The sequence below is a fragment of the Phodopus roborovskii genome, unplaced genomic scaffold (assembly GCF_943737965.1).
Source record: "Phodopus roborovskii unplaced genomic scaffold, PHOROB, whole genome shotgun sequence".
NCBI classification, from domain to species: domain Eukaryota; kingdom Metazoa; phylum Chordata; class Mammalia; order Rodentia; family Cricetidae; genus Phodopus; species Phodopus roborovskii.
Window position 1 is genome coordinate 21,822,934 of NW_026126549.1, and position 72,089 is coordinate 21,895,022.

The 72,089-nt window shown below is 40.0% G+C and overlaps 2 protein-coding genes across 2 annotated transcripts; one reads left to right on the forward strand and one right to left on the reverse strand.

The window, feature by feature from the left end:
* Positions 1-13,966: 13,966 nt before the first annotated feature.
* LOC127234305 (serine protease inhibitor Kazal-type 10) lies at positions 13,967-24,434 on the forward strand. Its single transcript, XM_051201195.1, has 6 exons — positions 13,967-14,030; positions 14,836-14,873; positions 16,924-17,039; positions 21,343-21,419; positions 22,399-22,430; positions 24,315-24,434. The coding sequence occupies exons 1-6, from the start codon at positions 13,967-13,969 to the stop codon at positions 24,432-24,434; spliced, it is 447 nt and encodes a 148-aa protein (XP_051057152.1).
* A 2,290-nt stretch (positions 24,435-26,724) lies between these two features.
* LOC127234044 (translationally-controlled tumor protein-like) lies at positions 26,725-27,316 on the reverse strand. Its single transcript, XM_051200754.1, has one exon. It carries the CDS (start codon positions 27,263-27,265, stop codon positions 26,813-26,815), a length of 453 nt encoding a protein of 150 aa, XP_051056711.1. The 5' UTR covers positions 27,266-27,316; the 3' UTR covers positions 26,725-26,812.
* Between the last annotated feature and the right edge of the window lie 44,773 nt (positions 27,317-72,089).

The following is a 72,089-nucleotide window of genomic DNA, read 5'->3' on the forward strand; positions in this document are numbered from 1 at the left end:
AATAACATGTCATTAAGAGTAAGTTTAATACTATCCCCATTTAGTAATATAATAGCATCAGGCTCTCCCCTAAGGCCTGTAACCTTTCTAATAAGTTTTTGGCCCAATATTTGTGGCACATATGGGTTTTATTTTGTGGATTATGACTTAAATCCAGTTAGAAAATGGTTGATTACACCATAATTCTCCTGCCACTATTACACCATTGGTCATGTCTTGCCAAATCTTATTTGTTGCTGTAGCTAACAGGGCTTACATCAGGGTATGAGCAGTGATTATTTCTTTATTTTGGTAGCTTCTATAGCACCTTCCAACACTATTAAAGCCATCTCATAGGGATGAAGCTTCCAGGTCTGTACCAGCATTATCTTACCATGAGCTCATGACTCAAGTAGGTACCTTCAACAATAAGGTCTTACTGTGACATCCTGAAGGGTAACCAAGAGCAATCACAATAGCCTGTAATGGTTTTTGGAGAGTAGTCCATAGGACCTTCTTGACCAACAACTCCAAAAGAAGTAATCCATTCCTGGAAGCAGGCTTTTTAAATGTTAGCTTCTGGTGTTAGCTTCAGGTGTTGTAGGTTTCCATATGCCATTTTTGAAAGGTCTTAGTGTTATTTATCCCTTGCCATTCCCCTTCCTTCATCTTAAATTTTAAATTAACCCATATTTTTTATCTAGCCTCTGCCATGTGGCTCCTGACTTATCACCTCATTTTTTACATGTCCTGCTTCCTTTTATGTCTGCTGGCATCTCCTCTTACTCTACTCTCCTTCTTCTCAGTGCCTTTTGTTTGATTGTCCTGCCTGCACTTCCTGCCTAGCTACCATCCAATCAAATTTTCATTAAATCAATCCAAGTGACAAATCTTCACAGTGTACAAAGGTTTATTCCACAGTAGATCTTTAACTCCCCTACCTTGAAAGTCCCTACAATGGCCCCTTAGTTACTCCCTGACCCCTGTGGGTATTCTAAATCAAACAATCATCTCTGAAGATTCAAAGATAGCATTGTCAAATGAAAGAAAATATGGCATGCTTCTCAGGTCTAGGCTATCTCATTCAGATAGATTGCTTTCAGATCCATCCACTTACCTACAAATTTCATAATCCATTTTAATAGTTTAATAATATTCTGTTGTATAAATATATTACATTCTCATTATATATTCATCAGTTAATGGACATCTAGACTGTTTTAATTTCCTATCTATTATACTTAGAGAAACAATGAATACGGACGAACAGATATTTATATAGTAGAATATGGAGTTCTTTGGGTATGCACCCAAAAGTAGTATAGCTAGATAATTTGATAGATATGATTTTAACTTTTTGAGGAAACTCTACACTAGTTTCCATAATGGATGTACCAATTTTCTTTCCCAACAGCAGTGAATACATCTTCCCCTTTCCTCAAACTCATGCCAGCATTTGTTATCAGTTGTAGTTTTGACCTTAGCCTTTATTACTAGTATAAAAATGAATCTCAAAGTATTTTTAATTTGCATTTCCTTTGTGGCTAAGGATGATAACCCTTTTTAAAGTGCTTTTCAATCATTTGTATTTCATATTTTGAAGACTCACTCTTTATGCTTTATATTTATCTGGGTGGCTTGCTCTCCCTCTGTGTATGTATGATCTTAATGTATTCTAGATTATAACTGTCTGTCAAATGTTTACCTGATAAAGACTTTTTCCAGTTCTCAAGATGGCCTCTTTGTTGAGTTTTACTTTCATTAAGTCCCATTTCCCATTTACCAGTTGTTATCAATGGATGCACTTCTTAGGGTCCTTTCCCGAGAGTCCCTTCCTCTTCCTATAAGGTGAAAAATATGCCCTATATTTTCCTTCTATCAGGTTCAGGGTATCAGGTCTTTTGCTGATGTCTTTGATCTAGTTGGAGCTGACTTTTAAGCAGGGTGAAAGAGAGTGAAAATGTAGTGTCCTTCTATGGCACTGACCACGCCCATTTGGGGGTGGAGCCAGAGGCGGAAGTGACCTGTGGAACTAGGTCTGAGGAGGAGCAGGGTACTCTCTCTGGCTGGCATCCAGAGAGGAGGAGAGTATCCAGTGGAACTTGCTGGTGTTGAGCTGTCTAGGTTGTAAGTTATTTCTCCCTGAATAAACATCTATTTGGCCTATTTGTTTATCCTGATACTTATTAAACCACGATATGAAAGAGTTTCATTCTTTTACATGCAGCTTACAGATTTAGAACAGGAACATTTGTTGAAGATGCTATTTTCCCCCAACATGTATTGTTAGCCAATTTGTCAAAACTCAAGTGTCTATAGGAATATGTGAATTATATGTTGGTCCTAAATTCTAGTCAGCTGATCAAGGAATATTCTTTTATGCCAGCATCATGCTATTTTCATTACTATAATTCTGTAGTATAGCTTGACATTTGGGACTGTGATAGCTCTACTAGTTTTGATGTTGCCATTATTGTTCAATATTTTTTGGTTATCTTGAGTCTTTTTCATTTTCATATGAAATTTAAGATACTTTTTCTATATTTGTGAAGAATTGCATTGTAATTTTGTTGAGAAATGTATTGACTCTGTGAATTGTTTTTGATAGGATGTTCATATTCACTATATTTATCATACCAATGCATGATCAAATTAGTTGTTTTTCAGTATCTTAAAATTTTCCATTGTATAAGTCTTTCACTTCCTTGTTTAGATATATTTCAAGACGTTATTTTTGATGCTTTTGCAAGGGGGATTGTTCTTGAATTCCTTTTTGGCATGTTTGCCATTTGTATATAGGAAGTTTACTGATTTTTGCATGTTAATTTTGAATGCTCATAGTTGAATGTGTTTGTCAGGTATAGGAGTTTTCTGGTGCAATCTGTAGAATGTCTTATGTGCAGAATCATATCGTCTGCAAATACTTTGACTTCTCCCTTTCCTATCTTTTAAAATTATTTCTTTTATACGTTTTGAGATTATAATATAATCACATTATCTCCTCCTTTTTCTCCTCTTCAAAACCTCCCTTATATGCCTCCTTGGTCTTTTTCAAATTCATGACCTTCTTTTTCATTAATTGTTGTCACAGAGATCACACACACACACACACACACACACACACACAGAGAGAGAGAGAGAGAGAGAGAGAGAGAGAGAGAGAGAGAGAGAATTATTGATGACATTTTATGGATATAGCTTCTGACATTCTTAGGAAACACAGTCTCACAACAAACTCCCTCTTCTTCTTGCCCTTACAGTCTTTCTGCTTCCTTCTGCTGTGATTCTCAGGTGAGGAAGTTGTATTGTAGATGTACCCATTCCTTGGTAAGGGATCAAAACTATACTTACCTTTGGGTTAAAGGACACATGTATATGCCAAGGAAAAACCTTTTAATAGTTAAGTCTTCATTCAGGAGCTAGAAATAACAAATGGCTAAAAACAAAAGCACAAAGATAACTAGAAAAGTTAAAACAATAATTATTTTTTAAAAATTAATAAATAATATGTCAAACTCAGGGCCTTTAAAAACTAAATCAAACTGCATACATCAGTCCTAGTATGCTATACAAGTTAAGTTTTTAGTACAATGGTCATATGGCTGTTATAGAGTAACTAATTACTTTCTGATTTTAAAAGTATATCCATTTTAAAAGTATAAATGCCTTGTAAGGTAAATCAAACAAACAATGAACAGGGCTCTGGGATTTCAAAAGAGAATTCAGCATGAAGTTGGGTAGATATGTAGGTGGGAGGTTCTGGAAGGCATTGGGGGAGAGGAAAGTATATACATACACTGATTGAAATTCTCAACTTTTCAAACTATTAAAAGAAGAGATAATTCAACCTTTATACACAGACAAATCTATATCATAGGAATAGCTTTGACAGTGGAAAAATTAAGAAAACTGTTAATATGCCAAAAAAGCAAATGCAACTTATATATCAAAATTTGATGAAAAGTATACTACAATAACATTTTAACCTAAGATAGTATGTATTGTTGAATAAAATAGCAGGGGAAGAAGACAGGAAATGAGAGAATACAGGAAGAGGCAGCTATGTTTAAGGGCCACTTGAGGTGATAATATGAAAACCTAATACAGTATATGGAAGTGATCTAACTGAAATAAGAAAATTAATGAAGGAGATAGAGCCCCAACTGGATATCTCTCATCACCAACTTCCAGTCCCAGTGAGGAGTTACATCTAACTAATCTAACTAAGTTGCTTGCCAAAGGAGGTTCTATGGGTACCCTCAAACATCCCAGGCTGTTGCCAAGACTTTAGGCTGCTCACCACACTCTAATGGCAAGATCCCATCACTGAAGACAACACCTACACAACCCATTGAACATGGAGAATACATCAAAGTATTCTTGGGCGATTGGGAAAATATTCCAAGCTGTTGACAATGGTGATAGAACATATTTTAAAAGTCAACTTATCCTATGATAATTTCTAAGTATTTTCTTTCAAGTCAATGCAATAAAACAGGCCTTTTCCCCTGAGCTTAGTCAATAAATATCGAAGTTTGCAGGGGAAGGTTTGACATATTGTAAAAGAACTAAAGATAAAACTATAGATTGGGCAAATGAAGCAATAGCATCATTCTGAACTCATAAAAAAATATGGACATTTTAAAAACCCTCAAATGTCCAAGAGATATGTAGATAAATGTATGATCAAAACCTTTCTCACATTGCACTGCCTCAATCCTCTCCACCCAGACAGACTTCACACCTCCTTCTGCAGAGTCTATCACTATGAGTCTCCCATCCTCTCCATCCCCAGCCTACCAGATCTAGTCCAGGTCCCCAACAGTGTCATAGCCTAGTCTTGCCTTCCCTGCTTGCACCACAACTGCTCTCTAAGCTTCTATTATGACCCTCCATACCTATTTCCCAATCCACAGGGTCTTCTCATGCCACATCCAATCTTTCCACCCAACCAGATCTACCATCATACTCAAGGCTTGTACCAGGAGGCACATCCTGCAGACTAGCTTAGTCCCTTCTGTCCATCTGTTTTCATTCCATCCAAACTCTAGGCACAACTCATTTGCATATCCTCTCTGCACACCCAAGTTGCTCTGTCCAAATCAGAATTAGGACTAAGATGTTCACATGCTCAGATCTCATTGCATAATATAAAAGATTAAGCGGTTATCTTGTCTCTAAAACCTACCATTTTTTTAGTAATATTTTTTTCTATCAATTTAGTGGTTGCACATGAATTCACTGATATTTTAATTACCCCCATGCCCAGGCAGTGAGTGCCTTGCAGGCCACTCAGGTCCTGTGAGCTCTGCTTTGCTGCAGACATGTATGTAGGTCTAAATTAAGTCTCTAATGTTCTATTCATCATTAAGGTTCAGGAGTCAAGGCTGCAGTGAAAACCTGCTAGCTCAGAGAGGTTGAGTAGCAACTATCTGACTTTTTTTTTTTTTTGGCTGGAGACACTGCAATAATACATCTCTTCCCTCATCCCAGAATCAAAATTTAACTCAAACTCAAATCCCTGCCATTTGCTTTCTGTACATCTCTATCCATATTTTTGGTTTCCGTAAGGCTAATTTCAGCCAACTAGTCAATGGTTCTGCTCCCTGATACAAGGTAAATTTTGTATTGACAGTCTGAAGTGTCACAGTGTTACATTCCAGTATGTAATTTTGGCTTCTTTATCTAAAATTAGGTGTGGGTTTATATTTGAGTCTTCAAGCTTGATTCCATTAACCAACATGTTTGTTTTTATGCCAATATCATGCTGTTTATATTATTATAGCTTTGTAGTACAGTTCTTTTACTGGTCAGGGTTGTTTTTAGCAATTCTGAATTGTTAGTTTCTTGTTATGAAGCTGAAAATTGACCTTTCAAGATTTGTGGAGGATTGTGTTAGAATTTGGATGGGGATAACATCAAATCTGTAGACCTGCTTTTGGTAGGATGGCCATTTTTACTATGCTAATTCTACTGACCCCAGCATGGGAGATCTTTCCATATTCTGATATCTTCTTCAATTTCTTCCTTCAAAGATTTGAAGATTTAAAAAATTCAATTGCTTGGTTAGTTACCCAAACATATTTTATATTATCTGAGGCTATGGTGAAAAATGTTATTTCCCTTATTTTATTCTCAGTCCATTTGTCATTTGTATATTGGAGGGCTACTGATTTTTGTAAGTTAATTTTGTATTCAGCTATGTTGCTGAAGTGTTTATCAGCTGTAGGAGTTCCTGGTAAAATTTTTGGGGTCACTTATCTATAGTAGTTTACCATCTGAAAATAACTATACTTTGACTTCTTCCTTTCCAAATCGTATCCCCTTGATTTCCTTCAGTTGTCTTATTGCTCTTGCTAGAATTTCAAGTACTATATTGAGTAGGTATGGAGAGAGTGATCAACCCTGTCTTGTTTTTGCTTTCCATGAAATTCTTTTGAATTTATCTCCATTTAAATTTATGTTGGCTATGCCCTTGCTGTGAACTGCCTTGATATTTATGAATATATATTTGTGTGCATATAGCAATGAAAAAAGAATGCTGAGATTTTGAACAAGAGAAAGAAGGAACTGGTTTATGGGAAGGTTTGGAGTGAGAAAAGAAAAGAGAGTAATGATGTAATTATAGTATAATCCCCCAAACTAAAGATGAAACCTTTCCCACATAATATTGAAAATGGATCTGAAATATATGAAAAATTGTTAACTTTATTTATAATTATAAAAACATAAATAAAGTCTTCACTCTTACACAGTAGCTACAGAAATTAAAAACTCTTGATAGTATGCTCTTTGGCAAAGTTTGTGGTGATGCTTAGGGTGGTTTAAGAGGTGCGTGCAGCCACGATGGAGTGTTTATTGGGGGTGGGCTTTCAGGGCTAGAATGTCACCTGGAGCTTGCTACTAGCTCACAATAGAGGTCTGGAGGTCTGAACAGATAGACAGGAAGTGAGGTAGCTGGGCGGAAATAGTATATAAGCAGGGAGAAACAGGAACTCGCTCCCTTGTCCCCTTGTCTGCTGCAACACTAAGTGGGTAAGGTGTGCTGTGGCTTGCTCCTTGGATCTCTCATACAGGCTTTATTTGTACAAGCAAGATATCACTGTGATCCCCATTTCCAGTTCACTCTCCCTGCTTCACTCTTACATTTGAAGATACGAGCTCTCAGCTTTTGTTTCTGCAGCCATACCTGTAACTCACTACCATGATGGACTCTTTCCCCCTCTGGAACCATATACCCAAATGAAATGCCTTATTCGTGGTGTTTTATTCCAGCAACAGAAAATACTTAGTATACTCGCCTATCTGTGTGTCTCTTCAAACCCCCCTGCATAGCATTATGCTTACACACTCTAACATAGATAACTATTTTTAGGATGCTAAGCCCAGTGATTCAATTTTCCAGCTTGTTGCCAATGAAGCTCCTTCTTCCTTTTCACTTGCCCTCAGTGAGAAGAGCGAGGGCTTTTCACAGTTAAGATTTTGATGAGACATTAGGTGTCCAGTCCTTCATGGCAGAGTGGCCTTGGATTTAGGAACATGCAGTTAAGTTCCTTGTAGTCTCCAGAACCATCTTCTCTAGCAATGGACTGCATTTTTCCATTCTAGTGCAAGTGACCTTGTTCCACCCTTCTTGCTGTTGTTAAGGACTAACTTCTGTACAAGTCACTTGATTGCCTTCCAAGCAAGAAGATGACCTTGGGTTGTATGCTGAGGAGCACCCTCTGTTTTCTGGGCTCTTATTTGTCATTTCGGGAGAGAAGGATGAGGGCAACTGAATGGGTGTTCACCTGGAATTAGAGTAATTGCAGGACCTCTACCCAGAATCAGTCTGTAGTCTAGATTTCTGTCTCCATTTTCTAATTTAGATTCAGGCATATTATGTGTCAACCCACTCTGCCATTGCTTTCATGGTTTTTCTCCTCATCAGTCTTGCAGAGAACAGAATTCAGACATTGTGCCAAACCAAGTAGGGAATTTTTAATATGCCAGAATCCCTTAGGGGCAAATGCTCAGAGGCAACTAGCTGTTTATATCAGAGTACAATCAGAAATAGACTAATTCCCCATGAAAAGAATCCCACACAAACAGGTTGTTCCAATCTATTTCCTCTATTCATCATGTCTTGTACTGAATTTCTTTATTATTGCATGCTAATGGAAAGAAAAGAGAAGGGTCATTAACAAAGCAAGGGGAGAATTGCTCAGATTTCATTTAGGAAATCCTGGTAATGCCCTATGAATGAATGAGGCAATGACTCCTGCAGTTTAGAACATTATTACAGAAGCATTTCAACAAATTTAAGATGAGGAACCTTTAACAAGAGTATTTATAAGGTTTAAGAGAAGCAACAAATGCCTACTAAGGATTCTTCTTATTTATTGGAAAAAATTTATCAGGCTTCTCTGAGAGATACAGACTCGGACCAGAGAGACCCAGGAAACCTTCATGTGGTTAACCTGACTTTTATAAGACTCAGTGCTCCAGACATGTGAGTAGATCTTTAGCGTGAAACATTTCAGTTTTTAAATATTGTATTCAAGACTTTTAGTACTAGGAAACACAGAAGACAAGATGTGGAACACAGCTCTGCTTCTTGGTTGTGGTGCTGAAGTTTAAACAGGTCCTTGAGAAGAAAGGATTACCAGAAGACAGCACTCACAGAAAAACAAGAAATAAATAAAAACAAATAAAAAAAAAACAAAACAAAACAAAAAAAAAAAAAAACAAAACCAAAAAAAAAAAAAAAAGTATGTCTGTCTCCCTCCTGTCTCCCCAGTAAGAAGAGACACTTGGAAAACAAATTTCCTGCAGTGTTAAAAAAGATACCAGGAAGCAGGCTCCTTCAGTGTTGAGGATACGTGCTCATAAGGACTGAAGGGACCTGAAGGCTTCCTTGAACTCCAAATACATACTTGTACTTCTCTGTGGGTACAACTGACAATGAAAAATAGTCTCAATGATTTTTCTCTTGGACCTCAATGCTATCCATTTTATTTAAAAGCCAAACTAGGAGAAAGGGTATATGACCTTAGTTATGAGAGTGTTGGGGGGAAAAGGACAGATTCTTTTTCTCCAGATGCTTAAATATCTTTGGGAATATGATTTTAACACACAGTTTTCTTTAGGTGCCAGCATATCTGATTCTCCTTCTTTGACTGGGCCTATTTTACAAATTAGATGCCTCAGTAATAGTAACTTCTCTCCATACAACTAGAAAAGAAGGCTATTTTGGAACATGCTCTGAACCTATAGATGTCCTTCTTTCAAGAGACAAAAAGAAATTTCATAGTTGCTTCTACTAAAGCCTGTAAAAATAAGTCAGCATGTTCACTGGGCCAAATAAAGAATGTACATTTATCACAATTATATTAAAAGGTCAAGAGGGGACTCTGCTCTCAATCTGAATTATTATCTGGTAAATTAGGAAGTCCAAAAGGGTAGTTGGTTGGTCTCTGAATCATTTTTAAATGCTATTTGATTAGTACCTGCTATCATCCATAGAATATATGAATTCTTCTAGCCTAGCTAGAAGGCCTTAACATGATTAATATTGATTTGGCAAACATCTACAAGTCATAAATAAGATTATTCAGACTCTCCACTAATGGTATTAAGCTCTAATACTTTGCTAGCAAATGTCCTGGAATCATATTAATAATTATTGGTGCTCCCTCCAAAAGGCTTTCTCTTCTGTTTGCTGTTGGAAGAACAACCTCCACTTTTATTTGTTTCTGAATGAAAATCCCTTGACATTGTATCATACAACAGTTTCATTAGATTTCTCCCATGTGGGGTTAAAAATGAACCCCATTCTATCTATAAAAACTCTGGCTACAAACTTGCACTGCCTTGAGTTAGCGGAAGAGTTAATATTGCAATATATGGATGACTAATTGATTGCTAATATCACATATAAATTGTTTATTATTAATAATCATTAAGGTTATGAATCATCTAAAAGAGGGTAAAGGGCTTAAAATTACAATCAACAAACTATATATAAGATTTACTATTTTAAAAGTACAAAAAGAAATTCTGCCAGATGAATAAAAGGGCTATTGTTCACCTAACAGTACCTATTCTCAGTGAAAATTATGGATGCTTGGTGAAATGGCAGAGTTCTATTATATACGCAAGCAATATTTTTGTCTTATACCTAAGCCTCTGCACTAGGCTCTAAGATAAACTGGGAATATATGGGCTAAATGACCAAGTGTCAGCAAACTTTTGACACTATTAAGATTAGACCAGGCTAAAAAACACCTTTGGATTTAACAAACTTGAATGACCCTTTTAACCTAATGCTATGAAAAACAATCATAAAACTCAGTATTTACCTCAAGTCTCAGTGGCATAATTTTTAAGTTGGTTAGATAAAATGATTGGGTGGCCACTCAGCCTGAGAGCAGTTGCTGCTACATGTAACCTTGCACAAGAGACTGAAATGCTTAATTTGGGTCAGCCTACAGCAGCATATGTCTCCATAATGTAACAATTTTATTAGATCAAAGGGAAGGCTATGGAATAACAGAAAAGAGAATGAGTTAACACAACACCAAAGTCAAGCTCCAGGTGTCTTCGATCTTAAATCCATCACTCTCCTTCCAGTGAATGATATCAGCTTAAGAACTGTTTGTAGATGCTGCAATTATGTATGCTAGAAAAGTCAATCAGAATTAGGCAGCAAGAGACCTTGAGCTCTACATGAACGGCAGCAGCTTTGTGGAATAAGGTGAGAGACATGCCGCTTTGGATAGATTGTCAAGAAGGCAATGGTTCCAGAGTGTAAACAGAGAGGTTATTGGTGCCTTCAAGACTGGTCAACACCAATATGATGGTCTTAGGACATGAACATGTTGTAGAATATTATTTTAGCTCTGTAAAGATTTGTTACATTTATCTATGCTCCAGAATATTACTTCAACTGTCTAAAAGTGTGTTACATGTGTTTATGCTGCATTTAACAATGTGTGGATGTGTGTTTAATTATGTAAAGATGCATTTCATCTGTTTCATCTTGTCTGCCTAAGGCACCTGAATGGTCTAACCAAGAGCTGAACGGCCAACAGCTAGGCAGAGAAAGCATAGGTGGGGCTCACAGGCAGAGAGAACAAACAGGAGGAAGAATATAGATTCAGGAGAAGAATGAAAAGAAGAGAATGAGAAGCAAGAAAGATGTTATTGATATCCTGGCCGTGGTGGCCCACATCTTTAATCCCAGCACTCAGGAGGTAGAGACAGGTGGATCTCTGTGAGTTCAAGGCCATTCTGATCAACAGAGCTAGTTGCAGGACAACAGGCTGTTACAGAGAGAAACCTTTTCTTAAAAAAACAAACAAAAGATGGAATTACTTTCTTTGTTTTTTGATTGCTCTCTGCATCACGTAGTCATTGAACAAAATTGTATTACTTATTTGCATAATATATTGCAACTTTGATTAATTCATTTGTGAGTTATACTCTTGGTGAATAATACAGGAGTTTTCAAATAAAAGATTTTATAATTTGCAAATCAAGATAATTTTTACTTATTTCTTTCCAATTGAAATGGCTTTTTAAGTCAAGATGCCATAGTTTATTTATAATTTAATTTAATTTTTATTTATTATGTTTGTATGTATATGCTGGTTTTGTGTGTGGAGATTTGTATGCAATAGTGTATGTGTTTGAGTGAATCAGTTTTCTTTGTCCATTATGTGGTTTCCAGTGATTGGATTTATGTCATCATGGTTAATATCCTCTACCTGCTGAGCTATCTTACAAGCCTAAAAGGCCCTATATTAAACCATGTGTGATAGAAGTGGCAAGAAAAAAGACTTCCTTATTTTATTTTGAACCATAGATAGAAAGCATGACATAGCTTACCAGGGAATATGACTGAAGAGTATAATATCTATAGGCACCCTTATCAGATAGATGTCTTGACTTCCAATTCTACATTATTGAGCTTTTAAAAAAATAATACAAGATTGTCAACTTTTTGCTAGGTGTTTTCCCACATCTATTGAAACAATAATGTATATATTTAATTATATTGATAAAATATCGGTCCTCAGATGTTAAGCCCTGTTACGAGTAGGTTTTTCCTGCCGGCCTGGACCCACCATGGTGCCAAGCCCCAATTAACACACAGAGAACCTGTATTTGATATAATGCTGCTGGCCAGTTACTTGTTTCTGTTAATCTAAGTATTTCCACATGGTCTCATCTTATCGGAGAGTGGAGCTGGTGTCTGCTCTCTCCAGTTTCTACATGCTTACTCCTCCCTACTGCTTCCTCAAATCCTCCTTGTCTCCTAGTCCCGCCTATCTTGATTTCCTATTGGCCAACAGTGCTTTATTCATTAACCAGTATGAGAAACATATTTACAGAATGATATCTCCCATCAAAGCCCACTTTTCAACACTGTGATAAATGCATATGAGTCCTGGTATACAATGTTTTGTATGTTGCTGGATTCTGAATGCTAGTGTTTTTGCAAAGGATTTTTATTCACATTCATAAGTGATACTGATTGTTAATTTTCCTTCTTATCAAAAGTTTTTGGCTTAGCATCAAATAATACTGATGTCAGAATAGTTTGATAAATTTTCTGTCATTTATCTTTAAACTTAATTTATTTTTGAATGATTTTATTTTTGAGAAGCATCATTATTGCTTCCTTCCTCCCACACTATTTACATCCAGTTTTTTTTTTTTTTTTTTCACATTTTAGTACCTAATATAGAAGTTCAGCTCGATGATCCCAGAACTTTATTCTTAGTCACTCTGGGCCTGTCTAGTTCTAAATAGCCTTGGAAGATCTTGAAAGATGTCATGTTTACTCATTTATCTCACATTGTTTTATTATTTAAATTCTGATTATTCTTTAGCTCACTCATTATTTAGAAGATAATAAAATAGCAGTAATAATTGTGAATTACTGCTTTCCAGAATTTCCTTACCTGACTACACCTCACCTGCACTTTAGAGGTGCATCAACCACCAGAACATGTATTAGCAATCCATTCACAGTAGTGTTTGCGGAGTGTTGCATCCATAGGCTTTAACATTTCTCTAGAAAAATCCATATGTGTGTGTGTGAGTATGTGTGTATCTGTGTGTGTGCATGTGTGTATGTATGAAATGAAACATTATTAAATTTAAATTCTGCTTTCCTTTTTCCTGCTTCATTCTCTAGAACCAAAAAAAAAAGTATAAAAGTATTCACAACCTTTATCTATGTTAGGATCAATAATTGTGCTCACTGACTTCTCTCCATATTTCTAGGTACAGGAGATCAAATTGTCCCCAAACCTCCTGCTGAGGGATGATCTATATAGATACTGATCTATTATTAGTATTGAGAAGCACTTGGGGCTGGAGGGATACCTCAGCCATTAAAGGCTAGGCTCACAACCAAAAATATAAGAGAAGAACTTGATAGGAGCCTCTCATGACCGATTTTACAGGCTCTAGGGAACAAATAGCATACTTCTGTGTCTTACATGCCCCCGGCTGCCATTTACCCTTACCAAGTTCCTCACTCAAGGATCAAGAAGGAAGAGTTAGCTTGAGTGCTATAGTTAAAGAAAAGTGAACAAGAGAGCCAGTGTCCAGAGGTTTTCCCTAAAACTCATCATCTTTCTGAACAAGGTAGGTCACGTGTGGCAACAGGAAGATGGCTGCAGTATAAGCATTGCTGTCAGTGTTGTAGGTGGAGACAGCCAAAGTATCCAACACTGCTGTCACTATGACTTCGGAGAAAGGCAGCCCTGGTACCCAGCAGTGCTGTGAGTACTGTCAGAAGGAGACCACAGTGCACATTGCTTACAGTATTGTTTCAGAGGGAGATAGGCTCAGTATTATTTCAAGTACTCTTTTCTGCAGTCACTGTTAGAAGTGTCCAAACAAAACCCAGTCTCAAATGATCATGTCTACTTTTAATTCAGTCATCCTCCTTGTAACAAACATTCTGAATGATTTCTCCTGCAGATTTGGTCAGATGGAGTTATTTTCACTATGGACCAAAGTTGTTTTCATCAACTTGGCCTTTTCTATTTATTCTGGTAAGTTTTCGGTCTTGGGTAGAATGCCTGTTGTAGTAAGATGGGAGTAGAATGGTGGTTGTATTGCCTTTTCAGTTCTTAAACTGGTAAAATAAGAAAATGCACATTATAAATTTCTTCTAAATATCTCGTCAAACGATATCTTTCACATTTCCTACAGTAAAGAAAGAAATAGAATGTTAATTTGTTCTGTACAGTAGAGTTCAGTACTTTGCACTTCGCTGAATTCAGGAACTTTTGACTTATTTTTTACAGTTGATATTTTGGGAGATTTTATAGTCTGGTTGTTAAATGCAAAGCTCAGGGAAGGCATTCTCTTTCCTAGGCCTGCATGCTTCAAGAATGAATTGTTACCTTTAGTTCCCAACCCTGACACCAAAGATATGTATAAGGAAAGAGCTCTTGACACCTCAGGTGATACTATCCTCTCTATCATTAATATTTCATAATGAATTAGGTGTCAAGTATTGACAAATAATAGAACACAGAGTTCTAAAGTCACTTTGTGTATAGCATCTTCTATCTTTTAAAGGTGACATTTTCATGATTATTGAAGATTTTATTAGAAGTTTTTGAAAATATATATATATACATATATATATATAATTTTTCATGGAGCTACATTTGCTTGGCTAACTGTTTTTTTTTTTAATTATGTAGATATGTTTGAGAATTTTTATCTTTGTTACTCGTTCAAACATCTCTTCTCATTAGTGGGAGCTACCTGAGTAAGTCACTGAAACACATTTCCACTACCATTGTATCTATGAATTGCTTATTTTTAAAACTGCTTTTTTTGTTGTAGAAACTTCGTTCACAAAATATTCAATACACAGAATGCAAGTAAGTTACTAGTGAATCATTTGCAATTTGAAACATAATTTTGAATGTTTGTCAAATTTTAGAATCTCGGTAAGACTTCCCAAAGTATCCAAGGATTTAAAAAATTAAAAAATATGTATTTATGCATGTATTATTCTACCAAAGTCAAGTCACTTAATCAAGCAAGCAACATAAAACCACATTGGCATGATCTAGGTATGATGAAATGGTAATGTATATAGGAATGTATCTAGGACAGCCACTGGAAAGTGTTAGCTGCTTTTTACAATACTGAAATACAAAAGCATACTTGAGAGTAATATTATTCAATGTAACAAAGAAAAATAAAGTAGCATATAATTATTAATTTTTAGGAGAATAAATAATAATAACCCTTAATATATATATAGTATTATACATATATATTACATATATGTGTGCATGTATATATGTGTGTATACATGTATCTATTTATCAGTATAGTATATATACATACTATATCATGTCATGCGAGAAAATGTATACATATATATTATACCATATCATACTATGGTAGAAAATAAACTATTCCTTTAAATGTCAGCATATATAAAGGTCACAAGGTTATGTAAAAACAAATAATATAAAAACACATATAGCATTCCTCCATACAAATGGTCAAGATTTCTAAAGCTATACAAAATACGTAAACGTAGTGAGCATACATATATTAATCAGTAAGAATTTGAAGAGAGATGGAATAGTAAACAGCACATTCAGCTTCATGCTTTTGTTACTGTGGTGGGTGGTGAAGGTCTGACCTGAGAAGGGAAGGCCACTGGAGAAAGGAGTGGCCACTACGTTATCAAAGCACATAGAGAAATTGCCCCCTTCCCCACACTGGTCACAACACTTCAATGAAGAAGTAAAAACAGAAAGCAAACACTGAAAAGCAAGTGTTTTAATAAATACAGAACAGAGGACTGGTTCACAGAATACCATCTTCAGGAAAACTATTAAATGGCTGTTCTATAATGGCAGTCTTTATGATGTAAAGAACATCAGTGAACTTCATTTCTCAAGGATTTAATAACACCTCACTTTAGCTTTAGTAAAGCCATTTAGCAGGCCATTTTAAAACTTGTCAGGTTGTAGAGAAAAATTCAGTTGATATTATTGTTCTTAGGGTCTTGAGAAAGAATAATATTAGCACCACTGAAGGACTTGTGATAATAGTGTACACATATACCTAAAATATGATTTAATTAGATATTGATGCTGTAGAACCACACTGTACCTCCTGCCTTCTCTTTCACACTTCATTATGATGAGAAGGAATAGTATGCTGCAGATTTTCACTGTCCTTTATAAATAAGTATCTGTAGTCACAAATCTGAGACATCTTTACTAGGTTCCATAGCTGGCCAATAGCCAAATTTGTTTGGTCCCTGTGCTAAAAGTAATTTTAGCATTTGTAGAAAGAAAAAGTACAAAGGGTTTTTCTTTGTGTGTGAACCTTATAGGAAATACAAATTTCAGAGTCCCAAAACAAAGGACAGAGCCACACCCCTTTGTTTGCATATTATCTGGATGCATTCCTGCATCATGGCAGAGTGGAAAGCCGCACCAAAGGCCACTGGCTCCCAAAGGCTGTTTTTCCTACCTGGCCCTTTACAAAACCATCCACTTAGCTGCTCTACAGTTCAGATAATAGAATACACATGGTTCATCTCAATACCTACAGTATATGACCATAAGTAAATATAATTAAAAACAAAATTAAGGTTTGACTTTATATATCTCAATAAATTTATGTTCATTTAGCTAACATCAATTTTTAAGTTTTCTGTTCTAGTTTGTTTTTAGAAATTGAGTAGTCTGTGTTCTCTAAAAATTGATAACATTGCCAAGAAAATAGACTTGGATGACTTCTACAAAAGTATTGAGACTACTTCCTTAGCTACTGGATTGTGGGTGTATAGGTATTTGTTTTTGAGTCTAAATATTATGCTATCTCTTGTTGAATGTATGATATATCATATTTCAGTCAAATGTTCACTATTAAATAAGTTTTATTGCCTTTCTCTTACAGATAGACTGTAGACCATATGCAGATTATGTTGACACATGTACCAAGGAGTATTATCCAATCTGTGCAACTAATGGAAAAACTTATTGCAATAAATGCATTTTCTGCACTTCCCTGAAGTAAGAATGCAACAGTAAATATTTGTTTCTCCAGTTATGATAAGGCATTACCCAATAATATAAAGATTCATATTGTTTGTATTCTAGGCACATTATTGTATTAAAGATAATTATATTTTATAAAAGCCAAACAAGTATTCTTCTAACTCCTCTTAAGAGTATTACTTGGGAACTGTTCACATATCCATGCTAAGTGTTCTGCAAATGTGTGGATTGATTAATTTAACTTAATTTGGTGAATTGTGAAGTACTAGTAGATGAGTAATAACTACAGTGATGTAATTTGGAAACTACAATATTAACCCATGTATCTGTGTGATGCCATAAGGATCTGCCTTGAAAAATTCTAGCTACTGGCAACATATTCAATCAAGAATCAGATTGAATTCTGAGCTTTAAAATTTAGTCAACAATGAGCCAATTAGTGCTAAAAGGGAACATGTATGACATCAACTTTGTCTCTTGACCTTCCTGAGAGCACAGAACACCTTCAGCTGAATTCTTGTCCCTTTGTCCTTCATTCTGAAAGTGTTTGTTGTATTAATTTTTTACTCCTTATTTCCTTGTGCATGTTTCTCCTCTTATTATAATATTTTGCCATTTGCTTCCCAAGTTATACATGCCTCTTGGCAGACCTAGAATTCCCTGTGGCTCTTCTTTCACAGATCTGGTGTGACTTTTGACTGAGAGTTGTCAAGGATCTCCAACAGTAGTGAAAGGGCACACAAAGGAGCTAAGACGCAAATAGACACAGCTGCTTCTACAACAAATCATAATATCGCCAATATGTCCCAAGTTCACATCCTCACTTATAAGTATATAAGCATGTAAATTATCCAAAAGTTGTAATTTTTAATGATTTCTTTCCCTTTTTTTCCTTTTGCTTTTCCAGGAGAAGTGATACTGCTTTTTCATTTGCTCATTATGGTAAATGCTGACATTTTCTGGAGTTAAACATCCCAATGGCTATAATTATGATACCTTTCTGCAGTGAATTCTAAAATTAGAATTTCTTGGTGAAAGTCTTCCATTCATAGAAGACATTCATAGAAGACCAGATGAATCATACTGTATGGCAGAGGGTTAGATACAGTGCATTCAAGGTTGTTCTCAACAATAGGAACCTACAATTTCAGGATTTCTGTTTTCTATGTTCATTAACAAAATGACATTTTGAAATCTCAGTGTGATACTTACACTTACAACCCTAACACTTGGGAAGCTGAGGCAAGACTCATTGATGTGAGTATGAGCTTGGGATACAGAGAAAGTTGATCACAAACAACAAAACCCTTACCCTAATGTTTGTTCGATCATGTAAAACCCAATTCAATTTAAAGCTCTAACTATCTACATATTTTGCTCAATAATGCTAAACACTTTAAAATAAAGTGTTATTAAATATATTTGTGTTTTCTTTCATTTGAGTGCATAATAGCTTAAGACATATTTCAGTACCCGTGATCTAAGAGATATTCCCAAATATCATATTACTTGAGAGATTTTTAAATAAATGAGATAGCTTAGATTCTCTTCATTCTAAAGTTTCAGAACATCCAGGGGAGGGTTTTGAGCAGTTGAAAGTCAACTGCCTCTTAGGTTAGCTTCTCATGAGAATCATAATGGTAAGAGACATCACTTCATCTCAATCAAGATAGAAAAGGAAGAGACAAATAGCATGAACCCACCAGCAAAAGCTTTAATTAGAGAGAGATGGAGGTTTAGATTGAGGAAAAGGGGACAATACCAATTTGAAGAAATTCAGGCTGCCAACTAAAAGGCACAGAAATAGATCCTTTATTTGATCATTTATTTTGGCTGTGATCTGATAATTTTTCACTCATCAACAGTATACATTTTTTAATATTAATAAAAATCAGTTCCTCATTTTAAGTTAGCTTTTCCTTGAGTAAGATAAGTATCAGGGCCTGTTTGTCCTAGAGACAAGATGGCAGCCCCATGTTCTGGTTGGTTTCTTATTTGGGTTTCAGAGTTGAGAATAAAGAGAAGCACATTTCATAGACTGGTGACAAAGTTGGTTGGAGAGATGTATAGTTAGTAACTCTAGGTTAGCAACTCCTACTTATCACTCTTCTATAGGTAGTAGAAGAGTATATAAGTGCCTTAAAATTCTATCTGTTCCTTGTCCCTGTGAGGGTTTCTGTTTAAATCACTGGCTTAGCCTCTAAGCCTTGGGGGAATATATCTATCCACAAATGTATGCAGTTACCATAAATCAAATTGAAAATATAGAAGGTGGAATCGAGATCCAATCAAGTATGCCCAGTACTGGTGAGGAATGAGAAGGGCTGCTATGCTATTGTACAGTAGAGAAACTATGAAAACAACATTTGGGTACTGTGTATTTCAACATTTGGGTACTGTGTGTAGAGGCACTCTGAAGGTTTTTCAAGTAAAATCATTATAAATAAGGCAATATATGCTTAATTGATTTTAAAATTACTCAATATGTGTGTTTGTGTATGTATATGTGTGTGTATTACACAAACATCACATCACATAAAATTACTTTGTACCATTTTACATCTGTGTTATTTATATTTTTATTTAAGGGTAAATTAAGAAAAATGTAGAAAGTATAAGAGAAATTGTCTTTGGGAACTTATGAGAGGGGAAATAGGAAGGGATGGCAAGATGTATGAGATAAAATATACTTTCATAGAGATATCTTGTGCAACACAGGACCAAGTACAGTAGATATGCATGATGAAAATGTAAATTAACTAAACAATACATATGTGTGCACTCATGGGTATCATGTTGGTTTCGTTTCTTAGTGTCTTCTACCAATGAACCCATTAAAAGGTTGTACTGGGCATCATAGTGTAAGTCAGTAACCCCGGGAGTCATAAGACAAGGGATGTGGACTCAGTCCAGCCTGTGCTACATAGTGAAATAATTGGGAACTGTGAAGCTTGGATACGGTGTAGAGGTCATTTGGTCAGAGACAAAGGTATAACTCAAGGATTTCAACTCCCAATGCTTTTTCAAATGCCAGGCTCTGAGAAAGTTTGATAACGAACTTCAGGGAATCCCAACTTCATGTTCCACAGTGCCTCTCACTTAATTCTAGGATTCATCAGATCATTAACTTTTATAACTTAACTGTCCCCTGTGGCCACAAATCTCTATTATCCTTCTCTTCTTTTTCTGCTATTGCATCCTATCTTCTTCCTCTAGTGTTGGCTGCTTTGAGACTCTTCTGGGATTTTTCCAGACACACCACTACCCAGGCTTCTTATACAAACAACCGATTTACTGTTTTGACCATGGAAATGGACACCAGTAAAAAGTCTCTAGCAGATGTTTGTTCCAGGCTGTATATTTAAGCTACAAGTTTACAAATGTCCCACTGGGACACTGCTATGCACCTCAAAACAAAACATCTAATAACAAAATAAGATTTCCTGTTGAGTCTGCCAGGTGTAGGCATATTAATTTTATATTAGTATTCAATCTAATTTTTCTGATAAAACCTTGAATGAGGTAGAATTGTTCAGTTACAATTCTTTAAATTTGTTTTTCTTTTCCCCTTTATTCTCTTGTTCTTTCTTACCCAATAGTTTTGAATTCTTCCCCCACTTCACCCCCTTCCAGTATTAATTTCCTTCTTTTTCTCATTCCCACACCTCTGGATAAATCAGGTCAAATTGTACCTAACTTTCTGCTGCAAGAACTATTAAAAACAAGTGAGGTTCATCTTGTAAGCTAGTTTGCAGCCTCCAGGGGGAACACGGTCTACTGCTATGGTTGATCTGTGCTGGGCTTATGATCTTGCTCCCAAACAAGTTCTCAATGAGAAAGTGATATGAATTGCAGCTGGAGGGAAGCGGATGAGAAGGCAAGCAAAAGATTAGTGCTCAGAGCTGTTGGTGTCTCTTCATTATCTTTGTTGCTCCTGATAAGAGATAGAGACAGCTAGAGACTGTCCAGGAGCCTGGAGTTCCCACAACAACTTCTCAAGGTCTTTCTTTCTAAAATTATTATTTCTGAAAATCTGAGATTCCAATGTATATATTACTTGAAATGCATAGAGTCTCCTGTTTCGCTGAGCCAGCAGCTGGGAGAATAAGTACAATGAAGGCCTTTCAAGTCTCTAGAAGGACTCTGCACTTCTGGCATTTGTGTCCTCTTAATCTTGAGGATTAGTAAAGACTTGAGGAAGGCTAGTTACTGTTAGCCATAATTAGGAATCTGGGAAGGGGTGTATGTAGTTCCTTGGTCTGTAAGAAACTTTTCTTTGGAAATGTGTTATAGATGCTCTTAAATAATTGTTCCTCAGACTTGATAAAATGTCTTCCTCTTTATTATGGATCAAAATCATTTTCATCCTGGCCTTGGTGTTTCCTCTTCATTATGGTAAGTCAATTTTTGACTATTCCCCTCCCAGGCATATAATACTGGAAACATCCATTGTAATTCGGGAACAGATCAATTTTAAAACTGGGATTAGAAATGTCAAACTGGTGAAAAGCATTATGTTACAAATTGCTTTAGAATTTATACCAACAAATTGTTTTTAACCCATGTCCTGTCTTAGAGAAATGGAGCATAGAACCTGGATTAAATTAACTAGCAGAAGCATTATACCCATAAGCCAGTTACTTGAAGACACAATGAAGGAAATTGCTTGTGTCCTGGAGGTCAAGGCCAACTTGGATAAGACAGTTAGAGTCCATCTCTTTTAAAAGTAAATCTTCAAATGTGTACTTTAGGTTTTTGTGCTGTTGTTATTGACCTTTGGTTAGAGGTATTTACCCACATCCCATTTTGTAGGATACATCCCAGCATTGTTAAACACAATGTATGAGCTTTATGGTGCCTTCCAGATCTGGTGTTCCTACACATCATCTTTTTTTGTTTGTCAGATGAGTCTTGTAAGCCAAGGTCTGTGTTTAGAGAGAAAACTCAATGATTCTTCCCCCTGACAAATCATGAATTTCAGGATCGATAAAGGAATTGTGAAAGATTAGATCCTAGATAGTAAATTTTAATAATTGTTAATCAAATTTATTGCATGTCCTTTATACAAGGCAAATTGACTTTCTTACAAGGCATTTATTTCTCTGACTAGGCTATTTCACATATAAAGGAAAACTATGGTATCTTTAAAAGGAACATTTTAGAAATGGATAAATAATAACAAGCATTTCCAGATTGGAAATCATTCTATGAACACATTATTTTGTGACTACCACAAATTCTCACCTTACTTCAAAGGTCATGAATAAGTAATTTGCAGTTTACTTCTGCTAAGTACTAAGGGAACTTTATACCATAGACCATATTTTCCCTTATTATTATTATTCTTGGCTTTTCTTTTTTCTGCTGGTTTCAGAAACTACATTTTCAACAAAAGTCCGTCGTAAGGTAAGTTAAAAGTATTTAATTTGGTAGTTTTGTAGGAGCCAGTGGGGTTGAGAACACCATGAGAACCTGGTCCATAGAATCAACTAAATAGAGCTCATGGGGGCTCACAGAGGCTGAAGTGGCAATCATGGATCCTGCCACTTCATGGGTCTGCTCTAGGTCCTCTACATATATGTGGTTATTAGCTTGGCATTTTTATGGGACTCCTAATAATGGAAATGGGGGTGTTTCTGACTTTTTCGCCTGCTCTTGGGACCCTTTCCTCCTACTGAGTTCTGTTATTCAACTTTGATATGATGATTTGTGCATAGTCTTACAGTAACTTGTTAATGACATGTTCAGTTTATATCCCTGGAAGGCCTGCTCTTTTCTGAAAGGAAATGGAGGAGGAGTGGATGTGGGGAGGAAGGGAAGGGGGATCTGGAAGGAGTTGGGGGAGAAGAAACTGTGAACAAAAATTTTAAGTGAAGAAATACATAAATAAAGAAGTAAACTTTTAGTCATTTTATATGTAATTTTATGGTCAAATACCAACAAACAAAATCTATAATAGACTAGATCTGGAAAAATTAAAACCAAACAAAATACTTATGTCATTATTATTACATGAAGGTCAGGAATGAGTCTTGCCAGAGGCTGCAATGATGACTCAGAGGTTAAAAGCACTTACTGCTCTACAAAAACAACCACATTTGGTGCCCAGCATCCATGTGGCAGCTCAAAACTATCTGTAACTCTAGTTCCATAGGATCAACTTCCTCTTCTTACCTCCATGGGCTCTTGCACATGTGTGGTGTACATATATACACCCAAGCACACACACACAAACACATATACATACATATGCACATAAAGAATGATAGTCTTGCCAATACTATACAACTGTTTAGCATTATAGACAAGGTAAAACATCCCATTACTCAAAAATTCCATTAATGGATCAAATCCTTATTGTATACAAGTATCTGATATAGTTTAAAAGATATTTGAAGTAGACTTGTTTATTCTAACAAAGAAAGAAGATTGGAAGTAATTGAATAATCTATCTAAAGGTGGATTAATTATAATTTTTCAAATATTAACACACCATAACATTATATAAATGTGAAGAAGAACTGTAGTCCTAAACAACTGAATAGATAAAAATTACAAAGCAGTTGAAAGGCAAATTCAATAGAAAATACATGGTATGCCTATTTCTGTAAATCACCAATACTCTCATTATTGATATCTGTGTAAGATATTACACATATACAAAGGCTCACACATATGAGTATGTGTGTCTTTCATGAATGGTTCAGAAGGATAAGAGACTAAAAGTAGACAATTAATATTTATGATCTCTCATGGCTAAAATAATGAGAGATTTAACATGAGTTTGAATAGATGTAGAGACAGGAGAACTCTGTTATAAATTTCAGATATCCAATGCACAACTTTTAAAAATAAGGTTTATAAAAATATATATATATATATATATATCAATAGTATCATGTATTTGGGCTAGCAAGATCACTTAGTGAATAAAGGCACCTGACACCAAGCTGGATGACCTGAGTTCAATCTCCAGGTTCTATATGTTATAAAGAGAGACTGACTCAGGCAAATTGTTCTCTGACCTCTACATGAATGTTGTGGTGTGCATGTGGATATACATGTGGATACACACACACACACACACACACACACACACACACACACAGAGCTATGCACACACATGCAGACATACACAAATAAATGTACTTATATATGTATAACATTTGAATTTGGGTACCTCAATGTTTTTATTTAAGCCTTAATATTTAACTATTTTGTTGTGTGGCTTTCTTTCCCCACAAAGATCACTATATGATAAACCTTGTATTATTTTGTTATCTCTGACAGCCTAACTGTGACTTCTATAAAGAATTCCCAAACAGGTGTACCAGGGAAAAGAATCCAGTTTGTGGAACTAATGGACATACTTATAGCAATGAATGTGTTTTCTGCAGTGCCATGATGTAAGAAGACATGATTAAATGTTGGTTTTTCCTAAGTAATGAAAAATCTATAAGGACACAATAGAACACCCTGTTTCTGATAACCTAAATATCACATGCACATACAGTAAGCTCTGTTACTACTAGGGTCATATGAACTCATTAGTATCTTTCCTTTAATTTCTCATTTGCAAAACTTGCTTTTTTATTTGACCCTTCAGTAGAACTTTGATGAATACTTTTCAACTATATAGTTTAAATGAGTTATTAATGAACTGCTAACAGCATACTGGCAAGCAAGATAGCATAATTCCAAATGCAGATGCTAAATAATAATGACCCTGATATATGAGCAGAATACTCAATCAAGTATAGAGCTCTGAAATCCACCCCAATTGAATCTAATACTAAGGAGGGAAGTCTCTGGTGATCTACCTTGTCTGCTGAACTTGTTGACATCTTCCTAACATTCCTAAGGGCTGGGGCAGTTGGAAAGCACTTCTGCTTTCCCTCCTCCCTGCCTTATCATTCTGAATCACATTCTTTTATTGTATGAGGAATGTGTAAAAAATTGCTTAATGAATGCTAATAAATTCACACATCCAGCTGTATTCCAACTTACTCCACATTTTCTTTCTCTCAAGTGTTTCCTTCCATTCTGCTTCTAGAGGACAACTAAGACATTTTGTAGTCCTCTTGTCTTTTTGGATCTGAGATGGTCCCAGGGCAGAGTCAGGACTGGGCTTTTAGGGAAAATCAAGAATCCCAACATGGGCGATAGGACACATGCAAGGGTGGAGAATTGGTGGGATGCAGCTGCTCAAGCTACTCATAGGTGGACACAGACTCTCTGCATCAATGCATGCTGGGTTACCCTCATTATAAAGCATTCAATGCAACACAATTTACAAGTGCTAATCTGTGTTTTCCTTCTGATTTCTTTATTTTCAGAACCTCTAAAGAAAATTTTGATTATCAGCATCATGGTTCTTGCTGAATTTTGTATGGGTTACAGAGACACCATCCTTTTTCATAGAGGATCTTGCAATCAAGTAAAATTTCTCAGTTGGTACTTCAAATTCCCAGATAACAAATGATGTCTTCCGTGGCTCATCAAGTAGAATATAGGATATTGAATTTCTCCAACCTGTGATTGAAGGATTTCATTTCAGTTATTTGGTGATAATGTTAAAATCGTTATCTTAATTTTGTGTTTGATAATGTCAGTGTGATTGTAATCATAAATAAATGTTTCATTCAATCAAATGTTAAATAAATTTCATCTTTGTTAACAATTCTTTATCTTGGAGACAGATAGTTAAAGTAAATGAATACTTTTAAGAATTATAATTTGTGGATGCAAAAAATACAGCTCTCACCTTGAAGGCAATAAGAGATATCTTTGGAGCCATTTTGGGTAGCTGTGAACACAGATTTAGGTTACCCCAAATTCTATGTTCCAACATCGAAGTAGTTTCATAAAGTGTATAGTCTTAGAGAACAAAGAAAGTCACAAATTGAGGCAAGTTTAATATATACTAATGGGTACATCAAAGAGGTGGATACATCAAGATGAGAGATGCTTCTGGGGTGGTCTGAATGAGAATGGCCTCATAGGCGCATATGTTTGAATGGTTGGTCCACAGTTGGAACATTTGAGGAAGAGGTATGTCACTTGGGGTGGCCTTTGAGGTTTAAAAAGCTCATACAATTCACCTGAGCTCTCTCTCCCTTTCCTTCCCTGATTTTCTCTCTGCCTCATGCTTGTGTATCAGATTCAGCTCTCAGATATTGCTCATTACTATCCCTGTGTGGTATCCTGCTTCCCGCCACAATGGTCATGAACTCTTTCACTGAAATTGCAAGCAAGGCCCCAAAATAAATGCTTCCTTTTACAAGTTGCCTTGGTCATGGTGTTTTGTCATAGGAACACAAGAGTAACTAAGACAGCTTCAGAATCTATCAGATAACATTCTTCGTTTTGGGTTTGGTAGAAGGTAGTAGTTGGTTAAGTTAACAGATTTTAAAGTTTAATCCATTAGTCACAAGATGTTAATTCTGGCTCATAAGTGGGCAAGGAATCAGTATCCAAGAGGTTAAAACTACCCTGATAAAAGGTAATTAGCCTCTGGACAGTGCCATCCCAACCTGTGAATGTCACTGTTTTTTGTTTTTGCTTTTTTTTTAAGTGATTTTAAATGCACTTCATTTTCAAACAACCTCCATGACATGTTCTTTCTTTAAAAATAAAAATAAAAAAGAAAACAACAATGTCTCCACTCCAAGTAAATTATGGTCAAAATAAAAGCTCAAGATGAAATCAGTCCCAATTGTCCTAAGTCCTGGAGTTGTGTGGATGGTAAGTAGCAGCCAGCTATGGTGACAGGTGATAGATCCAGTTTGTTAACATTTTTCCATCTCTAGGCCATCCTTAAAGAAAATCATGAATGGAGTCACACCATCTTCACGGTAGTCCAGGAGAGCAACCATGCCATCTGGATTCATGTTCTCACCAATAAAAACCTGGTAGTTATTGAAATTAGCAAGGATGTGCTTAATTTTCTCTGCAGCCTCAGTCATAAAAGGCTTTACTCTTTCAGGTTTCTGTTCTTCAAGTTTGCCTTTAAGTGATTTCATGTAATCTTTAATGTATTTTTTGTAGGCCTCTTTTGTTAAGCTGGTTTCTTGCAAATGGTGGTTCATAACAGTATCAACACCAGTGACTACTGTGCTTTCGGTACCTTTGCCCTCTGGGCCTTCAGCGGAAGCATTCCCACCAATGAGCGAGTCATCGATGTTACCTTCTGTTCTACTGACCATCTTGCCCCTCACCTCCAGGCACAGCCCATCCGCCATCTCCCGGATCTTGTAGATGTTGGAGAACAGCTCGTCATGGCTGATGAGGTCCAGGTAGATGATCACGGTGGCGGCTGGGGATGGATGACGGCGCTATCCTGACAGAGCGCTGTGCAGCCGGAGCAGCGCTCGCGGGGAGGGCATGTCACTGTTTTTAATCAGTTAATCAGTATTGCAGACACAACTTCTTTCCAGTAATTATCATTTACAAATTCAGGAAGCATTTCCAAAGATGAATAAATAAATCAATATGTGAGTTTTAATAAAAAGTGCAGATCTAGAATCTTCTTTATACTTAATGTGAATTCTAGTGAGATATCTGGAAATGTGAACCCTAATAAGTACCTCTTGGTAGCTATAGTAAGAACCTGGGAGTCAGACAGATCCCTGATAGCCAAACAGACATGGAAAGAGGGCTCTGTGCTGCTTCATGTACTACTCACTTAAACATTTAATATGGCCTTCTTCCTGACCCTTCTCTTTTTCCAAGACAAAGACTTGGTGAGATTTATCTCATTTGGTAGGCCTTTCTTTGGGTAGCTCTTGTGGTAAGAACCAATCAGCTTCCCTTTCTTTGTCTTTATTATTCAATCCCCTCTGGCAGCCCCAGTCATCCAATTCTGAGGGATCAAGGAACCCATTGCATCATCAAACATAAACTTTTGACTTTTTTTGTGGACATCATATGAGGTCCTCTCTCCACCTGGGGGAGTATGTGTCTGTGTTCTTTGCTATACAAGCATATTTCAGCTTTCAGTAAAATCTGGCTGCGTGCTGAGAACTTTTTTCCCCCTGCCTTTTTATTCTTTAAATCAGCAGAGATTACTCTGTTCCTCTAACTGTAGGTGACCTCACCATGATGGGGTCAATTTCAAGCCTATTCTGAATGCATTTAAGATCAGTTCTTGCCAAAACAAACAACAAAGGATTTGGAGAGGGCCCTTGTAAACTTCCAGGGCCCCTCTGATATCTTGGAATGAGGGGAAGGGAGATGGTGACAGCTGAACCCTAGGCTGATATTTTTGGTTTTTCTCCTTTTGTTGAAAGGCTAGCAAGAAAAATTTCCCTTTACCTTCAACCCCAACTCCAATGCCTGTGTCCTGGAAAGCAAAGGAATCTTTCCAGACAGTTCTTGCTGCAATTACTTATTGTAAAAACTTACTGAAGGTTCTTACTGTCCAACCAGCAGCCAGTCCTGTGGGCTGAAATTCATGACTTTCTAGAACTACTCCCTGAGCTCTTGTTTCAGGGAGACTAATCAATTTACACCAATGGAGGTTGAGTTTTCTTGTTTTATCCTAGTACACATAATCTTTCTGGATTGTTTTAATCTTCCTTCTCTAACGTCACATCAGTAGTCTGAATCAAAATGAAAGGAACTATTAACAAGGAGGTTACGGATGTGCAAAAGTTTTTAAAAGAGAGTTAACTATGGCCAGGCAGTGGTGGCACATGCCTTTAATCCCAGCATCTGGGAGGCAGAGGAAGGCAGATCTCTGTAAGTCTGGTCTACAGAGCTAGTTTCAGAAAAGCTAGGACTGTTACACAGAGAACCTCTGTCTTGAAAAAACAAAGAAGAGAGAAATAAAGGAACGAAGGAAGGGAGGAAGGGAGGGAGGAAGGGAGGAAGGAAGGAAGGGAAAGTTAACTATTTAATGATATTAATGTAGTTTGATATTCCTACCAAAAACTTGTGACAGAGACAGACCTAAGGCCTGGCTCACACTAGGGTGTAATCACACTGTGAAATCTGACCCAGGTGCTGGAAGGAAAGGCTCCTCAGATCAAGAGCCAAGCCCAAGAGGGCTTGGAAGGCACATTGCCTATAAAATAAAGGGGAGGGGGGCAAAACAGCTAAGCAAACACCAGCTTCTTTTCTTGGAAAAGGAGTGGGAGAGCACAATGCCTACGATGACATTGGGGCAACATTCTTTAGGGACTCCTGAGAAGTTTCTCTCAGCCTGTAAACAGACAAGCCTTTCACTTCTTTTGAACTTCCTATATCCCCTATCCTTTCTCTGTCCTTTCTGCAATACTGAAACAGAATGGACACAAGATCAGGGAGACCTTAAAGCATCAGACCCACTCCCTGATCCATTTCACCTGGGGCATCACATACAGGCCAAGTCAATTTTATTGTTGTTATTATTATTATTATTATTCCTCTTTTCCTTATGCCTTTTCTTCTTTCTTGATATTATAGTACAATTACATAATTTCCTCCTTCAAAATCCTCATATATATATACCTGCTTGTTCTCTTACACATTCATGACCTCTTTTTTGCACTAATTACTAAATGCATATATATTCATGTATGTTTGTTGCATATGCATATATATATTATTAAATGTAAACTGCTCGGTCTATATAATGTTATACATTTTTTCATGGCTTACCATTTGGCATTGGATAACCAATTGTTGTGCTCTTCCCTGGGTAAGAATATTTCTCTTTCTCTCAGTGTTTCTTAGTTGCCTGTATTAATGATAAAGCAACTAAAAAGAGTGTCTCTGGAGGGCTGGCCAGGATGAGCCATTAAGAGATCATGCCACTTGTAGCAGATCTAATGCAAAAAAGGTTTATTGGGAGAGGGGAAAGAGAGAAAGGCTGTCTCAGAGTGAGGGCATAAGAGAGAGAGAGAGAGAGAAAGAGAGAGAGAGAGAGAGAGAGAGAGAGAATAAGAGCAGGAGAGCTAACTGTGACTGATGGACCTTTTAAGGAGGGCACTAGTTGCACCTGGAGGGGGCAGGTGATGACATAAGCTGCTGCCCACACCACTGCCTCTGCAGCCTAGTCTTTGGTAGGGACTAACAACCTGTAATTCTTATGTAGAGTTGAGAACTCATGTCTTTCTGGCATGTCTACCCTTGTTGTCCTTGTTCATCTCATGGGCAGTCAGTCCTGTTGGTGAGACTTTACAGGTGTTGTTCCTGACATTAATCCAGCTAAATACCCAAGGCCAGTGAAGTCATGGAGTCATGGATATTGGAGCCAAACCTACAAGTACCACTTTACTAAGTCATCATAACCCCTAACTACGTTCTAAATATCTCTCCTTTTGCCCACTTATTGACTATTGTTGGAACACAGTTCAGGAATAGAGTCTTATGAGCAGAATTCTAAGTGCCTGTGTGAATATTCCAAGAAAGCAATAGTCGGGTGATCTTTTCAAGACTTGGCATAGTTCTTGGAACGTGTTTTCCTGCTTCTCCCAGGTGTAGCTGATAGTGGGCCATTTACTTAAGATTACTAGTTATCTTTTACTGCTGTTACTCAATTAAATGTTACAACTATTCTTTATGTACCTCTATTGAAAATCATGGTCTTGTCAGATGTAGCTTATCCTTGCGACTGTATACAGCTTGAACTCATAAGAACTTTACTTATGTGATTTTATCCTTAACCCTCCAAGTATAAATTGTCTGATACTCTGAATAAAGTTGGCTGTTGCATGAGACTTTATTCTGCCTCATTTATAGGCTCCATCCTTCCAGATCCCACTGCACCTAGAGTGATGACAGGCTATCACTTGTTCAGGCTACTATTTGAAATGCCCTGGGTCCCAGTCCCCTGTTCATGAGACAGGAGGTCACCTTAGTCTATGTTACCTCGAATATTAGGATCCTAAGCTACTATGTAACCTTTGCGAGAAGGGGAAGAGTTCTATCTGTGATTGGGAATTCCTGCAAAGATTCTGTGTCTGCAAAGGCAGATTGATCAACTAGAATTGCAGTGATGTGGAGAGGTTGGGGGTTGCAGATGCAAACCTAATTGCAGATTGCAATGCAATTTACCTTCAGCCATCTTCAATCCCCTAAGTAGCCATGAAAAGCCCTCAGAATGTATTAGAATGTATTAACAACAACAACAACAAAAAGACATTTTTTTTTTTTTTTTTTCGGTAGCTGCTTTGTGCGTAGAAGTCTAAGAGTATATTCTCAAGGGAATTTTCTGCCATGGAACCCGCAGGACAAGTGATGGTGGATCCTGTAGAAGAGCGCCATCTCCTGGCAAGATTTCGTTTCATAGTCAGTCACCCCATCACCTGATGAGGGACTGAAATTAAAACCAAGTCAGTGATAGGAAAAGGGGTGAAAGTCAGTAACATTAGACTTGTATTGCCCTCTCTTTAAGTCACACAGTCCATCTTTATGCTTATATTCAGCACTTTGTGTATGTGGAGAGCTGAATGTTAGAACTGTAGGGATTGGGGTGAGCTACTTGCCGTGGTAACAGTTAAACAGTCGGTGGAAGAGTATCTCCGCATTCTAGGAAGGCTTTTGAAATCTCTGTTTAGTATGAACATTGGTGTTTAAAGAACTTCATATAACTAAATCTCTTTGTGTGTCTCTGTCTCTGTCTCCCCCCTCCCCGGTGTGTGTGTGTGTGTGTGTGTGTGTGTGTGTGTGTTGTAATATTTTAAACTTAGAACTACTTTGAAAGATCATCTGAGAACCCATGGGGGTCCAAGAATCCCCATCTCTGTGGTATCCCGTGGACAAAGTTTTCTCGTGAAAGCTCAGACAGGCCAGTACAGTTATCTCCTCCACATTAAATTAAATAAAAGTACAAGTCCATTTTACTATAATTGATTTGTTCAATTAAAATATTTATTGAACTTATTATATGAAAGGCTGTTAAAACTTTATATTCCAGGCATAGTGGTGTATGCCTTTAATCCCAACACTCATGAAACAGAAGCAGGTGGATCGCTGTGAGTTCGAGGGCAGTCTGGTCTAGAAAGTGAGTTCCAGGATAGCCAGGGCTGCATAGAGAAACCCTATCTTGAAAACAACAGCAACAAAAACTTTGCCTGTCTTTTTATACAACTTTAAATAATTACCTTTATTTTGTGTATAAAATAATGGGTATTTCTTATTACCAACTTTCCTGAAATCTATAATAAACTAGCATTATTTAAATATTTAATCATTTGTCTTTGGTAGAAAGGGTAATAAAACCTGATGTTCCAAACTTGGTGTATTTCCTCATTCTTCACTACAGAAGAATGTATTTAATATGAAAATGTGGTAAGATGAAAGACTTTGAAATCCTCAGTTCTGGATGGTCTGTGCTTTGTTATTTATTTAATTGTTTTTAATATACAAATGGCCACAGTTCCAGTTTCTAAACCTATGCTTTGTCCCCTAAATAAGGAAATACTAAGAAATATACATAATTGTGTAAATTATTTATATAATTTTAATCTCATGGCTTTAACAGTCATAGTAATGATTTAGCCCTTTAAGCATAAAGAGGCTTCTCTCTTTAGGTGCACTCTGGTCACTTGACCATTTCCAGTTATTGTAAAATAGCACTGGTCTCAGCAGTCCGAATAGGAAAGCTAAGCCTTTCACTTGTGTGCACACATATAGAAGACTATAGAAATAAAATAATAATTCATATGATGAAATCTAATACTCTAAATCTGTTGTCATGTATTCTTTAATTTGAAGCACCGTTTTTCAGTGTGAGGATAAGTTGTAAATGGAATGTTATTAAAGTGGAGGTCTTTTAAAATATAGTAAATTCTTAGCTATTGGTTTGTAAATGGCACCACTTTTCTAGAATAGAGTTAATTATCAATTATTTGTCATCATCATCATCACCTCTCTTTACTAGAGCACAGTAACTTCTGGTCTATCTGATTATGACTCTTGAACTACTCCTGGCATCTTTGTGATGCTTAAACAGTAGAGTCAATGAAGAGACTTTAGATTCAAGAACTTGGGAAATTCCCAGAACTAGATTGAACTTGTTCAAATTCTGAAGTGCTCTTTTGGAAGAGGTGACTAGGAGTCCAGGATCTTGGTTTAAATGACTAAAGACTCTGAAAGTCATAGATACAGATCACTCTGTGTGTGTGTGTGTGTGTGTGTGTGTGTGTGTGTGTGTGTGTGTGTGTGTGTGGTGTAAATATTCCTAAAAGCATCCTGTGTTGAAGGAATTGTATTTAGATTGCTCTGTTGCAGTGCGGGTTATGCTAGGACTCCAAGTCTACCACAGAAGGCTATTGACTTTTTTTTATCCAGGTGATTAAAACATCCACATTCATGAAAATAGTCATTGGTTCTTGGGCAAAGAGGTTTGAATAGACAATGTAAAGGAAATGCCCCAGGTAAAAGGGGCTGGCTTTACTTTGCTGGTATATTTCCTACCATGTAGTATCACCATTTTGTCATTCTGGAGAGAAAAAGCAAATAAAACTAAAACTCTGTAAGGATAAAAGGCACTTGGCCCTTTGTTTTCAAGTGAGTAGTTTCGTCAGTGAGACCTGTGAAAAGTATTTTGGGTTATGGATCATCTCATCATTCATTACAAAAGTGTCATCTTGTGTACAAAGTGTAGCAAATTGTCAGTGAGAAGCAAAATTACTTAATGTCACCATATTGCCTGTGTCTTGTTTGGAGGAAACTTAAAATTTTTGTTTATTTTGTTTAGTCTGGGGCAGCTAATCAGCTCTTTTTCTCTAGTTGCTATACCTCCTTCACTGTCTTAAAATAACTAATAGAAATATATTTTCTACATGATTCAAAGGTTCAGGCAATTGGCTGTCACTGAAATGTTACTAATCCAACAGATGGTTTATTCCTTACAATTGTACTTGAACTTGAGATTAATTAAAAAAATATTTTAAGGCATCCCACTATGCTGTTAGATATGACAACTTGTGGACCAGTTATAGCTTGATTTACATCTGTCTGCTATAAAACTAGAGTTACACTTCCTTCTTTTTATTTAGGCTGAAATTGTCTTAAGTGCTAATATGCAGTATTTGTTAAGTGAACTAGTAAGAGCCATAAATGTCAACTTGGATGAAAGCAGAGTTTGAGATTGTTGTCGTTTCTTTTAATTGGGCTCAGTATCATTTCCTTTAATTAAATTGAATTATAATGTACTTAGAATGAGACCCATTATTTCTGGTGTCTAATTCTACAGTTTTCTAATCACCATTACCATCAGAATGTAGAATACTTCCATTACAGCAGAATTTGTGTCCTAGCACTTTCTCACTTAGCCTAACTGCAATGGATTTTGTCCCTGCCTCATTTCTTTAGTGTATTAAATAACTTATTAAAAGCTGAATTGGTTCAAGAAAGTTAGAGGCCTAAATCATAGGAAGTCTTTTTACAGATTCATTTGTTAAGTATAACTGGAGAAGGAAGAACCAGAGACAAGCTCTGTGCTTAAGTTGTACCCATGTTTCTTGAGACATCTATGATTTATTGAGGTGGTCAATGGTCTGAATAGTTACAAAGCTGTAGATTATTTTATTATTGACTAAAATTACATAAAAATCTCAAACCCAATTTATCCTCTTAGATATAAACCAACGTGATGTTTATAAGATCAAACTTTATGGTAATTCAACTCTAGAAAAGAATTTTCAGACACATGCAAGTAAAACTCAAAGGGTTTTTGTAAACATAAAAGAGAAGTACTACCGAATACATGGAATTAAAAATAAATCCTTTAAGAAGTAAGAATTCTTACGAGTAGTTTTTCCCCGCTACTGGTCCCACAGCCATGCCTGCCCCAAATAACACACAGAGACTCTGTATTTGATATAACGCTGTTGGCTAGTTACTTGTTTCTTATCAGCTAGCTCTGTCTTAAGTATTAACCCATTTCTATCAATCTAAGTATTTCCACATGGTCTCATCTTACTGGAGAGAGGGGCCGGCATCTGCTCTCTCCAGTCTCTACATGCTGACTCCCTACTACTTCCTCGAATCCTCCTAGTCTCCTAGTCCCACCTATCTTGCTTTCCTATTGGCCATCAGTGCTTTATTCATTAACCAATAAGAGAAACATATTTACAGAATGACTTCTCCCATCATCTCCTCTTTTCTGTCTAAATAAAAAGAAGGGTTTTAACCTTAACAAAGCAAAATATATAACAACACTTATCAAGTAAGAATCACAGTTAACAATATTTAGTCCATTAACATTTAGCAAGATTTGAAGAAAATATTCCATCATCTATCCTATCTTTGTGTGTCTAAAGTCTATGTAACTTATCTTTAATCCTAACAAAAGAAAACTATAACCATAACTATTTGTCTTCAACTCCCTCAAAGACCACAGAAGGATAATATCTAAACTCTAGAAATGACAGAGGCAACTCATTGTCTGGTCAGGTACCCGAAGTTCTTCTGTAATCTTCCATCTTCAGCCCATAGGCCACAGTGTGTCTGGCAGACTCTTCAGTAAAGCAGGAGAGTTTAAACTGTCTTCTTGTATTGGCAGTTTGTCAGTCACTTTTCTCTGTGCCCTGCAGACTGTCTGGCAGACTCTTCCATGAAGCTGGAACCCTATAGCAATGTCCACCTTGTATCAGCAGTCACTTCCCTGTGGGTCCTGCATGTTCAGTTTATATAGCATGAAGTTGAGCAGTCCAGACAAAAGCAGTATCATGCCCAAATGGCTAATCTTGCCATATTGAAAGCAAGCTTCATAATGCCTTTCTTCAAGGTCCATCTTCCTTTCTGACGCAGGTGGTGTTGCCAGGAGCAGTTATGTCCCACTGTTCAGAAAAACCCTAAACTATTTTAATTGAGGTCTTTGAAAGGTTTGAAGAATGCCTATCTTGAAAACCTAACTTAACTCTAAGTTTTGACTATCATAGGTAACTATAATCTGTACTAAATTATATATTACATTTCTAAATGAGGTATATAAACACAATATCTAAACAAGAGGAGAAATATACATATCACAAAATTGACCTTAAATTTGTCCTGTCAAAATTTTGTTGCTAAAATTTTCTTCCTACAGGATCCCATGGAGCAATCATTGTCTCAGTTCAGCAGGAAGTAATCTTAAGATAACAATGCCCCCTTTCCCTACTCTAGGCATTTAGGGATAATATTCATCTTCTTAGGGTTGGGTATGGAAGGTGATGCTTAGACTCAGGTATCTCTTTTAGACAGGGATAGGGTAAGGTTGGGAAAGGTATGGTTTAGATGGAATATGGGTAAAGTAGCCTATCTTCTTGTGAATTATTTTAGTAATAGTGAGATATTAGTATCATACAGCTTACATGGTTATAGATTCTTATACGTGGTAACCTATGTAAAATTAAGTTTAGTCCCTTCCAATAATTGTATATATTTGTCATATTATGAAAATCTCTCCAGTTATGATGTTTTTGCACAATATCCATACCACATTCTATATATGTATACTTTTACTTATGTACAAGTCAATTTTGTATATTGATACGATTTAGGATATTTTTATCATGCTACACTTTATGGTTTTACCTCTGATCTAGACATTTCTACTCTACCTCTGCTTTAGAGAAATATATATATATATATTTCTTAGGTATTTGTCCCTGCTTTACTCAGGGGAGTTTCAATCAGTGTTATAGCTAGGTTCCTATGTTTCCTATGAGATTAGTCAGAAATAGATGCTTAATCTTCAAAGACTTCATAGAACATAGCATTTAAATGTTTTAATATTAGCACTCCGTTGACATGAGACACTATCGCTCCTGACCAGCACCATGCACCTTCCTGAAAAATGTTGGACCCTGTTGTCGCTCCTTCTGGAGTCCATCCTTGCTTCAGCTATGGCCTCTTGGGCAAAGAACTTCCCCCACCTCAACCACTGATTTGAATGTGAGGTACTATGTGCTTGAAGGAGACAAACATAGAAGACTGCTGAACCCTGCCAAGTCAGGGTAAGACAGCCTTTTTATCTCCCTGCTTTGTTGTGGTCTGTCAGGTACTCTAGGCCTTAGCCAAAACTGGCTGTACCAACTTTGCTGTGAGACCTTGGGTGACTGTAGCATGATGTTTCTGTCCTTGCTGCACCTTTTGGAAGTTGCCCATCCGCACTACCTGCCTACCCTAGTATTATTATTTTCCTTCTCAGGTCTTTGATGAGGTTGAAGATTAAATTATCACAACTATTATTCTCTCTTCCTAGTTAGATATATTAGGTACTAGACTTAAGCTTTCCAGATTAGGACAACTCTATTGTAAACCCCGTTTCGACTTAACCCAAGGACTAGATAGTTAGGTCTGAAGTTTGTATGTTCTCGATTTCCTTTTCTTAGAACACACTTGTTAGTCACTATTTTGTATATAGTTTGTGTATCTAGCCCAAATCTTTTCTTTAGACTAAAAGGGGAATTGTAGTGAGATATTCACCTTGTCCGCACCTGTGGCATAGACCACGCCCATTGGAGGGTGGAGACAGGGCTGGACATGACCTGGGGGAACTAAGGCTGAGGAAGGGGTTCAGAGAGGTCTCTTGCTTGCTACACGGGACAGAAGCACATCGGGAGGCATCCTTAGGACCAGGAAACTGCTGGTGTTCATCTGTCTATGTTGTGAGTTATTTCTCCCTGAATAAACATCTATTTGGCCTCTTTGTTTCTCCTGATCCTTATTAAACATCAATAAAGAATTCCACTAGACCAGCCTGACTTCTTAAGACTTTTGCCTTGGTCTGTTCTTGCTGAGACTGTTGTAGCTTCTTGTTTCTTTGTATCATGCTGATATGGGGGAGATCCTGGGAAAGAACCATGGGGTCCCAAAATCTGGCAATAGGGTTGGTGTCATTTGAAGTCCTAGCTATGGACTTAAACTGATGTAAGGGGCAGGAGTTGGCTGCTACTCAAAGGAGTCCCCACCAAAGCAACCATTGGCCTATTCATAGAAGTGCCTGGATATAGCTAATGGCAAGGAGACAACAAATATGTGTAGTCCAGCCCCAAATATACCCATGTAGACATGAACTGGGCTGCCATTTTTGAATATATGTCCCAAAGAAGTGCTCTGTTTGCTCTCTAATGAGTGTAGTGGAGGAGCAGGGCCTGGATTCCCTGGGAATCCTTAATCTAGTTTCCTCATCACCTTTTTCATTGCTGCAACTCACTGCCACTTGCCACAAGAGTCTCTCTTGATTAAGTCAAGTTTTGTCATTCAGTGCCCCAGGAACTCCAGACTCCTGTAGTTCTCCAGCATCATATCCCTGTACAGACTCCTCTGAGTAGGACCTCATACATCTTCCCCAGGATCTCCCTATATCAGCACAGCACAAGGAGACAAGAGGCTGCAACAGTCTCAACAAGTATTGACCATGGCAAAGGTCAGGCTAGACTGGCAGATTTCTTACTTCTTAAAGGATTTATTTTTAATTCTGTGCATTTGGAAGTACTTCACTTTTATGTTAAAAAAAAAACAGTTATAAACTGTCTTTTGAGTTTTACTTGAATGGGTCTGAAAATTCATTTCCAGACTTCTCTCTGATGTATACCAGGAGATACACACATTATTATTATCAATTTAGGCAGTGCAACTTAGGAGTCATCTTCTTGATAGTCCACAGGTAAAAATGTCTCCATGAGATAAGCACACCATATTATAGACAGTGGAGATCTTACCATATCCACTCACACCACACTAGAGACCAGAGACACAGAGCTGCAGCAAACACGTAAAGGCACAGCAGAAGCAAAAGACATTGTGTGGTCTGCAGTCCTGTGGCCTTGCCTAAATGTGATCAGCCCAAGAGAGTTTCCTCTTGGGGTACAGGTTTCCTCCAGGAAAAAAAATCAATAACTAGCATGGGTTTCACACTGCTATTTGCTTAATCATAAAGAAATAATTTTGCAAGTGAAAGGGGAGTATTTAATTTGAAACAGGTGCTTGGGCTGCAGTAACTGTGAATTCTTTTCTTTTTCCTCCAAGCAAATGCCAAGTATGGCTGGCTTCGGATTTTTTTTTTAATGTCTTCCAGCTTTGAGACTGTTATGATGAGCACAGCTGAAATTGGAGCAGTAAGTTAGAATGTTCGTTATAATTTGAAATGAAAGAAATGTTGAAAAGGTACATTCACATAAGTCCTGTCTCATCACATGACAGGTGCACTGGACAAGAGCAAACCTTCCATGTGGCAAAGGAGCAAAAGGCCAGATGCCAAGATTGGTTTCATGTGTAAATAAAACAGTTGCAGATTGTGTGCAACACACATTTTTACCATGTAAATCCACTTCTTTTTTTTAAAGGAAAGAGACTTGGTTTTTCTCTTGGAAAATGAGGTTGTTCTTGACTTTTTCAGAAAAAGTTGGAAATTTTGGTATTTAAAAACTTTTGCAACCTTCCAAAGAAGCACCAGCAAGCCCTGTGAGCTAAGCTGAAAGGCTAGTAATACAAGCGGAGCATGTGGGTCTTGGCTTTAATTCCTGCACTTGGGAGGTGGAGGGGAGGGACATATAGATCCCCTTAGAAAAGGGAAATAGACGAGTAATTTTGGATGGATGTGGTGGCTGGAATGGAAGGATTAAGTGGGGAGGGGGAAAGAAGAGGGATACAAGTAATGGAATATGGAAAGAGCTAAAATTAAGGGCCATTTAGGGGGTAATATGGAAATCTAATACAGTAGATGCTGCCTAAAATATATACATGTATGAAGGCAATCTAACTGAAATCGACAAACAATGAGGAGTCAAAGCCTCAAATGGCCATCTCTTGTCACCAAATGAAGTTTCCTGTCCTGGGATTGGGTTACATCTAATTGAGTTTTTCTTCAAAAGGATCCCATGGGAATACTTAAACAACCCAGGCTGCTGTCAAGACTATGCATTGCTCTCCACTAACTGATGGCAAGCCTCCATTCCTAGAGACAACACTTACACAACTCACTAAACATGGATGAGTCAAGCTGGTGTCTACATAGAGTCTTCACCCCCTAAACCCCTATACCCCTACATTCTAGATCTTTGATGCAGGAAGCTAATCTGCACTCTACCAAAATAGAAATGTAAGCATCAACCCAGCTACAAACCCTTTGATCTACAATGGCGTCCTGTCTGCAGAAAGGATGTGCTACTAGTATAGGGGTGGCACAAATGTGGGAATAACCAACAATATCTGGTTGGATTTAAGACCCATTCCATGAGAGGGGACGGAACCCATACCCAACACTGTTTGGATGTTTGGATGGCCAAGAACCAGAGACGGGTAGTCCAGAGATCTAAGGTAAAACCAAATACTACTGACCTTAAAGGGAAAAAAAAAAAGGTAACAATAGACTTATTTTTCTTATCTAGCTATAAGCATTGTCTGTTGAGCACCTCTGTCGAATATAACTGGGCTATGACATCCAAGGATGACATCTGTTGGTATCATTGGCCTGCAAGGCAACTCAGGTCCCACTGTGCATGAGCAACCTCATCTTCCTCATGATAACCTAGATTGGATGATTCAGGGATGTTTCCTCGGGTGTTATCTGTTCAGAGACAGTACTTTACATGTACTGACCATTGGTGTTGCACACTTTTAATTCCAGCACTACATGGCATCAAGGAGCTAGTAACTCCAGTTCCAGGGAATCCTACATTATGGTGGTCTGAATGAGAGTTGCCCCATAGGCTCATATGCAAAGTCCCTCATTGTTGAGCTATGTACCAGGCTTTTTCTTTAAGGCTACCAACCAGCTCCCAAATCAGGACACAGACCCTCATAAATTTTGAATGCTTGGCCTTAGCTTAGCTCTTTTCTGGCTGGGTCTTTTAACTTAAAATAACCTGTTTCTCTTTAGCTACCTTTTCCTCGGGGCGTATATCTTACTTTCACTGCTTCTCTATGCCTGGATGCCTGGCTTCTTACCCTGGGAATATGCCTTGTTCTCTCCTCCTTCTCTCATTCTCCCTTCTTGCCCTCTTTCTAGATTTCTTCTCCTATTTATTCTCTCTGCCCGACAGCCCTGCCTGGCCTTCTCCTGCTTAACTATTGACCATTCAGCTCTTTATTAGACCAGGCAGGCAAGGTGAAACAAATGCAACACATCTTTACATAATTAAACAAATGCAGCATAAACAAAAGCAACACGCCGTTACACAGAGAAATGAAAATTCCTCAGCATAAACAAATGTAACACATATTTGCTTAGCTAAAGTAATATTCCACAACAGGAAAGGATTAGGAGGTTGGCGTTGGAGGAAGTATGTCACTGGGGGTGTGGTTTGAGGTTTCAAGAGCCCATGCCACGTTCCCCACTGCCCACTGCCTGCTGCCCTTGAATCAAAATGGAAAGCTCTCAGCCCCCTTCTTGCCTGCCTGCTTCCCATTTCCCAGCACGATGATAATGATCTGGTCCCCCCAAACTGTTAGCCAGCCCTCAATTAAATGCTTCCTTCTTTAAGAGTTTTCTCGTGTCTTTTCACAGCAATAGAACAGTAGCTAAGACAGACCTCCTCTTCTGTTTCCATGGGTACTTGGCTCAAATGGGGTTCACCTTAATAAGAGCAAGCAAAATGTCCATGCCCATAAAATAGCAACATAAATTTTTCAAAGAGAGCATGATAGAATACAGGTTCCAGCTGCAACTAAAAGCATTCCCTAGGAAGAAAAGCTGGAGAGTGTGGAGCACTCTCCTTTGCCTAACTGGAAGCACAGAGTGGTGGAATTATGCAAGTCATTCAGAATTGCTTGCAACCCAAAACCATAGAATTGTCCTTATTTACATAGTTGGAATTGCTTGCAGGGCAATTAAATGCAAAGTGACTGACGCTAACCTACAAAGGTCTCTTCCCCTCTTCCAGTATGAATGGCAATGGGACCTGCCACACTGGAAGTAGCTCTTTTATTACCATCTTGGTCCTTCCTGTGTGCTGTGCTCTTTATTATTGGGAACAATTAATGCCATTCTCTAAGTAAATAGTAACCCCGTTTTCTTATTTGAAGCTAAGTGGGAACTGACATGTTCACAGGTTATGTTTCCGGGCACATATATGAAAATTCTCTAGTCTGTTTCTGCTTATATTGTTATAAATTTGATTGATGTGGCTTAGGAAAGATTGTATGAATTTGTTAAATGGAGGTAAAGTCTCTACTACATAATCCTAGTTGGCCTTGAACTCAGAGATTCACCTGCCTCTGCCTGCAAGTGCTGTGAGTAAAGGCTGAAGCTTTAAGTTGCTCTAAGTTCTTGCAAAGCTTTACACTTTGATATTAGTATGTTGTTCACCTCTGGTTGATGGGGGCTAGAAGTGGCATCAAAAGGGGTCTGTTTCTATTTCTGCTTGCAGTACAGTGGTTGCTAGGCTTCTGAATTTGTCATGAATGTTCTCTAAAGTGATAGATGAAGTTTGGTCTCTCTACCTACATAGGCACACAGATCTCTTCATATGTGTAGTGATGAGTCCATCGGTCACTAACCCAAACCCTGAAAAATGCAACCTGGAACAGAAGGACTTTCTTTTTGTTTGTGTTCATGTTTGAGACTTGCCTGAAACATGTAATGTAGATCAGACTGGTCTTGTACTTCCAGAGATATGCCTGCCCAGCCCTCCTCCCTAAGGCTGGAACTAAAGGCGTGCACCAGTTTCTCCTTAGTGTACCACCATCACAGATGATTACGTTCCTTTTGGCTTGTAACCAAACTCAGGTAAAATTTATGAAAATTCCTTTTGAGGTGAAGTGTACTACTGTCCTCTGTGTACAGTGAAGTTTAAGGAATAGAAAAGATATATGCCTCCGCTGGGACTCGTTAGAAAATACACCATCCAATTGTGGGATTTGGGACAACTGGCTTAGCACTGGATTCCACTGTGACTTCTGGCATGGCTTGTAGAAGTCAGAAGGTTAAGTTGGCTATTAGGAGGTCAGTGCCTCATTAGACTTGACAAAAGAGATTGCCCTAAGTTCTCCAGTGACGTCTGTGCCCTGGGACTCCCTAGTCCTGTCTTTGGGCTTTTGCCAGGCTAAGGGGTAAGCATAGATCTCACTGGAGAGTGAGTGTACCTTTGCCTCCTGGACAAGGTTGGGTCTCTATGTGAGAGAGGAGATGGACCAAAGCGACTGCGACTGTGGCCAAAGATTCGTCTCACATGCAATACATGCTTACTTCCACAAGGTGGCGAGCCAGGCCTGCTTTGCACATCCTAATGTGCGCATGAAGCTCTTTTGCCAAAAGAGATTGCACAGACATCACCCTTAGTTCTCCCACCGGTCCTGTGAAGACCATCTTTACACCAGGCACAGAGCTGTGGTCAGAAGGGAGGGAGGAGATACTTTTTAATTCTAGTGAATTAGCATCAATTAAATGTCAGGGTGACACCTAATCCATCACACAATGTTATATTGAACGTTTTGGTGAATATTATCTGATGTAGAGGCAAAAGAATGGAAAAGAAATAAGTGAATTGTTTTTTCTGCAGGTATATGACGCCATTTCTGAAAAACACAAAGCCATTAATGAGAAAGCCTCCATCAACAGTAAAGAAAGTTTGCAAGCTGATTGGACATCATTATATATTCGTTGGTGTAGTTTTTGTTGTTATTGCTGTTTTGTTGTTTTTGTTAAAGCAAAGGGACATCATGGCAAATCTCAAACAAGGACTCCATGTGTTTTTATTTTTAAAATTCACTTTTGATGTTACTGTCTGTGTGGCACACACACGTGTGTAAATGCAGGAAGTGCCATGTGATCTGGTTCCTGAAGTGTTCTGTCACCTGCATGCAGAACCCTGTCCTTCCCAGACATCATCCCTAGCAACTCTGCCAGGGAGGGCACAGTGAGCGTCTACTCCCATGTGGACAAGTTGCTTCATTTGACAGCTTTCCATGAAACACGTGCTTTGTTTTTTTATTTTTGTTTTATTTTGTTTTATTTTTATTTTTATTCTAAATCATAATAAATAACAAATGTTCTGGAACTCTCTTTTCCTTAGCATGCCTTTCCCTTCTTCTCTTCCCTTCTCTGTGGATCATTTTGTATTATTCCTGGGAACTCCTGCTATTATTCCACAGGCCCAAGCAGACCTGAAACCATATCCCTCCCAACCTCTCTCAACAAATGCTGTCACCCTGTGGTCACGGCTTTTGCTCTTGGTTTTGTCACTGGTGCTGTCTGAACCTTACTTACCGTCACTGCTTTGACATTACATGTGGGGTGGGGCTTTGACACAAGAGGGCAGAGGAGGATTGCTTTTAGAGGAAGGAGGTGGGTGCATTTCTGTACTTCATGCTTCTTAGCCTGACCACACTGGACATGGGGGATTTTTCCTTCTGACCATAGCAGCCAGCAGTGCTCTGTCCTGTGGGTGTCGAGGCATCTAGAAACAGCCCTTGGTTCCATGCCTGCCAGCTACCACTTGGAGCACCTGTGCAAACAACAAAGTGAGAGATATTTTGGGTAGATGAAAAAAAAAATCACCAAATACTCTTTTTTAAAATGGTCAAAGATGACAAAGAGTTCATTACATCAAAGTAACAAAATTCTTACAAACACTGAATTTAACGTGGGTTTCACAAGGAAACTGATGAGTTTGAATGAGACAGATGTACATGAAATCATTCATGAGAAACAGTCAGATGAATTCACTGCTTGGGTATGTAGATCAATACATACAAGAATAGAATAACCAAGTAGAAATATAGCTAGCCACCATCTGACTTTTGATGAAGACGATAAAACACATACGGGGGGGGGGGGGAACAGTACAGCATGTGGTGGTTTAAATGAGAATGGTCCCTGGAGGCTCAAATGTTTGAATGGTCCCCAGCTGGTAGGTCTGTTTGGAGGAGGATTATGAGGTGTGGCCTTGGTGGAGGAGGTGTATCACTAACGGTGGGCTTTGAGGTTGCAAAGGCACATGCTATTTCCAGTTAGTTCTTTCTGCCTCCCGTCTGTGGGTCAAGACGTAAGTGCTCAGCCATTGCTCCAGCACCACACTTGCCTGGCTGCTGCCATGACCCATGTCATGATGGTCATGGACTCTAGCCCTCTGGAACCTTGGACCCCAAATTATACACTCTTCCTGAAGATCACTTCGAAATAAACCATAGGCCTCAACATAAGACCACCCACCCTGAAACAGGAAAAAGCAGGGGAAAAATCAGGATAGGGTCATAGCCCTTAGGGTTACCCCATATTTAGCATCTTGTCTGCAGGGTGGTCTGAGGGATCTCCTGAAGCAGTACCTGTTTGTATGAAAACTACACATGCACACACACGTGAGTGTGCATGCACAGATACACGCACACACACACTTTTGTGGGACATCAGCAAGATGGCTCATCAGGTAAAAGAACTGCTATACAAATCTGATGACCTGGGTTCAACCCTTAGGACCCACGATGGAAATTAAGGACTGAAAATCATCACATGTTTGCACATACATGGTAATAAATGAAAATTTTTTAACTAATAAGCATTTGGAAGGTGGGAGTACAAGCATCAAGGATTTGAGATAAACCCCTCCAATTTCCACTTTCCTCCAATAGCCCCAGAACCCAGCTTAGACTGCATGGAACCCTGCTAAACACAATGACTACTGTATTGTATTAGAGTGTTTAGACTGAAAGTTGGACATTTAAAAAGTGTGGGTCTGGCAGAGGCCACAACAGAAATTAAGCAACATCAAATTACTAGTTCCTTAGTTTAATAATGTTTACATATCCATTCCAAGCAACTTGTGTACATGAGTTTAAAAAAAAACCCAGAACCGTGTAAATGGGGGAATATGTTCTATAAAAATATGGGGATACAATCCATAATTTTAAAAGTATCCCATATTTTTCCAGGGGAGAAGTAGAGGAGTAGGTTGTTGGGGAGTATCCTTGAGGGTCCGTCTCTTCTGATCCCTGCCTGTCTCCCACTCTGATCCTCTCTGTCTTTGACCTGAACTGCTCTGTTCTGTCCCACTGTGCCATGCACACCACGATGGACCAGAACTTTCAAAACTGTGAGTTCAAGTTGACTCTTTGCTCTATCAATTTGTCAAGGGGTATTTTGATAACAGAGACACAATACTAGTATATGTACACTGAATGGTATATTTTGAATATACAGCCTTCAAAACAATAGAAATTGGGGCTCTGGAGACAGGTCAGTTGGTATAGTGTTTGCTGTGTGAGTACCAGGACCCGAGAATCCCCAGAACACATGAATGGTAGCATGATGCCATGCTCTTGTAATCTCTGGAGATGTGGAGATTAGGAGGAGCAAGTTGGTGATCTGACCCATGCCAATATTCAAGCCTAGGCCAATAATAGACTTGGGCTCATATAAGAGCACTAAATCACGGCAACAGGGGTTGACCTCTGTCCTCAAGATGTATGTGAAGACTGTTGCACCTGCTCACAGATGAACATAAGCACACATAAATACTCTTATACACACACAAAACAAAACAAGAAAAGAGAAGTCCTGCCTTTCAATTATATCCAATTTTTAATTATAAAATATACTTAAATAAAATTAGAAGCATTTCTAGAAAAAAGGGAACACATCTTTTCAGGGTCCAGGAAAGGATGATGCACATTGGATATATACTTGTATAAGGATTTCAAAGGTGATGTGGCTGAGTGTGTAAAGGCTCTGTGTGGGAAGCTCCAAGAATATCTCTGCCTTCCAAAGAGTGGCTAGGTAGTGTGCCCATTCTCCCTGAACACCAAGTACTTCTCATTCTGACTCTCTAAGATATTAGATGCTTAGAAACCAGGCCAACCAGCAGATTCCAAACACATCTCCCTCTCTCATTCTTCAGCCAAACTCCCCAATATGCAGCCTGTCAATCATGTTCCTTTAGCAACCATGGGAAAAGGAGACCTGTGGCAGGCTGCTTATTGTGCTTATTGCTCTGGCAGGAAACCTGAGTTTGGTTTTCAGGACCTATGTCAGATGATTTAAAATAGGCTCTGTCACTCAAGCTTCAACGTGATCCAAAGCCTCTGACCTACTCAGGCCCTTGCACTCACATGCATACACACACACACACACACACACACACACACACCACGTAAAACAACATCTTCATCATCAACAGCAACAATAATAATTACAAAAGATAGCTGTAGCCAAGGAAGAGAAGCATCCTTGGCTTAGTAAGGGGATCAGTTGCATTGCCTGTGGGGCAGGTTTTCCACTGTGTGGGTATAATTTGGTGCTATGGAAGCGAAGTTTTGTTTCTGTTTGCCCCCTCAATCCACAAGACTCAACAAGAAGATGAGTTCAAAAGTCCAATCCTCTGGCTTTCTAGGATTCTGCCTTGAACTGTGTGGAGTAAGGGAGGTGATGAGGATGACAGTAGATTATGTAGGTGAATGAGTAATTGAGGACTGAATACGTACAAGAAAAACTTGAAAACAAGCACAAAACACCACACACATACACACACAACACACATGCACACATCACATACTGGCTAACAGTTATAAATCTTTTGTAGTGTATGAACAGATACCTAGTTTCCACACATCAAAGGGCTCATCAAAGGGCTAAGAATGTTGTCGGATAGCATCTAAGGCCCACAGCAGTTTTTCCTGCTTTGCTATAAATGCCTACCTAATGTAGCCACCAATATATTTTAGGAAAAACAAATTGATTTGTGGCTTTCTTTGTCATATTACCATTTAAAAAAAAAAAGTCAGAAAACTGCATTCCCACTGGTATGTGGAATTTGAGGTCCCCTAAATCTGTAGCTTGAGCTGCAATCCTTCATGTCTGGCTCCAGAGTGAACTATCTGTTATCCTCTCTGAGATGTTAATGGTGTTTCTGTGTCCAATCGTGGTGGCTCCAGGTTTTATCTGCTGCCATTGTATTCTCATCCCAGGCACTCCCAGGCCCGCCCTGTGATCTCACTTACCAAAACAGAAGAAAAAAAAAGAGCTGTAGGATGGCACACATGGTGAGTGCTAAGCAAGAGAGCCTCTTCTTCGAGAAGCCTCAGCCATGCTCTCGGGCAAGTCTTCCGATAAATGCCAACTCTGCTTCCTGCTGGCTCCTCCTGAAATGATTTGTACCAAAGTCAAGGATCTGGTTTGATCTGAGTCCAAGTCCACAGAGGCACAGCTTGGAGTTGTGAGTCTTCTGGGCCACAGCTGGCAGTGATGCCGGAATCATATTTGTCAGTGTCCTTATTTGCCAAGTTTCTGAAAAATGTCACATACAAAGGTAATCAAATATCAAATTTCCCAACCTTCCATATTCATTCTTCCCCTGCCATACCACACTGAAAGCACGCCATTAGGTTCTCCAAGAAGTTTTTACATAAGCAAAACTAAAAAAAAAAAAAAAAATGTTTCCAAGATGGTGGCCACCAGGGCTAGTATGGTAGAGCTGGCCAGGTAGACAGCAGTACCCGTGAGTCAGGGCTGTGGCATTTCCTTTGGAGATTCCAGCAGGGAGGAGAGAGCTGAGGAGCAGATGCAGTAGTGCTGGCACTGTCTCTAATGCTTCTGATCAAGGTGGCCCAGTGTTTAGCCTCCCTGCAGCCCCTGGACTACTTACTCTGTTTTCAGAGAGGTGAGAGCCCAGTGAGGGCTCAGCTGAAGTCTGCTCCAGGATAGGGTAGGGCAGGCAGAATGCTGTGAGAAAGAGGAACCAGAACCACACAAGCACAGCCTTCCCTCACAGCTCTGCAACCTGCCCAGGAGTGGCTTCACCTGCCAGGCAGCTGGGCTGCCCACGCTCAGCTCCAATCCCTGGGCTATTCTCCTAAGCAAAAATGGGGTATAGGATCACCTCTCCAGACTGAGGATAAGTGTGCCCAATGCCTGGATGCTCTGCACCCATGATGTCTATACTAAGATTTCTTGAGCATTACACATCTGGATCCAACAGGATCCACTCTCTTTCTGCTGGCTTGTGGTATAGCCTGTGGATGGAGTATCCCATCAGCTCTGTGCAATTGGAAGTGTCGAGCCTGACACTTTAAAAGAGGATGACATAGGACACTAATGGGTAGAGTAAGAACTCTGTAAAACCAATAGTAGATGACACCAATACCACCATTCACAAAAGGCAGAAAAGGCAATATAGAATTTATAAGAGCTATAACAATAAAATTATTTTAAAAAAGAAAAATGAGTTATGGAAATATCACATATTATCAAAAAAAAAGAAAGGAAGGAAGGAAGAAGTCATCGGAATTAAGGCACAGCATGAAAAAGAATGGGATGAGATGATAGTGTGCAGTCTGTAGTGGGTGGTAGTGTAATGCCTAAGGCTCCATCCCAAGCACTGAGTGAACAGGTAAAGGAAAACAAACAGGAAAATGGAGAGAGAACTGAAAATATAAAACAAAAAACAACACGAGTAGCTACATAGAAACATGTACATGTATGCCAGCCACTAAAAACAATGTGTGTATGTATACACACATATACACACAAGTGTGTGTGTGTGTGTGTGTGTGTGTGTGTGTGAAGCTGAAGATGACAGGCAACTGTGAATCACCATCTGGGTGCTGAGAAACAAACCTGTATCTTTTACAAGCAAACGCCCCATTTTGGTTGATCCTCCACCTGCCTCCAATCTTCCTGCCCTTCTCTCCACGGTTAGCCTCTGCACACTGTTCCGCTTCCCACTTTCATGGCATACATGTTCTACTGCTTTCCCTTCTCATCCTTAAAGCGTTTCCACTGTTCCCTTACTAGTTTCACAACTTAGAAACCACACTCACTACTATGTGAATACACACATACGAAAAGGGGCAACTGGGCATATTTGAGAATGAGCTGTATTTGACTTTCTGAGCCTTATATATTTTCACTTATTTATTTTCTCTTTCCATCCCTTATTGTGCAAGTATCTTCAATTAAGTTTGTGAATGAATGCAATTCCATAATGCTTGTGTATCAAATTCTCTGAGTGAGTGCTGGGATTTCATTTTAGATCTTCATTGGAGTTCTTCGGGGATTTTGTTTTTGTTTTTTTTTTTTTTTTTTTTTTTTTTTTTGCTTGCTGGCAAACTGTACAAAGAAGGAGAGATATTTTGATATCTATGCTGTGGCATAGAACTGGTCACCAAGCAGCCTCCACAGACTTCTGCCAACTTTAACTCTAAAATGCCTCAGTCCCTCCGTCATAGCTGGACAACAATGAACAATCCTGACCTGTTTGTGGGGATCATTTTCCTCTCTGAGCATGCACTGGAGCCCACACAGTGATATTGCTTTAATTAGGTAGTGAGTATTTGCTAAGAGGAGGAAATGGATGCTTCATGCAGCTGTGTGTTGAAGGTTCTGGTGCCCAATTTAAAGATGATTAAGAGGACCTTTACACAAAAAGCAGAGAGGGAGGGAGGGAGACTTATAGGGAAGGGCCAGCACCTCTAATGAGCACAGGTTGGTTGGATGATGTCATCTCAAAGCTGACCCAGACCAACTTCCTTTGCTGGTGGACCAGCCATTTCTCTGGGCTCTCATGCTGTGTCAAGGACTGAGGAGAATGTAAAAAGCTTCTGCTTTCTGTTCCTTGGTGCTCCCTGGCTCTCCATGGCCCCTTCCACACTCTCCTCCCTTCCTCCTTTCTTCTCTGTGCCCCCTCTCATCTTTCTTTCTGTCTCCCTAGTGCAAAGAAGGAATGCATACCTGTACCCCTCAGCCAGTGAATCTGCTTTCAGTTACCCTTGTTCAGCCTGAGAAATCCCAAAGCCTGTGCGTCTTTCTGCTTTGGCAAAGATCACACATATTCTGAGAGCTGTCTCTCTGGATGCCCAGTTGCTGTGGGACTGAGGAAGGATGCCGGGTCCTTGAGCTGAACTATCCTGCAAAAGGAGCTCTGGGAGATAGAGTTGGGGCTTCCAGGCTGGTTCTCCTCTGTTCTTGGTATGGTCCTCTCCTATCTGGACTCCAAGAACCTTCTGCAGGGGGATTCTAGACTAGTAGGTACCTATGGAATTTGGCCAAACTGGAGCCACCCAGAGAGCTCTCGCTGGGCATCTTTCAGGTCACTAGTACTTCTGCCACTCCACAGACACAAAATCTAGAGGGAAAAATCAGGCCATCTAGATATTAACAGATGATGAAAAAACAGAGAGGAAAGGGTGGAAGAGGAAAGAGGGGGTGATTAGAAGGAAAGATGATTTTCATGTGCCACCAAGAATTCAATGGAGACAATGGGACTGTAAGGATTACTACAATGCAGACCAGACTACAACTGAGGCCACAGCACCTGCAGCAACCCATTCCCCCTCACAGATACTGATGGGCATCTAATGACAGCAGTGTCTTTGCATCTTCAGCTAACACATTTTCAGGTACTCCTATTTCTTGGTGCCTATGTCTCATCTGGGTGTCAGGTGGGGGGGGGCGGTTACGGGTTCAAACACATCAGTTGGGTACTTGTGACCATACATTCTTCCTCCCAAACCTCTTTCCCTGATGCCTCCTGAGAAATCAGGATACCTAACTATAGGCTCTTGCTGGGAAACCTCTCTGTACTGGCTGCTTTTGTCAACTTGCATTGGTGGTATAGTGCCTTCCAAGCAGTTGACCCAGGTTTGTGTGTCAACTTGATACAAGCTTGAGTCATCGGAGAGGTAGGGACCTCAGCTGAGGAAATGCCTCCATGAGATCCAGCTGTGAGGTATTTTCTCAATTAGTGATCAATGGGGGAGGCCCTGTCCATGGTAGATGGTGCCATCCCTGGGCTGGTGGTCCTGAGTTCTATGAAAAAGCAAGCAGAGCAAGCAGTAAGCAGTATCCCTCTATAGCCTCTGCATCAGCTCCTGCCTCCAGAATCCTGCCCTTTCTGAGTTCCTGTTCTGACTTCCTTCAGTGATGAGCAGCAAGGTGGAAGTGTAAGTCAAATAAACTCTGTCCTCTCTGACTTGGTCATGGTGTTTCATTGCAGCAAAAGAAACTGTAACTAAGACACTTTCTTCCTCAGAGAACTGTGAGAAAGGACCCTTCTTCAGATCCCCCTCCTCTGTAATGGTGCTGTGGCCTGATGTGGTCTCTCTGTTCATGGTGTTAATAACCCTTCCAATGAACTAATAGCCCCAAAAATCCATCTCAGTATTCCCCTTGAATTCTACATCTGAGACCTATCAAGGACACAGATTGAAAGAGGTATTATTTAGAAATTTTGGTATAAACAGTGGGATTTATCTCAGTTTTTAAGGAAAGTGACTCTGTGGACATGCATAAGTTGTGGGTTCATAACATAGTGTGGCCCACACATCCCAGCCCCCATTTCACAGTGGGGGGAAACAGCTGGGTTCCTGACACACTAAGTTCACTCAGATTCTGGGTGATGCTCTGAGCTCCAGGACCCAGCCTTTTTCTGTTTTGCTCTAGACCGGTGGTTCTCAGCATTCCTAAGTCGGAAACCCTTTAATACACTTCCTCATGTAGTGGTGACCCCAACCATAAAACACTGATGTTTAATAAGGATCAGGAGAAACAAATAGGCTGAATAGATGTTTATTCAGGGAGAAATACTTACAACATAGACAGATGAACACCAGCAGGTTCCTGGTCCCAAGGATACCTCCTGTCCCTGTGCTGAAAGCAAGAGAGCTCTCCAAGCCCCCTCCTCAGACTTAGTTCCCCCAGGTAACATCCAGCCCTGTCTCCAGCCCCATTGGGCGTGGTCTATGCCACAGGTGTGGACAAGGTGAATATAATTATTTCATTGCTACTTCATAACTGTAATTTTGTTACTGTTATAAAACATAAGATAAATGTCTGATATTCTGAAAGGATCATTTGATTTCCTGTCCCATAGGGATCATGACCCATAGATTGAGAACCACTGCTCTATACGAAGTAGGCCAAGGGCCAAGAAAGGCCTGGGACAGCTAATTTGTGTTAGATTGAGTTGGATGGGATTTGTCTCCAGCATTTAGTCCCCCTGCCTGGTGACTTCAGGATGGGCTGGCTTCTCTGCATGCGCTGTCACCTGTGACCCTGTGGAAGATTCAAGGAAGAGTGGCAAGCAACCCATCTTGAGCATGGAGCCTCCCCACACTTGGTGTTCTTTTGAGGTTGTATTTGACTGAGTAACTTCTTTCCTTGGTGAAAGTAAGTCTGCACACACAATTTTTTTTTTATTTTTGAGCAGGATCATGTAGCTTAACCTGGCCTCTAAGTTGCTATGAAGTTGAAGGTGAGTATTCTGGTTGGTTTGAATGTCAGCTGGCTACAAATTAGGGTCAGCTGAGTAGGGAGTCCTCACCTGAAGAAGTATCCTGATTGTCTTTACAAATACAGGAAGGCTCTCCCTGACTATGGGCCACACTTATGGGCCCATATGACTTATGGGCTTTTTTAGGACTACTCCAACTGCTGAGGCAGCCACCCAGCCTCAGAGATGGAATGTCAGGTTCTCAGTGTCCCAGATGTGTTTGGGCTGTCATTGTTTTAAAGCTCCAGTGCAGAATCTCCTTTCCCTCTGTTCCTCTAGAGAACCTGACTAAAACAAGTTGTGGGGCCAGGAGTAGTTCTGGAGAGACAGAGTTGCAAGGAGGAATTTCCCTAGCAGGCTTTGTGAAATCTGGAACCAGATCCTAGGCTACATGGAACCTATAGTTGCTAAAGATACTTTAGATAGTCTTCAGAGTTCTGAAAACACACTGTGTGTGCTGCTTAAAGAGCTTATTGAGGTAGAAACACTTGATGATCCAGATTCTCCTTTTGTATAAGGGATTCAGAGGCTCCTTCTGAAACCTTTGAACATTGCTAGGAAAATAATAATGGTTTGTTTCTTTTAGCATCTTTGAACAAAGTCACAGAACAGCAAGAGCTGAGTAATAAAACTGACTGGCTCCAGATGCACATAAACAGTCCAGAGGTTGCTGAGTGTGCACTGTGAGGGAATCCTCTCCCCTGCAGCTACAGAGCTCAAGCTGTAGAAAAGCCAACCTAAGCCTGGTAAACAGTCAAAACACAGATTTAATCACCAACCTCATAGAGCATTGAATTTTGAGCTCTGTAACAAATAGGCATGGATGTGCAGGTTGGGACACATGTTCACAGGCATACAACTTCTGAGCACTGGCATATGTAGGTATGTACACACTTGTTCCCACCCACACACTTCAGTATTCGTGTACAACTTCACATGCATGTCATATGTAAGCATGTATACATGTGAGTTGTTATATTTTGGCACAGGTGCACATTCCAAACATTGTCACGTATCTGTGCATATATTTATATGTATGTATATGTATATGTATATGTATATGTATATACGTGTGTGTGTGTGTGTGTGTGTAACACACATGCAAATTCTGAGCACCCTCACACTTCAACTCATATGCACATGTTGACACATGTACATGTTCTCTTAGTGGTCTCATATTGGGTTATATGTATGTTTTCATATTGATGCAGTTCTGAACATAATCAGATATTCATGAAAATGCACTTGCTCATACATGTGCAGTTCCCTGGCAGTGCAAATGTGTGAGAATTCTAAGCATGGTCACATGTTGTTACATATGTGCATCTTGATGCTTTTACATATTTTAACAACATTTCCATATTGGCACACATGCATGTATTCACACATATGAAGCTCTAAGCATGGCTATATGTCTGCAAATGTGTACAGTTCTGAGCACAGTCACATGTCAGCATTCATGCATGTGTTCACAGGTCAAGTTCCAAGCTTGGTTACAGGTTGGCATGGATGTATTTGCTCACACATGTGTAAGTTCTGAGCTTGATCATAGGTTGGAGCATATATGCATTTTGACATACGTACAACTTCTGTGTATAGCAACATGCCAGTGCTTATCTTTGAGTTGATACATGTGCAAGTACCAAGTCTGGTCACCTACCAGCACATATGTACAAATTGACATGTGCAAATTCTGATTGTGGTCATGTATCCACACATCATATTTGTTGATACATGAAAATTTCTACACCTCTCTTGTCAGTACAAGTGCAAGTCACATGCTGGTACACATGCATGTGTTCACACATGCAAGTCTGAAGGTGGTCACATATTGGTACATGTGCATATGTTCACATATGTGCAAGTTATGAGTGTAATCACTTATCAGTATGACTTAGTTACTTTTCTATTTCTATGATAAAGCACCACAACAAAGGTTACTTCTAAAAGAAAGCTTATAATTTGGGGCCTACATTTTCAAAAGGTCAGAGTCCATGACCATCGAGGCAGGGAGCATGGAAGCTGGCAAGGTGCTGAAAGCTTACATCCTGGAACACTGCTACAAGGCAGACACAAACACACACACACACACACAGACAGAGAGAGAGAGAGAGAGAGAGAGAGAGAGAGAAAGAGAGAGAGAGAGAGAGAGAGATCAAGTCTTTTGAAACCTCAAAGCCAGGCCCCAGTGATACACCAATAAGGCTACACTGTTTAATCCTTCCCAAATAGTTCCACAACTGGAAACCAAACAGTCAATCATAACAGCCTTCAGGGGCTACCCTCATTCAAACCACCATAGTTTATTAATTTATTCTTAGGCTGTGCCTGGTTGGCTCTGAAGAGGGCTAAAGGCTGTCAGGAAGAGCTGTGGCAGGGAAAGAGCCATGTTTGTTTTCTACATATGAATGAAGCCCTGGGTCCCTCTATTTGTTTTGAGATGGGATCATTAATTTTCTGACAGTGCTCTCAACAACAACCTGAGAGACTGTTGGATTTCCTTATCCATGAATTGTAATCTAGCACTGGCCCAACAGTAGTTTCTTTTGCTGGGCCTAGGGCCTCAGATGCACTGTTGGGACGAGGGCATCTGGTAATGAAAGAGTGCCACCTTGGTTGCCAGTGATGGGGGAAGGCCCAACCTTATAGAAGGATACAGTGCTCTGTATTTTGTTTCCCCAAAGCTAAAATATAACCCCCAGTGCAATATGCAATGTCCCTAGACAAGGCTTGGGAAGGTCAACTGTTAGGTGTGAATGTGGCTGAACCCCTACCAAGTGGGAAGGGCTTATCTGTCTTAGCACAGAATCTCTGTCACTTCAAATGGGAGTTAAAAGCAAGGCTCTAAGTGGATTAGGCTGGGAGATTAACTTGAGTATCCTGTGTTGAAAGGCCTGGATTCTACTCTCTCCCAAGACCTTAAACATTTCCAAGGCCCAGTGCTTTCAAAACTTGTGCAGTGGAGTCCTTGTAGGTCCCTGTTGTTGAGAGCCAGCCAGGGGGAATGAAAACCCACCCTTCCAAGCTGGTTTTGTTCTGCTTTTCCTGCTCTCTTTAAGAACTGCCATCATTCTCTTAAACTCTTTCTGATGAGACGACCTAACGGAGAGAACTAGCCATCATGCTCTCCAAGGCTTCAACTTTGAGAGGATGGCACAGTGAGTCAGCTGGTCAAAGTCCTGAGATGGAGCCCGCTCCCGATTTGTTGTTCAGATATCAGGGGGGTGGCTTATAGGGAATTCTCAGGGCTCCCAGTCTCTTGACTGAAGTTTGGAGCAAGCCACTTGATATGTACATCAGAATGAAATGTGTACTTGTCAACAGGCCTGGAACTCTCAGGTTGCCTGGGTCATGTGAGTGAGATGTGCAAAATAAAGAAGACAGGGAAGTGAAGACTGATTTTCTCCTTCACTAGCAAAAACCAGAGGAGAGAGTTGGTGTCTTCTCCACCCGGGGAGCACATTATCTTTCTCAGGGTCAAGGGCATAGATGGGATTGGCTAAGACTGATGGTTCTTGCTGGGCATGCTAGGGTAGAAGAGGCACTGGCTAACTGGCTCAATTTTTCCATCCATTATTCCTAAATGATAGGAACACCCACAAGGGTCCTGCTGTGACTTGTTATTACAGGGACTTTCCATGTGATCACATTATATAGACTTCAAGCAGCACCCAGAGCAGAGAAAAAGCAACTCCATTTTCAGGCCACTAGAGAAAGTTGGCTGAGGATAACAGTCAGTAGGTGAAATATCAAGGACTTGAATGCCAGAGTCTAAGATCAGAATTTCCCCAGGGTCCAGGGTGGGAGTAACTTGACTTGCTGCAAGATGCAGGCAGTAAGCCCATCACACTAAGCAAGTGGATTTTCCACTTCAGCTGTGGAATCCACATTTGGCTTAGAAGAAGAGCAGTTCCCTCCCCCACCTCTCCCTTTGCACATGGTGGCCAGCTGTGGCTCCTGCCTGGGGTAGAGATGGGACGGAGCCAAGAGTGCACATCAAAGACCAGCAGGGACGTGTGCACTGTTTCTTCCTGATTCTGGCCTCAAATGCATGCTTTGCGGGCTGCATAAAATTAAGCGTGGCAAAAGGATTGAGCAAATCTTGTTGTGGAGGGCCAAAACTGTTTTCCTGGCTTTGTGCAATCCGATCACTACTGGTGAGAGGTAGGTAGAGAGGTTAGTAGGTAGGCTGCCGACAGAGAAAAACTTGCAGAGCCTCCCTAAGACTAAGTTCTTAGTTTTTACAGGGAAGTAAAAGAATCCTCTGCCAAATGGTTCAATCTGCTTAAAATAAGATCACAGAGATCAAAGTAGTGCCAATTTTTAGTTATTTAGCAGTGTCATGCAAAGGGAGAATTTGAACAATTTTCAAAGAATTAGAGCAATATGAACTATACTTAGAACATTTTTGTGCATTACTATCACTCACAAAAACTCGATGAGTACTATACTGGGCTTTGCATAAATGCTGCCTGCCCACGACACCTGAGAGTTGAGTCAGGTGACTGACATTTGCGACATCACAGTTCCAAACCCTTCGGATTCCAGTTACAGTGTGCATACATTCTAAAGTGACAGCAAATGCAGCAGATGGGACAGTATCACCCAAAGTGACATAGACTTTCCAGGGTCTTCTCTGTTATCTCACACTTCCATAAACCATTAAGAACAGCCGCAAAGATTTTAGTTACAATCCAACTCTCAGTTCATGACGAAGCTTCAGTGAGGACTGTATTTGGTTTGGAAAGATCCAATCTGAGAAAAATCCTTCAGGTTGTACAGTCATACGTCAACATTCATTTTGCTTTGTTTAGCAAAGAACAAAATACATTTTCATTAATTACTTTTAAGTTATTAATTGAGCAATATGAAGGCTAATTAGGCAGAGGGTGTGGGAACTTTCCAGATGGAACCACACTGTATTGCCTGTCTTCTCCTGCATTCATCTCTTGAGTCTTAACAACTCTGCAGTGCCAATGAAATTTTTCAAATATCTTCTGGCCTGCAGTTTATTCTGAAGTTTGAATATAATTTTGTTCTATATTATTTTGTAATGGAGCTCAGGTTAGCCTGGAATTTTCCAAACATCTAGACAAAACTAAACACTGGGTGTGAAGAGAGGAAGGAGCAGGTATCTCATTTTCCCACACACAGTGGCTTTCTTCTCAGGTCTTGATCATATCTCCACATCTTACATGTTAAAAAAAGAGAAGGGAGGGAGGGAGGGAGAGGGAGGGAGGGAGGGAGGGAGGGAGCAAAGGAAGAAAGGAAGGAGGGAGGGAGGGAGGGAGGGAGGGAGGAAGAGAAAGGAGAGTTGGGAAGAGAGGGAAAGGCAAGGGAAGGAGAGGGAATGGAACCTGAAATCTGGAGACAGAGCACCCCTGGGATGAAGGCTGCACCCTGGAAGATCACTCTTCCTCCCACACTGATACCTACTGTCCTGTCTGTAAGGCGTCTGAGCTGGAGTTCCTGCCCCAAGTCTCATCACCCTTCCACCTGTTTTTCATGCCAGTGCTGCATGGCTCTACCACAGAAACACGTGCTCCCTCCATGCCCATCTAGTCTCCTTTGAGGCCTCAGGGACTGCAGAATGCAGCCCAAGCTTCTCATTGGGCTCACTGGCAGCCAGACATCAGAAAGCTCTGCCAACCTGCTTTTGCCACCATGTGGCGCTTTCATGTCCCTTCACAAACACAAACACAAACACATGTGCATGTTCTGCTCTGCCTTGTAGCCATGCCTTCTTTCTACTTTCCCAGAATTTTTTTTCTCTTTCGGTATGTATATGTGTATTGTGTATATGTGGAGTATGTATACATATCTGTAGTGTGTGTGTAGACAAGAACCGCACATTTTCTCTCTGGTGTGGAAGCTAAAGAGTTAATCTGAATAGAATAGAAAAGAATAGAATAGATCATGTAGTTATGGGAAAATGGAGATGGGGAGACAGGAAAGGGATGATTAAACAGAGAGGGCAAGGGAAAAGAAGGCATGGGAGAAGGAATATAGGGAGGGACAGCTAACTAAGGTCCATTTGGGAGTCTGTATGGTAACACTATAGAAGCTTCTTAAAATATATACATATATGAAAGAAATGTAAATGAAGTCACCAAATAACAGGTGACACATATCCCAAATAGACATTTTTCACCACCAAATGAAACTTCCAGTGCTAGGAACAGGCTGCACCTAATTGAGTTGCTGCCCAAAGGAGTCCATGGAAATCTTCAAACAACTCAGTTTTTGCCAAAACTATTGGTTGCTTTCCATAGATTGATAGTAAGGCCCTATTGCTGAAGACAATATCTACAGATCTCACTGAACATGGAGAAGTCAAGTCGGTGCCTAACCAGGGCCTTCATCTCTACTGACTACTGTTCAGAATACTACAAGCTACTAATGTTCAGAATACTTTAAGCTACTCTGTATGCTACCAGAGAATGGTAAACCCCAACCCAGCTCCAAACCCTGAAATCTACAATGGTGACCTGCCTGCAGTGTATCAGCATACAATAGTGGCACAAAAGTTGTGAGAGTAGCCACCTTCTGTCTGATTGAATTTAAGGCCCACTTCCTGAGATAGAAAGCATGCCTTACACAGCTTGGGCAGCCAAGACCCTGAGACTATATAGGTCAGGGACCTAGGGGGAAAAACTATTGTTCTGCTAAAGAAATGTAGCACTAGAAGGATTCTTAATGGCATTCCTCTACACCCACAGATTAGTGTCTCTCTGCCATTATCAGAGAATCTTCCTCTTGCAAGTAGATGGGAACTAATAAAGAGACCCACAGGTGGACAAGTGTGGAGACTGAGAGACTTTGGAATGCTTAGTCCTAAATGGGATGTCCCTATCACATCCCTCCCCTCAAAGACCAGGGAACTATGTGAAAGGGAAGATGGAAAGATTGTAAGAGCCAGCAGGGATGGATGGTACCAAGGAGACAGAGTCTTTCAGACACAACAGGACACATGCAATGTGAGCTCACAGAGACTGGCAGGGTGCCCAGATCTAAGCCAGACAAGGTCTTAGCCAGATGGGGGTTCCAGATCTGAGAAAAGTGGACACAAGCTCCCATCCCTAACCAAGAAGCTATCTCCAACTGACAACGACCTGCGAAGGAAAAAATAATTTTTTTTTCCAATGGAGTCTCACTGGGTATACAAACCACGCTTAATGACGATTCCCACACTCTTAAGTAAAAGACCAACACCAAAAACCAAAGCAAACAAACAAACAAACAAACAAAAACTTCAACGGTGTTTTTTTTTTTTTTAATAGATTGTTTCATTTTTATCTTAGTGGCCTTTTCTTCACGTATTATGGTTTCTGGTTTTGTGTTTTTATGATGGGTGTGTGTGTGTGTGTATTTTAATTCTGCCTGTCACATTATAGTCTAGGTAGTTCAACAGTGGCCGTTTTACCCTGGAGAGGCTGAAAACCCAATAGTTGCTCGGTCCACCAGGCAGGTGCACCAACAGTCCAAACATGGCGTTGAAGGCATGGAGAATTCCTGGGGAGCTGGGTTCTGCTAGCAAGGAGGAAATACAGTGGCAGTGGTAGCAGCAGTAGTTATCCAGGGGCCATCTCAGTTATGAGTGTGATGGTGACTTGCTCTCATTCAGGGTCACCTTTATTTTATTTAATAGTGGTGCAAGGCTAGTCATGATGGGAATTTTAGTGCTCCAAAAGGAAGTGGTGAAGTACTTCCCTACTGTAGCCCCCCTCTTGGTATATAGTCATTCACCTTGAAACAGAGTCCTGGGTTCTCATTAGGAATCTTCCACAGGTTGGCAGTGCTCCATAATGCTCTACCCATAAAGGGTGTTTGGCTCCTTGGGCTATGTGTTAGGACAGAGACAAGGATAGGCTTTAGAAGACACTTTAAAGAGGATTGAGGAAAAAATGTTTTGTCGTTTGTTTTCTAAAGTAAAAGAGAAAGAAGGTGTGGAGTTGGATGACTAGGGAAGAGATGGGGAGAAGGAACTGTGAACAGAATATACTGTATAAAATTTTTATCTTCATTAAAAACAAAACAAAGAAACCCCTTGAATACTACCTTAACATTATGGTTACCAGTGGAATAAATTTCTCAGATGGTTAGGGAGTATAAAGCCTGTTTAAGGTGGTTGGATACTGGTTCCAACCAAGGACTGGAACCATGAACCAAAAGTAAGCCTTCTCTTGAATATCTCAGGCATTTTGTCCAACAATATATGTGATGTGATTTAATAAAAATAAGAGGGCCTACAGGGATAAAAATGTATAATTAAAGCTTAAATTTCATACTTTTGAGAGCTCAATTTTGATGTTTTTCTGTGGAAGCCAATTTAGGAATGTTCAACATCATTTGATGCCTGGCTGACTATAGTCAGGCTCCATCTTCATATGAAACATGAGGGCTGTCATAATGAGCCCGTTTGAGCATCCCTTTTCATCTGTAGGGTCCTCAGAGAACCCCAGACATTGTCCAGAGTAACAATCTCCTCAAGGCACTTAGGAGACAGAGGCAAGCAGATTTATGTGAGTTCAAGCCCAGCCTGATCTACATATCAAGTTCCAGGACAGCCAGTACTACATAACAAGACTGTCTTTTGAAAAATCCCCCCAAATTAAGTTATTGTGGAAAATTAAAAGTTATTAAAATGATTTTGGAAACTTAGGGCCAAAACTGGACCCAGAAAACTGTTGTCAGAGGAGGGCATGGTGATGTGTTGCCCGTAATCACAACTCTTGGGAGGCTGAGGCAGGAGGATCACAAACCTGAGGCCACCTGCACTGCATTATGAGATCAAGATTCACACATGACGCGATATCACAGCACACACATGGAACTTAACAGAAATCTCTCTTATCTCCTTGCCTGGTTTGCTTTTTGTTGCTGAGACAACCATAGTGACCAAAAGCAACTTGAGGGAGAAAGGGAAGTGTCCTCACCCCTGAATCACCAACGCAAGAAGCTAGTCTGAACCAAGGAAACAGGTGTATCTGAATCAAGTGTTGCTACAAAGTTTGGTGGCTTGGAATAGCATATCCCTTCTTTTTCAATCTGGAGCCCAGCAGCCCCTGATCAGTTTTCATTTTTACTAGTTGGATTTCATCAACATTGGGTACTTTATCCATCACCGGAGTATAACTCTGGTAGAGCGCTTGCTTAGTCTTTACTAGATTTAGATCTCTTTAGCAAAACAAAGCAAACTAGTGAGCAAGCCTTGTGTTGGCAAGAATGTGGTGGGACTGCAACCACCATACACGCTGGTACAAATGCCGCATGGCAAAGCCACTGTGGAAAACATTTTGGTGATATCTCTAGAGCTGAACATTTACATGTTGGTGACTCAGCCCAGCCTCTCCTCTCTTAGGTCTTCAGGAAGACAGTGTCACTTGACTGTCCTAGCCAAACAACTGCCATCTTGAGGAGTCAGCTGTGCCCCTTGCTAAAGGGTTGCTGTTTGTCTGTATTCGCTCATAGAGGGGTTGGGAGGGTCATGAGACCCTCACTTTCATATCTATGTGCTCCTTACCTGCTGTATACAAAGCTGCCTTACTTACACAAGGCTTGGAGAGGGGCCAGAGTATATAGGCTGGGAAGGCTAGGGAAGGAGGTTCCATCTATGGGGCCATCACGAAGCCCTCATCTCCAATGAGTACAGGCTTTTCAGGTGTGGCCAGTTGGGGGAGGAGTGCCCATACCAGCATGACCCCTCACCTGTATTCTGTAAGGAAGCCTAATCAGCTCACTGTTTAACCAGAGTGGACTTGGGAGGAATAGTGCCTCAGTTTGTAGAAGGGGTAGACCTTGCTTTACATTTCCCCCAGGGAAGGAATTTTAGCAACAGACAGATACACGGAGCCAGACGCTGTTGGGTGTGAATGTTCTTAGAAGCTTTATTTGGAATAGCCCCAAGCAGAAAGCAAACCATTCATTGGGAGGGTAAAGGAAATCATTTTCTCTCCTTTCACTCTCTTTTAGAGTGTTTTCCTGGTGAGTCTGGGTCATGTAATGACCTTTGAAATAAAGATGGATCATTAGGGACTGAGCCCAAGCTCCAATGTTTACAGTGTAAGGGTATTTCTTGGGTCTGTTCAAATAAACACACCTTCGGAATTAGCTCATGGCTCTCTTGCAGGAAATGTACAGGAGACAGCAAAAAGACGTTTAGTCTCCTGAAGATAAGAGAAGGTATTATTTTTTTCTTCTCTTCTCTCCATAAAATGTGATAGATTGCTTTCTTTTTCTTTTTCCATGTGCGTGCGTGCGTGCGTGCGTGCGTGTGCGTGTGTGTGTGTGTGTGTGTGTGTGTGTACACACCCTTGAGTTTATTGGGGCGTGAGTACCTCAAATGCAGGTGTATGTAATGTTGGAAATCTGGAGCACACTGCATGACTTATTGGCAGCTCAACAACAGGGGTGTCTCCTTAGTGGTCCTTGTTCCTTATATAACCTTGGGGAGGAGGGGCCTGGTGAGGCTGCATTCTTAAATAGACCATTTCAGCAGGCGTTCCACACCTGTGTCAGCACTCACGAAAGTATGAAGTGGTCTGGCATCTGCTGCTATCTTGTCCTTCCTCAGGTTGTCCTTTATCTCCGATACCCACCTCTAGATGAAAGCTGAAGAGACTTCGTCTAACAAAACCCGGGGTTCAATGTCAGTACACCTATGGCATGCGCAAAGCTCTGGGTGCAACTTCCCGCTAGCTCCTAAGGAATTACTGATTTGTGCAACAAGATAAATTGGTTTCAGAGGGTTTGTGCTCAGAGAAAGAAACAGACGCAAAATGTATGGTCACGGTTTTATAAATGTCGAGGAAATGCAGATTATACCAAGGGAAAGTCGAGCTGAGAGGTTTGTAAGGGTGGATACTGAATGGCGCAGGAAATTTCCGGACTGATGTAAATGTAGGCCTTTTGAAATGTCGCTGTCTTAACTTTTAAAAGTTCTTCCCTTCCCCCACATTGATCATTTTTTACTTTCACCTTATCTTCAAACAAACAAACAAACAAACAAACAGATTCTACACATGAGAGAAAATGCGGCATTTCTCTTTCTGAGTCAGGCTTATTTTACTTGGCATGACTATCTTAGTTCTATTTATTTTCCTGCAAACAACAGAATTTCCACCTTCTTTATGGCTGAGTAATACTCCATTCTGTTGCCTACACACACACACACACACACACACACACACACACATACCATGTTTTCTTTGTAAATTCATCTATTGATAAGCAAGAAGGGCATAGCTGGGTCATATGGCAGTATTATTGTCTGTCTGTCTGTCTGTCTGTTTGAGCAACCTTATTAATGACCCCTGAAGTGGCGGCACTGGTTTTCTTCCTCTTAGAATGTGTAATGGTTCCTTCTGTCATTTGTTTCTGACAGCCATTGACTGGGATGGGATGAGATCTCTGACTTGCATAAATTCTAAAGGAGAAAATACTCAGAACACTTGATGACCCAGGAGCAGGTAAAGACTCTCTGAGAATATTTTTTCATCTTAATTTGGGCAGTTCTGGTCTAAACAGTCAGGGTAGTTAAGAAACTCTGGTTTTATGAAGACCCCTGTCTCCTGACATTCATTCAGCGCAGGCCTTCAAACTAGAATTTGCCATTGTAGTAACATTTTGTGTTTGCTTATCTTGAGCAACACCACGCATCACAATTTTACTCACACCTAGTACCCAGATTGGCAGGGAATATGCTCTTGATAAGCATTTTTTAAGTGAACAGATGGCTGTGTTATAGATGGGTACATTCTTAAAAGTCATAATATGAAAAGTAATGAATGTCAAAGGGTTAACAATTCTAATCCAGATTCCCAAGGACTGAGTCATCACACAATTTCTCAGAAATCATCTGTCAACTCTGTCTCTGTCTGAGTAGAATTTTAGTCATTTTTTAAAAATATTTACTGTGCTTTAAAGGAAGATAATGTAAGCTTCATAAACTCAGCCATTTGGAATAGAAGTTGTGTAACTTTATACTTCCATTTATAATAGAGTTTACAAAATTTAAATTAAAAAAAAAAAAAAGGAAAAAAGTCAGGCAGTGGTGTTCCAAGCCTTTAATCCCAGCAATTGGGAGGCAGAGGCAGGCAGATCTCTGTAGGTTCAACCTGATCTACAAAACTAGTTCCAGGACAGCTGGAGCTGTTACACAGAGATACCCTGTCTCAAAAAAAAAAAAAAAAAAAAAAAAAAAAAAAAAGGAAGAGAGATATGAAATTTGAATTGTTTATAGAAACTGTGTTGAAAACACATGCAGATTTTATTTTTTCTGGCTATTTCTTAATAGCTCTGTGACTGACCCATGTTTGATGCCTGCTGCCTGTCCAGCAGATGCTACGTGTATCTCAGGAGGAATTGCTGAATGTTTAAAAGAAAACTGAGGGCAGAAATCACACACACACACCAAGTTTTAAATATTCTCTTTAATGTCCTCCAAATGTTCAGATGTTGAAGTCTTGACCCCTAAGTGATGGCACCATTGGGAAGCTATAGATCCATTCTGAGTTGAGGCCCAGTAATAGTGATCTTGAGGTATTCCCTTGATAGAATTTACAGAGAAGGAGGTCTGTTCCTTGTCTCCTCTTTTGTTCTGGTGATGAGGCGAATGGGTTTCCCTTGCCCTATCCTCTCACTGGGCTGCCTTACTCTAAGCCCAAAAGCAATGGTGTCACCTGACCACAAACTAAATCCTTTAAAACCTTGGGTGATAAGAAACACTTTCTTCGAATATATGATCTCAGGTGTGAGTTACAGAAACAGAAAGCTGACTGACACTCTTAAGTGGGTGTTGTGGAACTTGCCTTCAAGCACAGTTGATCTTTTTTTCTTCATTGAGATTCTGGGGTGTCCAGTTGTCCTCCAAACATGAGACCTACACAGTAAGTTCTGGCCTCAGACACTACTGTTGTCCCAGAGAGACCATTGGCGCTGACTGTCTAGGAGAGGCCGTCAGGAAGACTGTATTTGGTCTGCCAAGGTTGAATCCTGTTAATAGTTGGGGATTTCCTGTCTTAAGAGCAAAAAGGTGTAGCCACGCCAAACGTAATTAAACACTTACCCTCAGATGCTTTCCGCAATTTATTCATAACACCAGCATATGGTTTATGTCCTTCTGGGAATTTAAGGTTATTGCACTGAGAGGAAGGGGAAGATTTTTTTTCCCTCTCCTGAAATTTCTCACTTGCTGCCTCTGTGATGTCTTCAGCAGGAAGAAGTGGCTTCCAAAATGATATATTTGATTTAGTCCTGTTCTTGCAAATCAAAAGGCTCAAGGTGTTTAGGCTGTAAGTAGTTTGATGTTTCTAGGGTTCTGCTAACCCTTCTTTCACAAAGATTGGTTTTTGAGAAGTGGGGTGGTCAGGAGGGTAATGATGGTCAGGCAGAGGGCTTCACACTACAGGGTGAAGACTGCCCCTGAGCCATGCCCTTACCTTCACTTTTAGACTCTTAAGGCTCTGAAAGCAACCTTTTCATTCTGAATGTTGAGATGAATAAACAATTCATTCTTTTTCTATCTTCATCCTAGAGCTGAAGTGTTTTCAGACTATGACAGTAGTCAGCAAAGGCTAGATCATGCTGTGCTGACAAAGAGCCTACTGTGGCTCATGACTGCCTGTGACATCTAGTTCTAGAGGCTTCCACAGGCACCTGCACACATGTAAAATACACTCACATACACGTACACATACACGCACACTCACATAACAAAAATGGGGAGGGAGTACAGTGCTTGTGGCCAAATCTCTCACTGAGAGGTGACTAACATTGCCCCTGCTCCCCCCCACATTTTATTAGACAATGAGAGATCCAGCTATGCTGTGGTTTTAATATATTCTCCAAGCTTCCTGGACTGGAAACTTACTTTCTAGGGCAACAATGTCTCTCTGGGTAGTGTGCAACAACCTGATTAGTGATTAGGACTATTGTCATTGTGGTGGGGGATTAATTGCTGGGAGAGTGGACTTGTTATGAAAGCAAGACCAGCATTGGTGGGTCCCTGTGCTTCTGTGTCCTTCTACCTTTGTTGTGGAATGATGCCTCATCAGTTGCCAGGGCCACAAGACAGGAAAACTGCCACTGTTTATAAACCACCCAATTTCAGGCATTCTGTTATGGCACCAGAACACAGGCTCGGACAGTATGTGAGGAAGCAAAGTCTTTGCCCACACTGAGAGTAGACTAGGAGTGGAAACCAGTGGGGGAAGGGGAGAGTGAGGTTATGAAACGGGAAACCTGAGTGAAGGCCCTGTGGACAGGGCCTTGAGTAGAGAACTTTGAGTGAAGACTGGAACCCTTTGAGGGGCCTAACCCCCTTGTGGCCACTCACTTTCTGCCCCAAATAAAAAGTGAGACACGCTGATGGAAAGATCTGTGCTAGAGGCAAAGTGGTTTCTGCCAGTACCTCAAGCTACACTGGGACCCGCTGGGGGCCACTGCATGGATGTGTAAGGATGGCTGTTCCTAAAGGACTCTCTGAGACTACTCCTTTCCCATGGATGCTGCCCTCATGGAGGTGAAAATGTCATGGGCCCGAGAAGCATCCCTGCTTCCTGGTAGAAATGTGTGGACGATGCAGTAAGCTCCTACTGCAGCCAGTTCACCTCAGGGATGGGAGCGTGGCCTTGTGTTCTGAGAACAGAGGAGCCAAGAGGGAGAAAGGGGCTGATAGAAATACTGGAGACAAGCATGGTGGATTTAGACAGCAGGGACACACAGGCAGAAACACTCCAAGAAATGGGAAATGTGGAGAGGCAGAGGGACTTGCAAAGGAGAGCAAGAGGGCTAAAAGGCATTAGGCCCTTTGTGGAGCCACAGTAATAATAACAGTAAGCAAACATGCTCTGTTGAACTGGGAAGCCTGAAGTACCTGAGAAAGGCAGTCCAAGGGTCCTTGTGGCTTGCATGTATATCCAGGCTGTCCTGCAGGGTCTCCCATAGTGCTCTATCAACCTCCAAGTAAGGACCTCACTGGCCACATGGTGACCAGGAGCCTGTGCCTAGACATTCTTGCTCCTGGGAGCTGGTCTGGAGGGAGCTAGTTGGTCTGTGGTTCCATCTCTCAGTAGATTTCGCTTTTGGGTTTTTGTTTTTGTTTTTGTTATGTTATGTTTTTTTCACCCATTTTGATCACAGGCCTTTAGGAAGTTGGGAATCATTTGGTTTAGTTAAATCATAATCTGCAGATAGACATGCATTTCTAAGTGGGCAAAGATGGGTGGGTACATGCATATACACGTGTACCTGCCTGTGGAGCTCAGAGAATAACTTCAGCTGTCATTCCTCAAATGCTTTCCACCTTCTGTTTGAGACAGAAACTTTCACTGGCTTGGACATTTCTCAAGCTGAGCCAGCTGACCAGCAAGCTCTAAGGATTCACTTCTCACATCCTCCCTTCTCTCTGTTGCTGGGATTATAAGTTTGTCCCACCATGTCCAGTGTTTTGCTTGCATTTGAAAGGTCTGCACTCACGCCACACTTGTGAGGCAAATGTTTTATTGACTGAGCTATTTCCCAAGCCCCTTAAGTGTGTTTTGGATCCTTTTGCATTGATATTTCTATCTTTAAATATTTTTATTTATTCTTTGAAATTTTCATATATTTATGCAATGTGATTTTGATCCATTTGGTATTCTTCAACTCGGAATGTTAAAAAGGAGAAACAGATGGGGAATGGGTTTATTACCAAGGACACAGTTCAATTCCATTTTTCCTAAGCAGAATCCATTATCAGGGCCTAAGAGATACATGATGGTTATTGATTTGGGAGGATTCCAATATGCAGGTTCGCAGTTATGCCCTGTACACTGCATACCTGACTTCAAGTATTTGCCACATACATATATTAGAATGACTGTGCAGGCTATGGCCCAATAAATCCAACAATGGCTGGCTACTAACAGAAGTCCAAGAATCCAGAAGTCTCGAAGCCTATGAGGCTGGATGTCTAAGCTGGTCTTCAGTGTACAATGGAGTCCTGAAGAAGTAAGTTTTAATGCCAGTGAGGGAATGGACTTGCTATCAAGGCAAGAGCAAGTAGGCAAAAGACCTTCTTCCGTGTCCTTGTGTCCTTATATAGGCTTCCAGCAGAAGGTGTGACCCAAATTAAAGGTGTGTTTTCTTGTCTCAAGATCCAGATGAAAAAGGAGACTTCCTATCTCAAAGGTCCTGACTAGAAGTGTATTCACACTAAAGTGTATTCACTTTAGTCACACACTCACATAGGATAGAGAGAGTGGCTGAAGTTCTTCCCACCCTCCCAGGTCTTGACAAATCTGTAACCTGTTGTCCTACGCACCTTGTCCCTTCCTTTCTCAAGAATCTATTTTCTCAGGGAAATGTAAACCTTCTGTGCCTGACTCTCACATGTCATTCTTCAGGCTGCGGATGAGTTAAGGTTTCTGATGCTCTGGGGGACCAGAGGACGTGCCACATGCTTGAGGCACACAGGACTAGCCCAACCAAAGTCACACCCAAAGCAATCATTTCAGAATAAACCACACACCCCATTCCCTGCTTCCCCCCCCCCATTCCCAACCCCTACCATCTCCTCTTTCCCTTAGAAAAATTCATGCCTCAGAGTTATAAGCAATCTCAGGTGACAGAGGACCCTAAGGAGCTCTAGCTTCAGCCTGGTTATTAAGGTCCAGCCTGCTCTCAGATTTGGCAGGGACTGGGCTTCTGCCACTAGCATCTTCCCTTCTACTTGAGAGGATGAATTAGAGATCATGCCTGAGGAATAAACTCATCGCCAATGGCCCGGAACTAGCCCTCAATCAGGAACATAGCCAACCCCTCCAATCTGCTCTGACAGGCAATGGTCAAGTGCCATCAAAGCACTCTGATATCAGATTAATTTTTCCAAAATCTATGGACTTTTAGGAGAGATGCCTGTCCTGGGGGTCTGCATAACTTCTCACATGTGTATTCCAGTGCAGAGTGAGCTGTGAGAAGCCTCACTGCAGTGTGGCTGCCTTAGGCAACACATGCATGCACTCACACGTGCATGCACACACAGATCTTCAAATTTGCTCTGCTCCATTTTGTGGAGGAAAAATAAAGGCACACAGGTGTTTTAAGGAAATCTTTTACATGGAGGATAGGAATAACTAGTTTTCTGGTTAAAACAAGCTTAATTATGACCCTCATTTCATTTAGGGTCACAACATTCCTCTATATCCAAGAGTATAAAAAGTCACCATTTCTTAACCACGTAGGAATTGGGAAAGAGTTTGGTCATGTTAAATGACTGATGGCTGTGTCTCTGTGGTTCAGAGACAAGAAAGGCAGGTCAGAGTGTCACAAGGATGAGAGATAAGTATGACAAGGACCAACCATGGCCCTAGTGTTCTCTCATCTATCCATAGATGGGAAACAGCTGCTTCATTCTCCTTGGGCTACCCCAGGGCTCAGTGAAAACATGGGAAATAGTCTACCATAGGGCTTGTCCACCCCATTTATTCTATCTGAGCTGCATTTGGATCTGTAAACAGCTCAAATGTGGGGAATATTCCTTCATAGTGTGTGAATATATGTCACTGTGATTGGTTTAATAAAGAAGCTGACTGGTCAATAGCTGGACAGGATATCAACATGTATACCTACTAAGATCTGGACTGTGACGTCAAGTTAGATACCTGTGGTAGAGAATGCTATGGTTTAAATATAGTTGGTTCCCTTTGAAACTCATATTGTAGTTCAACCTCAGCTATGACACATCAAAAAGGCAAAGGCTGCACCCAAGTATGGTGTGTAGAAGTGGGGCTGGTTAGGAATAGAGTGGTCGGGAAGGAGTCCCATGATTGAATATGCCTATGTGCTTGCTCAAGTATGAGAGGTGCTTGTGTGTGGTATATATGCAAATGCGTGGAAGGAACCACAATGGAAGTTTATCTAGATTAAGCCTGAATTCAGCCCCTCCTTATTTATATTGCCCCAGGTGGGTGGAGCATGTTTCTGAGACTAGCAGTGTGTACACTGGCAGGTCTTATAAAAGGCTTTCCTCAATAAGATATGGTGGCTTCTTTATTCTTTCTCAGTGAGAAGGCTGAGCTTCAGAGGGACGATAGGGGTCTCTCAGCATTTGTGCTTTGCAAATATGACTGTCCCAAAGCCAAGAGAGGCTCCTTCTGTGCTCTATCCAGCCTTTCGGATGAGGTTCAGAAGACAAAGCAAGTCTGGTTTGAGCCTTGATTTAAAAAAAAAAAAAAAAAAAAAGGAACACACGAAGAGAAAAACTAAATGAATTTAGATGAATTTAGGACCTGCTTGATCAGAATCCCCTTCACCCCATCTGCGTACTCGGCTCTCCTCACGTGACAAGAACAACTTTAAATTAGGAAAGCACTCTTTTGCTGACAGGACCAAATGTGATCTGCTTTGCCTATGCTGGATAACCTTCCTCCTTCTCGCATCCGGAGCTCCCAGTGGGGTGTTTAGAGATGGGATCCTTGGAAGAGAAGTCTCTGGTATCCAGGGGCGAGGGCAGATGCTTGGGGTTATTTTTATTTTAGGTTGTAGCAAACATAAAGGGAATGTGTGGCTTTTGTTTCCATCCATATGCACAGCGCACACAATAAAGGTCCACCGCGCATCTGGGTGAGAGGGTTTGCGGAGACGACGAGGAAGAGCATGAAAGGAGGTGGGGAGGGCTCGGAAGGAAGATTAAAGCACAGCTTCTAAGGCTTCCTTTAAGTTGGACCGTGTGGAGAGAAGAAAAGCCTGAATTATGTAAAAGCTGGCCAGGAGCCCACATCTGGCAACAGTCAGATTGTTTGGTGAGAAGCCTCCTCCCCCGCCCCCACGGCAGGCAGAGTTGGGTCCAGTCCCTATGGCCCTGGTACCACATGGGGACCTGGTAGGAAAAAGCGCTTCTGTTGACCTGGTCTCCTAAGCCAGCTTGGAGCGCATGGTTTCTATTCTTCTTTACCCTAGGATGGTC

Excerpts from the sequence above, each read along its gene's own strand:
- LOC127234044 (XM_051200754.1), bottom strand. The coding sequence starts at position 27,265 with ATGGCGGATGGGCTGTGCCTGGAGGTGAGGGGCAAGATGGTCAGTAGA.
- LOC127234305 (XM_051201195.1), top strand. The coding sequence starts at position 13,967 with ATGGAGTTATTTTCACTATGGACCAAAGTTGTTTTCATCAACTTGGCC. Across the intron at positions 14,874-16,923 it reads ATTCAATACACAGAATGCAA|ATAGACTGTAGACCATATGC; the intron begins GTAAGTTACTAG and ends TTTCTCTTACAG. Across the intron at positions 17,040-21,342 it reads ATTTTCTGCACTTCCCTGAA|ACTTGATAAAATGTCTTCCT; the intron begins GTAAGAATGCAA and ends ATTGTTCCTCAG.